This window comes from Cornus florida, unplaced genomic scaffold, assembly GCF_030987335.1.
Source record: "Cornus florida cultivar Cherokee Brave unplaced genomic scaffold, ASM3098733v1 CherokeeBrave_3.0.0_Hap2_Chr06, whole genome shotgun sequence".
In the NCBI taxonomy this organism is placed as follows: Eukaryota; Viridiplantae; Streptophyta; class Magnoliopsida; order Cornales; family Cornaceae; genus Cornus; species Cornus florida.
In genome coordinates, this window is record NW_026775576.1 from 23024021 (window position 1) to 23096109 (window position 72089).

General features: G+C 35.8%; 1 long non-coding RNA gene and 2 pseudogenes across 1 annotated transcript; 1 reads left to right on the forward strand and 2 right to left on the reverse strand.

Moving 5' to 3' along the window:
- Nucleotides 1-3531: 3531 nt before the first annotated feature.
- On the reverse strand, nucleotides 3532-6323 carry LOC132311190 (uncharacterized). Its single transcript, XR_009482876.1, has 2 exons — nucleotides 6099-6323; nucleotides 3532-4879 (listed from the first exon to the last, which is right to left on the reverse strand). It is a non-coding gene; the product is annotated as an uncharacterized LOC132311190 (long non-coding RNA).
- Nucleotides 6324-7336: 1013 nt separating this feature from the next.
- Nucleotides 7337-15504, reverse strand: LOC132313874 (MDIS1-interacting receptor like kinase 2-like; annotated as a pseudogene).
- A 51440-nt stretch (nucleotides 15505-66944) lies between these two features.
- On the forward strand, nucleotides 66945-67043 carry LOC132315209 (small nucleolar RNA R71; annotated as a pseudogene).
- Nucleotides 67044-72089: the final 5046 nt, after the last annotated feature.

A 72089-nucleotide genomic window follows, 5' to 3' on the forward strand; every position in this document is an offset into this window, starting at 1 on the left:
GCTATCCCTAACTCCAAACTCGGCAAGGGCCTCGTAATCAATGCTACACGTCCAATTCTGGCACGCACTCCCTTTAGGTTGTATTAGCCCCGGACTCGCGAAATCCGGTTTATTTCACAAAACCATTTTCTCACAACCCTTCCCAAACACATCCTTTTAAAATCACTTTGACCTCATTTTCCCCAAAACCATTCTCATGCCATGAAGTGAATTCATGCATTATTCAAGAATAACCGAACATGATTCATACCTTCTAAACTCAAATATGCATGCTTTACATCAAAGGGATCACATCATCACATTGTATCAATTAAGCTCAAAGTAGCAACTAGCACATATAACATGCTTTTAACAATTCTAGCATTTTAAATATACATCCAACATGCATAAACATAACATTTTTATCAAGAACATATATATCACTTCAACTTCTAATAATCGTCATTTAAGACAAATATGGCATGGAATCAAGTAAGGAAAAACTCAAATAAAGGCAAAACATAATGCATTAAACACCCCCAGCTCAAATAATGCCACCCAAGTTCCTAGATCACAAGATCGAAATCCACTAAATGCATGCAAGACTGGTATCAAAACGTAGCCCTTGACTAGCTCTCCACATTTGCTAACTATGGCTTGGGCCAAATCCAATCCAAACATAAGGAATCTTAGAGAGAATAAAGAAATTTAGAGAGAGAAAGAAAGAGGAAGAAAGAGAGAGATGTGGCTGAGAAAGAGAGAGAGAGAAAAAATGATGAAATTGTGTGACCCGAAACACTTCTAATGCCTTCCAAGGTCAATGGTCAATAATTCCCTCCACTAACTACACCAAATGTCCAAATTAACCTCTAACTTCATTAAAACCACTTCCATGCCACAAAAATATCTTACTCCACCCACATGCCACACAAACACATACATTTGTATTCATATATATATATAACACATCATCACATAAAATAATAAATACATGCTAATGGAAAACAATACCGGGACCACATGGCGTGCAAAACGATGTACGGATAAATAAATAAAATAAGTAACAAAAATTCTGAAAAAAAACCTAGGACACTATAGTTCATCAATAACATTGTTCAAGCGAACAATGTTAAATTAGAGCATGATTTTCATCCCGTGGTTCAATCTTAAATATTCAAGTTACTTTTCGAACCAAAAATTACGCCTTAAATATAGCATCTCCTCATTTGAAAACTCTAAACTCCACCGTTGACATCATTAGATTACGCCTCTTCTCTGCAAGAAGAACCAAATGCCCTTTTGTTGAATCCATTGCAAACACGAGAACTTGCCAAAATCTCTCTCTGATCCGCTGAAGAAGAATCTCTTCGATCTTTTCCATCAATCAACCCTAGTTTTGTTACTTGTTTAACTTCTTTTCTTGTTGATGAGCCAGCTATTTTCAAGTCTCAGGTAAGTTAGTTGGTGTGTGTTAGGGTTGTGGGCCTTGTTTTTATTTTATATTTTTCTGTGGACTTCATGCCATTTTTAAGGCCCCTAGGATATTTCCCATGATCAATGTTGCGGATTTTTTTTATTTTTATTTATTTATTTATTTATTTTTTCAGATTAACCTGGTGCATTTGGTAGGGATGGGACTAACTCGAGCAACCTAATTTTTGCCCAAAAATTTTATGGGATTAAGGAACTTGAGACCGTAGGACGGGATTGGATTTAAACTTTAGATCCCGAATTTATTTTGGACTTGACCCGAAGACCCCGAAATATAAAAATAGTTTATAACTTTTATATTTAAAATTAAATTATTTATAGTATCATCAATCATGGATTCATATTACACATAGTTCGGTTAATTTTTGTCACACATTTGGATGATCTAGGCAGGTAAACATAACATTTTATTTTCTTTTAATGTTTATTTGATAGTAGGTTATTAAATTTTGGAATGACCCGAAAAACTCATGAAATTGGTGCAGTACGACACGGGCTGAGACACGATGAGTTTCTCAGGATTTGGACATAGCACGGGCTATGATTTTAGAACCTTGGGTTTGGTGTGGTTTACAGTATTAGAACCTTGAGTTTGGCGTGGGCTAACCCTTTACTCCACCCCACCTCGCCCGCCCAAGTCCCACCCCTATTATCCGAAACTTCAACTTAACTAAGCCCCAGTGATACATGAAGGGTGCATCCCCACCTCATGCCGGGTAAGTCGTAGAGTATGGCCATGAGGCATGACCCCGAGATAATATTTTACGCTCAGTGAGAATCGAATCTCAAACCTAATAGTTCGTCAGGCATCAGGGATACTTTAGACCTTACCACTTGAGCCAATCCCTCGAGGGACAAATTTCATCGTCATCATATTACCTTAATTTTATATTTTTATTTACTGAATTTTTTTATGTATTTATCAAAAAAAGATATGCAAGTTATATACTAATTAAGCGACACGTGTAGGACGGTTTAATTACTTGGAATTGCCGGATTTGTTTAGTTTAACTTTTTTAGAATAATTTTCAAGAACTCGTTAAAAAAAAAAGGCAATTTTTGTAAGTTGTTTTATGAAAATGTTCTTTTCTTTTTTGTTTTGTTTTGTTTTGTTTTTTTTTTTTTTTTTTTTTTTTTTTTTAACTTAGATTTCTGAAATGAACTTCATGCATGTGACCAAACCATACATGTGTCCCATTCCCAAGAATGGGCTCAAAGTCTCAAACCTTTGTAAAGTGTATATCATATTGGGTGATTTAAAAGCTTGGTCTTTGTTATGTTGCTGTTGCAGTTGCATATGAAAGCACAAATTGGTGAGAAAAATGATTTGAATAGACTTTGTAAAATTTTATATATATATATATATATATATATATATATATATATATATATATATATATATTATCAAATTAAAAAGATATATGAGAAAGGGAACTGAAAACTGAAGTTGTTGGTGCTTTCTTCTTAGCCAAACCTTTGTGATGGCTTCATATAATCTAATAATCTGTCATTTTTGAGAAATAACCACGAATTCTCAATTTTCTTTTTTAAGTTTCCCAATATTCTCCTCGCTTAATAATAAATTGGCAATTTCCTTTTTTTTTTGAATCATGCTCCTATACCTTTTCTCTCATTCACTCCCTATTAAAAAGGTTTCTGAATCACACAGAGTCATTTAAGTCATAATATGAATATTTGACAGTCCTAGCTTTGTATTTGGATTTAAGTCCTAACTATTGTATAATATATATATATATATTATATTCGGTTTCCTTTCTTTCCTCCTTAATTTACTTCTTGATTATTTCTTACTTGATTTATTCCTTTTGTCTACAACTTTATTTCTTATATATTGTGTATCAATACAATGTAAACATATCAAGAAATACAAGCAATAAGAGAAATGTAGCCTCAGTGGCTCTTGATTCATGGATGTAGGCTTAGTGCCGAACTATGTATATATTGTGTTCTTAATTTTTCTCTATTTCATCTTCCTATTTTACATCTTATATTTCTGCATTATAAAGTTAACATGGTATTAGAGCAATGATCTATCCTAGATTGTTTTTTTTTTTTTTTTTTTTCCTTTCCTTTACTGATTGCAAAGAGTAGTGAATGAGAAGATCAGTAAAATCTGATCCGTTTTTGGTTCAGATCTCTCTTTGTTTTCCTTTTTTTGATCAACCACGTGCTTCCAAGCGATGTCCAGTACCGTCACTCGCCGACGCTCCTGCAAAGTAGATCTAACTTGTGCTTCACGTGCCCACGCGACGCACGCTCCTGCAAGTAGATCTCACTCATGCTACATACGCCCACCCACTCTTCCTTCATCGACAGTAGTCAATGCTCCGAAGCGGTGACCGACTATTTCCCTGCATTGTTCCAGCATTTATCGGCTTTGTTCCGACTATTCCTCGGCGTTGTTCTAGCCATTTCCCCTATGTTGTTCCGGCATTTCTCAGCTTTGTTCCGACTATTCCCTGGCTTAGTTCTGGCCTTTTACTGGCTTTGTTCCGGATATTTTTCATTTCTTAGATGGATCACCCAGATGTTTCCCAGTGTTGCTCTGGCCCATTTCTCAGTTTTGTTCCGACCCATTTCCTCGACGTTGTTTCGGCCATTTTCCTGATGGCGTTCTGGCCTTTCGGATGCTTTTCGCTCCACCACTGTTTTCAAGATTTTATCTCCAAACTCAAGTTGACTTCGAGAAACCCATCTTGAGTTTGCGGGAGAATATTAAAATATATATTATATATATGTATAATATATTATATATATTAGACATATATACTATATTTGTTTTCCTTTCTTTCCTCCTTAATTTATTCCTTTTGTTTCCCTTCTTTCCTTATATATATAGGTTTCCTTTCTTTCCTCCTTGATTTACTTCTTGATTCTTTTGTCACGCCCCAAATTCTAAGAGAATGCTCTGATACCATTTTTGTAACGACCCGAACCCAGGGGTCCGAACCGTATCTGGGTCCTTACTCGAACCCGAGGTCATCTATTGTCACTACAGTCATTCCCAATTCTAAACTACAAGGGAACACATTATACCAAATCTGAAAAACTGAAATACGAATTCTAAATTTCTAAAGTCCTGCAATTTCCAAACTCATTTGTGAGCCATACTAAAGGCTAACCCTGTCCCACAACAGTCACCACATGTATCTATAATGGTAATATCATGATCACACACATAGACGAAAAACCAAAAGTTCATTTATATGAAACATTACATCCGACTACAGTCCCAAGACATAAGCTTACGAAAGAGATACAAAATAAGTTTAAAGTTTTTCAAAACTTGTATATATAAAAGAAAATTAACACCAAAAAAAAAAAAAAAGTCCGTTAAGTCCTGTCTAAACCTACGGGGGAATGTCTTTTGCCACTTCCTTTCTGTGTTCTGAAAAATAATAGTAAGGAGTGAGCACAACAGCTCAGTAGAAGATGCTTATAACGCACTCCTTAATGCTTCCGTGAATCCAAAGAAAGAATAGCGATAAGAAAAAGGGTCATGCTTGTTCAGGAAGTAATAATCATCACATAATAAGATCTCGTAAACACAGTGAAATGCAATATTAATGAGGTGCCAATGTCTCTCCCCATTATCCAAAATTCTATCGAACATTTTCCCCAAATTTTAGATTTTGCTTTCATTTCAAAAACAAAATCTTCTCCTTTAAAAAAAAATCTATTCTGCCCCATGTAATGCACGAATGACACACTTCATAATCTTATAATGTTATATCATTTCCAACATCAAATTTCAGTTCTATAAGTCCTACTTGATAACAAACTAAAATGGCAATTTTGAATCCACAACAACACCATCATTTATGCTTTAAAGTCAAGGTCCCAATTCAGTTTTCGAGCAACAACAACCACCACAATCCTTACAACAAAACAGTCTTATTCATGCTTTAGAAACAAGGTACAAATTTCAATTTCATATAAAACTATAACACCATCGTTGTAATTACTATTTTTTTTTCAGTATAGAAGACACCCAACATCAAAACCATCATGCACGCTTTAAGGACAATGTACCAATCAAATTTTTTTTTTTTTTAAACAATATTAACAACACCCAACTTAGAACAAAATAACCCATAAGTGAGGTAAACTAAATATCAAATTTTCAACATCTAATCAACAACAATACAACCATTATGGTTACTAGAATTTCAATTTTATACACATAAACACAACCGACAATAAGAAGAGCTCTAATTCAATGTTTAAAACAAATAACACGTCATCCCCATGTAAGCTACAAAATTTCAGAGTTGCAACAACAACAACACAATAACAACGAGAAGCTTACAACAAAACAATTTCATGGTTGAGGTGAATTATCATAGGAATTTCAGTTTATAAGCACAACTACCCAACCATTGTAATTACTAGAATTTTTCGTTCTATGCACATAAACACAACCAATATTTAGAGGGCAAAAATTTCAGTTTTTAAAAGAAAGAAAACCACAACACACCATTGATATATAAACTATAAATTTCAGATTTAACTACATAACATGCTTGCAAGGAAATTCCAATTCTAGTCATATAGTGGTTCAACTAAGGAAGAAAAACAAATGAATTGAGATTTAGGACAACTCCTACCTCAACCAAGCAAGATCTTCAAAACAGCCCCCAAATTTGAAATTCCTAGCCCCTTGCAAGTTTGGTCTCAATTAAAAGCTCTCATCAACTCATCAACTTCCTCACCTATTGCTTCATAAAAATCTCACTTTAATCACTCTAAAAACAAGCTTAAAATGTGGAAGACATTTAGTGCATAAAGATGGATATAGAGTGAGAAAGTGAAGGATTAGACAAAGGAGTATTCTGTCGGGTGAAGGAAAGAAGAGAGGAAATAGTTTGGTATACAATTGACCTTGTGATCAATAACTTGCCACTTGTCACTATGTGAATGAATTACACTTTATGGTTAGTTACTCTTTTGCCCATCTATAGCTATTGAAACTTCATCTATGTCCCAATAAATAGGAAAATTTGGTAACTTTACATCTTCCTCCTTGATTTATTCCTTTTATCTTCAACTTTATTTCTTATATATTGTATATTAATACAATGTAAACATATCAAGAAATACAAGCAATAATAGAAATGTAACCTCAGTGGCTCTTGATCTATGGATGTAGGTCTTAGTGCCGAACCATGTATATATTGTGTTCTTAATCTTTCACTATTTCATCTTCATATTTTACATCTTATATTTCCGCATCATAAAATTAACAGTAACCTTTGTGATATTCCAAACACTAGGCTTTAAACTGGGACTTGTATGCACAGTGCACCCTTAGTAGTGTGTGTGTGTATATACACACACACATATATATCATAACTGTCATTAAAACTTAAGTTTTCCTTTTTCATTTTTAGTGCTCATTTTTCTGAAGGCCCAAAAACCACATATGTGAAAAATAAGAAACAATTTTATATAATTTTAATGTAAAAAAAATGTGAAATTGACCTCAAGCTATAATTACATAAAGTAACATGTTATAGTTGAATATATAAATGAAGTACAACTATACAAACAATGCACACGGCTAATCAACAACTAGGAACTGAGCAAAAGGCAAAGCTAAGTCCTAGCAAAAGTCAACATAACTACACCTAGCCAAAGCAACACCGAAAAAATTGCATTACAGTGGCAATACAAACTATATATTAGCGTAGTGCTATACAAAACTGCAAAACTTTAGTTTGTTGTGAATGTGTAAGTTCTGATAACTTGCAATCTAGTCTAGATCCCAGTTTGAGGCAATCTTTCTGTACATAAAGGCAAGTTTTAGCCTCGTTCTATCTCTGACAGTTTTCTTCAGCAGTATACATCAAATATCTCTGTGGCAATTTTTTCTTTTACAGTAGTAAAGAATGGCTTGATTCCAAAAAGTTGAAGTAAATGAAAGGTGTTGGGAGTTATTTTGGATTGAAACTTTTGTCAGGATCTTTCCCTCTTCTGCATCAATCACCTCCTCGTCCTTGTAGAAATCATCATTCTTAAGAAACAAATCCAACTCCTCCAAAGGTTTAGTTGATTCAAATACACTTTGATTTTCAAAGTATTTGACAATTTGCAGATTGTCCTTAAACTCGACGGTCTTCGCCATCTAAAATGAGGAAGGAGGGAGATGAGTTAATTTCTTTTTAAGCAGCTCATAAACAAATTCAGAAGTGTACATAAGAAGAAAAAAATTGAAAAAAATAAGACAAACACAAACCTTCTGTAGAGAAAGTTGGGAAAATTCTATATTTCTCTCCCGCAGCATTTTCCATGCTTCTGCTATCATTTGTGAAGCAGCTTTATCAGCTCTGATTCGGGCTTCAATTATGCCCTTATCTGTAAGCAATAAATTTATTGTGCTCAAATATACGTTAGAATAATTTTGACATCAATGAACATATTATGATAAAACAAAAACTTATTTATCTAAAACAAAATTAGTAACACTTAAGGTTGTCCGCAGAATAGTAAGGAGTTTATAATCACCTTCATTTTGCAACCTTCCAGTATTTCCTTTTCATGTTGCATTTTTAACCCGATCAATTTTACCGGCCTGAAGGATTAGACAAAAAGCTTAATGAGAAACACCTCACCTGATTATTATACAAATTCTTAATCATTAGATGATAGCATCATTTTTTTTCACACCGAATTTTATATGAAAACTTGATGTGCATACATGATCTAGTAATGTCTCTCGTTGTGCACTCAAGATAATGCCTACAAATCGGCTCTTTAACATTGCAACATAGATAGCTCCCTTTGGGGACATTGGAACATCTATAAGAAGAGCCCAACCAAAACAAAATAAACAACGATAAGAACAACATTTCATAAAATATCGAAGGATGTAGTGATACACATTTAAGTCAAACATTACTGATTGGCAATCTATCACTTCATACCTTTATGGACGATCTTCTCCTGTGTATAAAACAGATACAATCCAACTAGTTCTTACAGAGAAACCTAAAAATTCACCTAGCAGTAAGTTTAATAAGAATAATAAAAAAGTCGAAAAACATATAATAAGCTTAACCACAAAGTTATAAAATAGGAACGCTAATGTTAGCAAACAAATCCTCCTTTTCTCAAGTCTAGCACAGAACCTATTATGAATTTCTGCTTACGTATGCAATCCGCAGACGGTCACAAGATATAGTCATGCTCCCAACTTCTAATCATTGTAACAAACTTCAATTTTAACCAAGTCACTAAGGAAGTGAATTTTTTATGGATGTCTATCAATGTTTAGAAGCAAAACTGAACTACGTAGATGTGAAGTTCCTAGAATTTTTAGGGATGTCTATCAAATTTGGACTTTGGTTTTTTTTTTCCCCCCCTTTTTTTTCTTAGACTACGTTTTTTTTTTACTGGAAAGGGGAAAAAAATCCACAAGTAAACATAAAGCAAATAACATATATTTACTGATCCACTACAGCAATCTCAGCCATAAGCGTATTCAACAATGAATGATTAATCAAATCAACAGAATGTCATAACAAGACCAGAACAGAGATAAACAACGAAAAGGAAAAATGAAACTTTAGAATAAAAGAGTAAATCATTATAATTTTTAAAGAACAGATAATTAAATCAAACATTAAACTAAATATAGAGAAGAAATAGATAATAAAGAAAAAATATATATATATATACCTCCCAATGATGTAAGCAAGCATAAAGTAACAGAGAGCTTAAGGAAGCTAACTGTTTTGCAAGTTCTATTTTATATTTCAATTTATGCCCTTTAAACAAGAAGCACAACAAGAAGAATTAAGTCTAGACATTAGATACCATGGGCAAATGAACTTTTCTTAATGTTTTATTGTTTCGGAAAGGAAAAAAGAAAAGCAAGTAAACATAATGCACATAACATATTGTTATACAGTATTGTATGAACTATCACACGTGTACAATTAGATTCTTATATACAAAATATATATATATATATATATATATATATATATATATATATACTACCATTACTGCCATATTAAGATTATCATCTATTTTTCGCTTGGAAAACATATAATTTGTATGTATCATTTCGTACTTTTATTGACATGCATCAAATTTAATGGATCAATTAAACAGATAAAGATCTTGATTTAATAGACAATTGTAATAGAAATGCACGAAGTCAAATAACTAGCCTAGGATTCGAAATCCAGCAAGCAAGAAACAAACCCTATCATTTTGTATTTTGTAGTCACTAATACAAAGATTATAAGATTATTTGATCAAACATATATCTTGATTCATCAACTGCCTTGGTGAAATTTTTTGTAGAGGTTTAGTCAGTGAATATTTGCAAGCAAGAAAATCTTGAGAGACGCGTAGCATTGTTGGACGAGACTTTGGTTCAGAACATAAACAAGAGAATGTCAATGTAGCATCCAGAACAACATCCCGTGCAATCATTCTACGCTCTGGAGCTGGGAGGCATGCATCTAACACGTCATTTAGTTTTATATTTTGAGTAGATGTTGATGCAAGTGATTGGAGAAGTTCTCCCGAATGCCTTCCCATGAGTGTTTCTAGCACAACCCCAAAGCTATAAACATCACACTTTTCATTCACTTTCATTGTGTAGGCAAGTTCTATGCAAACAATAAAGATAGCTAATCAATTGTTAGAATATGATTCCAAATTAGAATGCGCATCTCAAAAGCTACTCAAGAAATATTACTAATTAAAAACCTGTAGTTTTTGGAAAAAAAAAAAAAGAAAAAAAAAGAAAGAAAGTTGAAATTGCATATAGAGAATAATAGTTCAAGAATTGCATATGAAAAATAGCTCACCTGGGGCGATATATCCAAAAGTTCCTGCAAGTACAGTTTGGTTTGATGAATTCGGCTATAAACGTCTAGCAGTGCCAAAATAAGAGACAAATGCCTCCGATTCTGAGTTCAATAGGATGTTGCTGATTGATATGTCGCGGTGAACAATTGGTGGACTGCAATCATGATGTATGTAAGACAAAACATATGCAATACCTTTAATAATGTTCACCCTACTGCTCCAATTCAATTCCACTGCTTCATCATCATATCTTAGGGCACAGAATAAGCTGCCTCTTTCCATGTACTCGTAAATTAGGAACATGCAACGGTTGTGCAAATAGAATCCGTAAAGCTTGACTATGTTCCAATGCCTTATTTCTGTTAACATTTGCACCTCATTCTTAAAACTCTTGTCGAAAACTGGTTCCTCAGCTTCTAGCCTATTAAGTTTCTTGAATGCAACAACTTCACCACTTGGCAGTTGTGCCTTGTAAACACTGCCATAACCACTGGTCCTTATGTAGTGCCTAATGTTGAAGTTGTCAGTTGCTTTAATTATATCTTCATACACAATGTGTCCATCATAATTCCACACTGAGAACATATTTCCATTCTTGATTGCTCTTTCTTTAAATTTTGTATTTTTTCTAACCTTTTTACAACATAAGAAAACAGTGCCAAGGATTAAGAAGGCAAGGGAAATGATGATGACAAACAAAATGGTGCCCAAGTGCATGATTCTGTTTCTCTTTCTACAAGGAGGGAAACCTTCGACTGAACCACATAAACCTTTGTTTCCCTTAATTCATAGAATGAGTTGTAAACTTTAATAATTCGTGTTAAGCCATTAATCATAAATTTGCATGAATTCCATATCTTAGAACTTCATGATTTTCACATATCTATAATGCATAAATAAATGGTTAGATATAAATACCTCGATTCATGATATCAAATCTTGTTGAGATTAAATCCAACGTCTAGATCCTTTAATCACGAACTAATCTGCAACTCTGATCAACAGGCAAAGGTGAAAACTGGTTTTGTGTCTCTTGGCCTTTTACACACATAAAACTTTTACGTACTGTATCATTAATCGTATATAATTGATGGAGTATATGCACTTTTATAAAGGTAGAGATAGGACCAGTTTTCCTTTTAGTAACATAATTCTACTTTCTATCAAAGTAATTAATAAGAAAGGAAAACACTTCTCCAATAAGTAATTACCAAAAAGGTAATTATAAGTTGACCAAAAATAAAAAATATTAATTGATATCTATTTACTTAGTCACCAAGTAATATGTCACATGTCCAAATTATATGGGCCACAATTAAATAAAGTTGCTTCGAACTTGAAAACGTTGTGGGATTTCTCCCTCCAATTCATTGTATGACAAATCAATGGACAACCAATTATAGGTAGAGTTAAACGAACTGGGAATAGTGCTGGATAGATGATTATGAGAGAGATCCAAGTATTTAAAATTATCTAGTGGAATTGTTATCACTGGGCCGCTGATGAAGTTATGACTAAGGTTTAGATATTACAGCGTAGAAAGATTATTAATCTCCACCGGAATTATTCCTCTCAAAAAATTTTGGGAAAGGTCTAGATAGCGAAGCATGGAGAGATTTCCAAATTCACTTGTTAACCGACTTGAGATTTGGTTTGAGGATGTACCAAGCTCAGGAGGTATCCAACCAACAAATCGATTTGCAGACAAGTCCAGAAGAGTTAAGTTGGCCAAAAGACCAAGAGATGAAGGGATGGATCTGCTGATATAATTGTGAGAAATGTCAAGGATGGATAGCTGGGTGATCCTACCAATGGAAGGAGGCAGCCTACCTGTAAGATAATTGTAAGAAAGTTGGAGAGAGGTAAGCTTCCATATCCTTTGGATCTCATGCGAGATGCTTCCATTGAGCTAACAGTAGCTGAGATCGAGACTTAGTAAGTTTAGAAAGGAAGACATGTTCAATTTCTCCAGCTCTCCCCCAACCAACTAGTACGGGTGTATCACAATGACATTTCCAAGCTTATCGCAAGATATTCCTTCCCACTTATAGTGACTTGTGGAATTCTCAACTGGAATACAAGTGTTTCCCCACCAACCAGTGCAGAGAAAAGCCTCCGCCTCCTCCATTGATGATGAAGACAAATCAAGAAGAGTCAATTTGGCCAAAAGACCAAGAGATGAAGGGATTTCACCGGTGAAGTTGTTACCAGCAAGTTTTAGATCAACAAGATGAGTCCTTTTATATATATTGCAAAAGGCTAGGATCTGAGGAGACTTGTAATTAAGGTCCACACGGCGCAAAGGGAGTCAAGCCGAGACACTTCTGCGAAGCTTCATGCTAAACTTGGTAGGGTCCACTCATATGAATGCCCTGTGGAGTGTGGTCTTTGGTAGCAACCGAATTCAAACTGAAAGTAAACTTTGAAGACGATCATGAGCCAAGTCGTTATTTTGATTGGTGTAAGAAATCAATAAAAACCAATACGCCTGTGGTTTAGTGGTACCAAACTCTTACTTTTTAACGGGAGGTTTTTTTGCATTCTTGTGTTTGTTTCACGTGTTGGATTCTTTTAATTAAATTAAAGTTAGTGATAACAAATAGCATCCATGCATGGTCCATATAGAATCTTGATAAAAAAATTAAATAGCTATATGTGAGTTGGGTATGATATTAAGCCCAACTTAATATTTTAAATTTTTTAGTTGGGTCATGAAATACTTCATTGGTTATAATTGATCTCACAACTATATATTTAACAGCCACCACTGGCTATTGGGCCTTGCTCTTCAGCCCAAGCTGAAGCCCACTACACTTACCTTACATTTATACAATTTGTATAAATTTCAAACCAAAAAAAAGTATATATACATATATATACAAATAGATGTGCATGCCAGAATATGAACTGATCAAAGATTATAGTGTTGGGTTTGTGGCTCAAAATTTGTGCGCAGAAAATTAGTTTCTTTTTTTCGTTTTGGAAGTTGCGAGAAATAGTTTCCTGATTGGTTTTGGAATCCAGAAGACTTGAGGAAAAAGACTAAAGATTTGGGAAAGAAGTTATGCCTGCTATTTTAGAGTTGAAGATGGATATGGTAACTCCTTGTAGGTAAGTTGATCCTTGTCTAACAAGGAATTGGATTTGAGTAATACTTGTTTAATAAGGAATTGAGTTTTGAAGACTCTAAGTAGAGATGGGTATGAGAGGTTTAGAGAGAGAGAGAGAGAGAGAGAGAGAGAGAAGAGAAGAGAGAAAAGATGTAAGGGGTTTAAGGGTGAGTGTTGTGAGGAGAGGGGGGAATATGTGTAATTCCCGAGTGTATACATGTAGCTTCAAAATAGATGATAAGTGAGTGAATGGGGGTTTTGATATGTGGTTGTATATTCTCTTCCTTGATTCATAATAGTGAAATCTCTCTCTCACATGTATGTAACCCTAGAGTTGGGTGAACCATGTAAAATATTGTGTTGTGCATGGATGTATGTGATTGTTATCTCCGTATATGCTTGTTTGATGTGATGTGATAATGCTCCCGCTGTGTGTGATGAAGAAGAGATTTAACTCTCAACAACAGCCGATTGTTGAGTGGGTTGGAGGGAGTTAATTATCCCCAACATATAGTACGAAACATTAATTTAATACACATTTTGCCAAAAGTAAAATCACTATATCAAAAAATAAATATGAAAATGACAGATATTTTACATAACCCTATTAGTTTTATAAATTTATTAAAGTTCTTGTGTTAGTGGTTGTTGAACTTAGAATATACAGTACAATAATGATCTCTTTAGAGTGGTTTTGGACCAACATCGCAAAAAAGAAAAAATATATATATTTATGGGTGTGTTATCTATATTATATATGGATTTAATGGTGAATTTATACATACTCAATCTTTGTTATTATATATATAAAGTGACTACTCATTAGGACTAGTGCTAGAAAACTCAAGGCGTTTAAAAAAAATGCTTAAAGAAATTCCAATAAATGTTTTTTTTTTTTTTTTTTAATATTTAATTTAGAGGACTCCTAGATCATTGGATGCATATATTTTTTAAGATGACAAATTAAGTTTTTCACTTCTAGAGTTGTCTAATTTAAAAAAGAAAACAACAAAGGTAGATTTCGCGTGGGCTGATAAGAAATTAGGGGTTGTCAGTCGACTAATATTAGAGTTGGGCATATCAAAGTCATTGGTGTGTCCACTTAATGAGAAATTAGAGGTTGTCAGTCGACATAGAGGCAAGCTTTAGTCTCGTGCTATCTCTGATATTTTTCTACAACAATATACATCAAACATCTCTCTATGGCAATTTTTTCTTTTACAGTAGTAAAGAATGGCTTGATTCCAAAAAGTCGAAGTAAATAAAAGGCGTTGGGAATTTTTTTGGATTGAAACTTATGCCAAGATCTCTCCCTCTTCTGCACCAATCACCTCCTCATCCTCGTGGAAATCATCCTTCTTAAGAAATAAATCCAACTCCTCCAAAGGTTTAGTTGATTCAAATACACTTAGATTTTCAAAGTATTTGATAATTTGCAGATTGTCCTCAAACTCGACAGTCTTCTCCATCTAAAATGAGGGAGGGGGGAGACGAGTTAATTTCTTTTTAAGCAACTCATAAACAAATTTAGAGGTGTACATAAGAAGAAAAAAAAAAAAGATAAACACAAACCTTCTGCAGAGAAAGTCGAGAAACTTCTATATTTCTCTCCCGCAGCATTTTCCGTGCTTCTGCTATCATTTGTGACGCAGCTTCATCAGCTCTGATTCGGGCTTCAATTATGCCCTTATCTATAAATAATAAATTTATTGTGCTCAAATATATGTTAGAATAATTTAATGAACATATTATGATAAAACAAAACTTATTTATCTAAAACAAAATTAGTGACACTTAAATTCGTCCACGGAATAGTATGGAGTTTATAACCACCTCTATTTTGCAACCTTTTCCTTTTCCTGTTGCATTTTTACCATATCAACTTTACCAGCCTGAAGGATTAGACAAAAAGCTTAATGAAAAACACCTCACCTGATTATTATACAAATTCTTAATCACTAGATAATAGCATCATTGTTTTCACTCTGAATTTTATATGAAAACTTGATGTACATACATGAACTAGTAATGTCTCTTGTTGTGCTTTCAAGATAATGCCTACAAATTGGCTCTTTAACATTGCAGCACAGATAGCTGTCTTTGGGGACAGTTGAACATATAAGGAGAGCCCAACCAAAACAAAATAAACAACGATAAGAATGACATTTTATAAATATCAAAGGATGTAGTGATACACATTTGAGTCAAACATTACTGATAGACAATCTATCACTTCTTGCCTTCATGGACAATCTTCTGTAAAGATTGTCAGCCACCAAATTTTGTCATTTTAGTAGGCTTTTCTTGTATAGAAAATAGATACAATCCAACTAGTTAATACCACCAAAAATTCACCTAGCATTAAGTTAAATAAGAATAAGAAAAAAGTCAAAAACGTATAACAAGCTTAACCACAAAGTTATAAAATAGGAACGCTAATGTTAGCAAACAAATCCTCCTATTCCCAAGTCTAGCACAGTGGTTTATTGTGAATTTCTGCTACATATGCAATCCCTAAATGGTCACAAGATATAGTCATGCTCCCAACTTCTAATCATTATGCCAAACTTCAATTTTAGCCAAGTCACTGAGGAAGTGAATTTAGAAGCAAAACTGAACTACGTAGATGTGAAGTTTCAAGAAATTTTAAGGATTTCTATCAAATTTTGACTTTGGTTTTTTTTTTTTTCCCCTTTTTTTTTTTTTTTTCTTAAACTATGTGTATTTTTTTTTTTTTTTTTTTTTTTTATTGGAAAGGGGAAAAAAAAGCCACAAGTAAACATAAAGCAAATAACATATATTCCCTCCATCCCATATTAATAGTCATTATCTCATTTTTTGCCATTCCATTTTAGTTGTCACATTTCAAAAATCAATACACTACTTTTTATTACATCCCTAATTTACACCTAAAAGATTAAACTAATTAAAATTTCAAAAGAAGTAGACCCCATTTTCCATCCTACTACTTTTGAAACCCAAAAATAAATGGACCCATCAAAAATCAATACCCTCCTTTTTAGGGAAGGGCAAATTTGGAAATGCTTTCTGCCAACCCAATAAATTATGATAAAAGTTGTTGCCTTAAAAAGTGTGAAATGTGAAATTGGACTATTATTAAGAGACAGAGGGAGTATATACTGATCCACTGCAGAATCTCAGCCATAAGCATATTCAACAATACATGATTAATCAAATCAACAGAATGTCATAACAAGACCAGAAACAGAGTGATAAACAAAGAAAAGAAAAAATGAAACGTTAGAATGAAAGAGTAAATCATTATAGTTTTTAAAAAACAAACGACTAAATCAAACATGAAACTAAATATAGAGAAAAAATAGATAATAAAACAAAAAGGAAAATATAGCTCCCAATGATGTAAACAAACATAAAGTAACAGAGAGTTTATAAGATAGGGAGCTAACTTTGTTACAAGTTCTGTTTTATATTTCAATTTATGCCCTTTAAACAAGAAGCACAACAACAGAATTAAGTCTGGACATTAGATACCATGGGAAAATGAACTTTTTTTAATGTTTTATTGTTTTGGAAAGGAAAAAAGAAAAACAAGTAAACATAATGCATGTAACATATTGTTGTACAAATATTGTATGAGCTATCACATGTATACAGTTAGTATTTTCTATATTCTATAGTTGCCTTCACCTACCCCGCATTACCATATATAGCCTTACCATGTACAAGGTTTACTTATTATTCTACTCCCCTATATAAACACCACTGTATTATTATATTACTGTGAAGACCTTGTCATTTTTCTCTTTTTCCAGCATTTTTCTTTTTTCCGTTTATTTTGTTTGTTTATTTCTTTTTCGTGTAACCTTAAGCTTTGCTTGCACGCACCTCATCTTATTTTAATAAAATGCGTAGTCTTACTTTTGTAGAAAAGGATGCTACTTGTTTACTTTTCCCATAGGGGTATGGATGCATAGTTTCTTCGGAAACATTTTCACTTTTTGGGGTGCTTTGTGTAATTAAGTTTTTGGGATATTTTGTTTAGGACATTTTACAGATATTTTTGGAAGATATTTAGAGGAGGGACTAAGTTGCAATTTTTGGAAAGTGTGACAAGTGTCACACTCTCATTGGTCTATTTGTTGACTTCTTGTTGGCACTCTTGGAAGTCTAGGATGATGACAAGTGTTGGGTATAGATTTAACCTTGTGAAGGTGCTTTGGATAATGACAAGTGGAGGATGTATATTCATCCACATGTTGCCTTTTTGTTGGTGCACTTGCTGGCTTGGATTGTTGACAAGTGTAGGCTTAAGATTAAAACATTGTGAGGAGGCCTAGATTAGTGACAAGTGGACGGAGTGGATTGGTTTGTGTGTGAGAGAGGTAGTGTTGGTAAGGTTTTTGTGCCCAAAAAGTCCTTAAGTAGATTTTCCACTAACATCTTCATCTTCCTTACATCTTTCTTTCGCAGTGTTTTATGTGTTCTTGGAGTTAGTATGCATGCTCACATGTTAATTTCACATTTTAGGGTTGTATATAGATGTATATAACTTGAAATTAACTTAGGGTTTAGCTTTATATAAGCCTTGTACATGATTATTAACTTGTGTTAAACTTACTTCATATAGTGCTGTTTTGAAATCTTGTGAATTTTAATTGTGCACATGTTAAATTTCTATATTGTTGTGACCAACAATTTGATTGTGTAATTGGTATTATGTAGATGTTTAAATCATGGATTTAGAACTTATTGCACACTCACATGAATGGATTTCATATGTTAACTTCCTTGTTGTAGCTTAGTGGAAATTCAAATTGAAATCTTGTAATTGACATTGCCATTGTAGCTTGAGGAATTAGAGCATGACTTGTGTGAATCCTTATTTGGTTGTGTATGAAAGGTGAAAAAGTGCATTGCATACTTAGTGTATGTTGTGGTATAGTTATTGATTTTGGAAACTTGGAACGTCGTTGTTGAAATAGTTAGAGTTTGGCTCTAATGTGGGAGATACAAATTCTTCCCACACGTGCGCACTATGGTAGTTCCCAACGGGCTAGTAACCCAAAATAGCTATTATTCGTTTGGTTGATAACCGGTGTGATGTCCAAGTATATCCACATTTGTTGATTTCATATTTTCGATTCAAGTTGATAGCATTATGACATTGTAACTTGTTGTGGTATATTAGGTATTCCAATGTTGTGTAATTGCATTACCACAGTGGTTTATGTTGAAAATGTTCTAAAGTAGCTTAGGATGATTCCATAGTTCCACTTTGAACATATACGTTAGGCGGTATGAACCACATGTTTCCATTTATATTAACTCGCAAAACCGTTAAAACTTTATGTTATATGCATGTTCATTATCCTATGAGTAACTTGATTACTCATCCTAGTTGTTTGGGTCTTTTTCAGGCAAGGAGACTTTGTTCTTGGATGCTCAACATCCATAGTTGATTTGGTAGCAATTTGGATCTCTTTTGTGTACATTATATTATACAAGTGTTAGCATGTTTTGGTTTACTTTTGTTGATATAACTTGTTTAAAAGCATGGCATGCTTCCTTTTATGTTGTAATATAAACTCAAGTAGCTTCTTTAGACTTTACTTCAACATATATGTAATGAGGCCAAGGGCCAACTCTTTTGATGAATGAAATGTATGATGAAATTTCAGCACTTTTTCCTCTCATGACCTATTTTATCTTGGGACCCCCCGCCCCCCTAAAAATGGATTTTCTACACAACTATGGTCTAAACCAAAAATAAAATAGTCATTTTCAAAAACTTCATAATCCCAGCCAGCCAAGCCACGATCTTTCGCAGAATCGGCGATCGATCACCGATTGTGGCGATCGATCACCCTGGGCACACTTGGTTTTCAAAATTTAGGGATTTCATCAATAGTGGATTTGGAGATTGATCACTGAATTCCGCGATCGATCGCCCTGTAAATCACAGTTTTGTTAAGTTTTTTGTAAAATTTCGAGGTTTCATATCTTTTTCATCCGGACTACGAATCAAGTGATTCTTGAGTCTAACTTTGTTAATTTTTCATTGTCTATCCAATGGTATGCACGGTAACATACACTTTTTGTTTGAAAAGACCATACCCTTTGTCAAACACCTTAACCATCTTAAAATCTAACTTCCGTTTTTGTTTTCTTTTAAGTCTCGTGATTTCTCGGGAAGTCACTTTTGGGCCTTAGTGATGATATTCATCACTAGAGGCCATTTCACTTCATTTTGCTTCCGTATTTGGGATCCTTTTTTAGGTCACTCGCTGACGTACCGGGTTGTAAAACTTAGGCCGTTACAATTACTCACTCAATAAGATATAAATTTTTATATATTCTCTCTCTCTTTCAACATGGCATCAGAGCGAAAATCGACCCCTCTTTAATTTTTTTCTACAATTTTGTTCAAACTCTAATCTTGATTCCATCTCGTCTTTCTCTTAGCAATGTCTTCTCGGTAATCTCTCCTTGATGATCTATGTTCTCATCTCGACAATCTCTCTCAGATCCCTTATCGACTCTCTCCTTGACAATTTCTCTTGGGTTCATCTTGGCTTGATCTTGGTTCTCTCATCTCGGCTTCCTTTTGCAACTATATCTCATTTGTTTGGTAGCCCTTATTATACATACCAAGGACTTTCATCTTCTTGGGTCAATCACCAACACCAAACTGAAAGGCTCGAACTACCTTCAATGGTCTCAAGCCGCAGAGGTGTTCTTACGTACTTATTCATTCGTAGGAGTGTTCGAGGTGTTCTTACGTGCTCAAGGTGTTCTTACGTGATGAAAAGATTATTGAGGCTTGGAAGAAAGAAGAAAATCTGATTATGACTTGGTTATGGAATAGCTTGGAGCCTGAGATCTTTAACAACATGTCATTCTTAGAATCTGCCAAAGATATCTGGGAAACTATCAAGGATATGTATTCTTCAGAGAAGAACATTTCTCGTATTTATCAGTTGTACCAAGACATTTTAAATCTCCAGCAGGGAGATCTTTTAGTTAAAGAATATTACTAAGGGTATATGGGAATAATTGAATGTCTAGTAATCATTGACGACAAACGTAAAACAACAGAAACGACACAGGGAGGAGTTTTGGGTGGAAATTTTTTTATCTGGACTTAAACCCGAACTCGCTCTGATCAGTTCGCATATTTTTCCTGGCAAGGAGATACCCATAGCTAGTAACACTTTTGTTTAAGTTCGAAGAGCATCTATTCATGCCCCCGTGATTAAGAAGGAAAACCACTCTACTCTTGATGTTCTTATTGAGCGACATGATACTTTCCATAGAGGGTGAGGGGGCGGAGGTATTTCCAACCCAGGTCGTGGTACTCGTGGCGAAAAAGAGGGTCGTAGCAGTAAGAAGTGTACTTATTGTGGCTAAAATAATCACTCTGTTGACTTCTATTGGGCTCTTTATGGCAAGCCAGCTTGGGCTAATTAGGCTTCGGTTCAGAAGGAAACTACATCCACTCCTGCGAATGAACAAGTAGTTCTCTCTAAAGCCGAGTACGATTCTCTGGTAAAGCTTGAGCGTGCAAATCAGCTATCCTCCTCCACCATTACCCTTGTTACTTCAGGTAATACCTATCTCCATTCTTCATCTTCTGCACCTTGGATCAATGATTCAGGGGCATCCAATTACATGATGGGTAACCATTTCTTCTTTTTGATATTTTTTATGTTTTCTTTCTATCCGTTGTTACTACAACGAATGGTGCCAAATAACTTATTCATGGAATTGGTACCTTTCGCACTCCGTGTGTCACTTTTTCATCAGTTTTATATATCCCTCAATTTTTAGTCAATTTATTGTTAGTTCACAAAGTCATATCAGATTTAAATTGCTCAGTTACTTTTTCTCCTTCCCATTATGTCTTTCAGGATCTCAAGATGAAGAAGACGATTGGTAGGCGGTTTGACAAGGATGGTCTTTACTACTTCTAGCCGACTCCTACTCCGATAGCTCTACATTCCACCTCCTCTTTAGGTTATCAGTGGCATTGCCGCCTTGGACATCCCTCTTCAAATAGTCTTTGAGTCTTGGTCCCTTCAGTAGTTGATTTTTCTAAGTTTAATTGTACTATTTACGAACTCAGTAAACATCATCGGGCTACTTTTAAGTCTCACTTTGAAAATAAGAGTATGAAACTTTTTGAATTAGTACATTCCAATGTTTGGGGACTAGCTCGTACTACTGGTTATTTGATGCTCGTTATTTTGTGTCATTTATTGATGATTATTCACGTTTAACATGGGTTTATATTCTTAAATATAGATTCCAAGTGTTTTCTGTTTTTTTGACAACCCGGATTTTTTTAGATTTTAATTTATTTCATGATTTTTAGATTGTCTATTATTGGTGATGAAGGAATTTGATGGGTTGGATTTTGTCACAAAGTTAATATATATATATATCTATATATATATATATATATATATATATATATATTGGTGTGTCGTATGAAGGAAGGAGGAGCTGCTAGCCGTGGGATTAGAGAGAAAAAGAAAGAAAATGGAAATAGGAAGGGACACCTGGCCGAGATGGGAAGAAAGGGAAAGGAAATTGTGATGGTTTCTTGGGCGGGCCCCACTTTAGACTTTTAATGGGTTGGTTTCATGCATATATATATATATTGTATGTTATCTAATGATGGGATGATGGAAGGGACCAGCCGAAGTGGAAAATGAGAAAAGAAAATTGCTAATGTTTTGCGGGGCCCACAAGGAATGGATATGTTAAAGGAGTTTGAATTGGATTTTGTTTTACATATATATAATATACATATATTGTCTGATTAAAGAAGTGAAGAGGAGCAAGTTCAGCTGAAAGTGGGAAAGGATTGAACCACTAATGAGACTTTTGACCATTTTTTTTCCTTGGCTTTGAAATTTCACGTGGCTGGGATTTGTTGTTGTTAATAGACATTGTCTATAGAAAAAGATGGAGATATAAAGTTAGATTGTGATATTAGGTGGGGTCCGCTGTTGAATAATTGTCCTGTGATATTTGTGTAGAGTCGGTGGAGTGCAATTTGCCTAAATATATTAAGTGTTGTGTGGCACTAAGAGATGAATTACAGAAGAGAAATTTGAGACACAGAGAGTTGAGGACAGAGAGAGGTCCTAGAGTTACAGAGGAGGCCGAGATTTCAGAGAGGGCTGGAAGCTTGAAGTTTTGATGATCTAGTGAGGAAAATTATTTTTTAGGGTAGGGGTTCCTAATCCACGAAATTTCTTGTTCCTTTGTGAATTTTCATCTTGAATTATTGTCTAGCATGCCAACTTATGTTGAAATTCCTCTAAAATGATTAGATTATTGTAAATGAAGTATGTGGCTATGTATTTAGTTGAAATTGTATGAAATTATATGCTTGTATGAATTAATTTCATGTTTATAGTCTTATCATGTTAGATTCTTGTTGAATGCAAACATGCCGTAAATTCTTTGAAAATTCTTGCAAGTATGCTAAGTGGTTTAGAATTGAATTAAACGTATGATTATGGGCATTAATTAGCATGTCATAAAAAGGTCATGATGCATTGATGCATATTATTGGGCATGAAGAAAAAGGAAATTATTTTGAAATTAAAGAAAAGGGAGTTTGGGAAAAGTTTTGATAAAAAGGATTTTTATAAAACTCGAACACTGAGGAGGTACCGAAGGTCCATGGAGTTAATGTAACCTAGAGGGAACTAGGGAAATCACCCTAGCGTGGTTGAGCAATCTGGACCCCAAATGATGCCGCGGAGGTACCAAGGGTCAGGGACAGTAGCCAATCCTTCTTTCGTGTCACCGGGGAGTCACTAACAGACGAGTTATATTAACTGTTTGAAAAGTGATGGATGCTTTTGAAAATGGGGAGTAACATAGCACGGTATTGCATTTCATAGCACCATATTGTTCATTTGGATTCAAACTTGATCTCCCAGCATAGCATGATCCCATTCCTTATTGTTCTATTCATTGCTTGGATTCACGGGGTCACAAGAGGTGTGTCTTAGCACCACCTACTAAGCTTTATGCTCACCCTATTATTTAACATTTTTCAGGACATGGGAAAGAAGTGGCGGGTGACGTTCCACCACAAGCCTAATTTGGATTAGAGGATCATTTTGCTATTTTTCTATCCAAGTCCCGTCATTTATTTGTAAAACCTTAGTTTGTTAAATTTAGTATAGAGACTTATGGACTCTTGTTATTATAATTATATTCATGGGCTGTAACTTTAATATAAATTGTCTAAACATTGTAAGACATGGACTTTTGATCTGAGCCATATATATATTTTTTTGGACTGTAACTATGATAGTTGGACTAAATGGTATCAGAGCATTTTATTAGAATTTTCGGGTTGGGACAAAGTTGGTATCAGAGCTTTAGGTTCGAAAACCTAAGGATGACGGGTAGGGTTGACCTAAGTGGGACTTGAGTTGATTTAAAAGTATTGCATGTTAAAGTGTTTATTGTTTTGAGAAGCATGTTTACTTATTACTTGCTTATGTGTTACGGTTTTGAAATATATGCTTTCTTGATATGTGTTCACATGTTTACGTGCTGAAATGCTAAAATTTGTGTTACATGGCCATGCATGTGAAGTAGTTATATGATCCAACTATGTAAATGAAATGTGAATGTATTTGAAAGCATGTTGTACATGATAAGGTGGAAAGTATATGATATATGACGATGGCAAGTAGTAGGCACGGTTAGTGCAATTTTCTTTTATGATAATATGACAAATAATGATCATGGTATAAATAAGTATGTTTCGTACGATATTGTAGGATTCATCCATTTTGTACATGTATATATATCTATATTCGTATGTGTTTATGCGGTCAAGCAAGGGATGGTTATTAGTACGGTAAAGTACTTGTCACAGCATTGAGTCTTGTGTAAGTTTTGACCTGAGTAGGCGAGGAACTCGGTTACTCCAGTGTTGTCGGGTACTGGTTCTTATCGAATGACAGGTGCTGACTTCTAGCTCGTGGATTGAGCTATTTGGTGTGCAGTCATTTTAATCTTCTTGTTGCATTTTGTGCGGTGCTTAGAGCACAACTTTAGAACAGGTTCATATTTTATGGCATAGTGTCTTTGTTGTGTGAGAGTTTCATGCATTGGTGGATGGGTTCCTGAGACCGTGGAGGTCAGGTGTGCGAGTGAGGGTTTTGAGGAAAAAAAAAAGTATGACCTTAGGAGGTTACTGTTTGTGACTTGGGTCACAGCTTGGTGCTGAGGTTCTTTTCGAACTGGTCGTGGTAGGTGTGATAGAGGTTGTTTGAGTCACGAATTTAGTCTTTGGGATGTAAATGTGTATCATAGGTGTTCTGGTATAGTTTAAGAAAGTGTGATGGTTATGGTTAGTTGAGAGGTGATTTCCATTCTGGGAAACTACAAGAGTGTATTACGAGTAATCGACTCTCGGAGAGTTGATTGCATGACTCGGGTGATGTAATGACCCGATCATTTTCCTTCTTTTCTTTTTTCTCATATTTTTATGGATATATATATATATATATATATATATATATATATATATATATTTGTTCCGTTGTCTTTTCCTTTCAGAGTTCGGTTTCTTGTCACCTGTTATTGTTTTGAGTGCTCGGGAATGGTTTCCGAGACACTTTTCTTGGGATTGACAACTGCCTTTAAGGATCAAGTCATTTCCACACTTTCATTTTTTAACACTATTCACCTTTTGTCTTTTTCCGTTTATCGTTTTTCTTTGCATAACCTCACTTTTTGTGTTCGGATTTGATTCCGGCTTTGCATGCATCCATAGTATTTGATTTCCAAGATAACTGTTTTTTTACTTTCGTAGAAAAGCATGCTAGTTGCTTACTTTTTTCGTAAAGGGCATGAATGCATACTTTCTTAGAAACATTCTTGATTTTTTAGGGTTTTAGTGTAATTATGTAAAGTAATTATTTTTCGTCTTAGGGACCATTTTACAATTTAATTTGGAAGATATTTTGGAAAAGGACCTTTTTTTAATTTTTGGAAAGTGTGACAAGTGTCACACTCTCATGGAGCCACTTGTTGGCCTTAGGGTGGAGAGACTTGGAAGCTTAATCTTGTGACATATGAAGGGTAGATATTCATCCACTTGTTGGCCTAGGATAGGTGCACTTGTTGGCTTGGATGGTTGACAAGTGTAGGCTTAGGATTAAGCCTATAATGGATGCTTGGATGGGTGACAAGTGTAGGCACCAACTTTTGTCTTGCAATTATTTTTGGGCCACTTTGAGATTATGTTGTTAAAGAAGGGTTTTTGTGCAATTGATCATAGATGTGTGTATTGACCATGGTGTAGGATCACATAATGAGTAGAGGAATTTTATTTCCTCCACTCACACTTTATCACATATACCATTATCTTCCTCACCACAAGCCCTAGCCACCATTAGAGAAGCTTGATGCTTAGGCCTTGACCATGATTTTTGAAGGCCTTCCACTCACCTTTGACCATAAATCTTGGAATACAAAAGCTTTGTCTCATCTTCCTCTACATAACACTTGAAGGGTTTGCCATTTTATGTTGATTTGCCTTAAATTCTAGAGAGACTTCTCTAGTGAGATAGGGGATGATTATAGGTTTATGTGATATGTGATTTATTATTATTTTTTTGATGTGTATACCATGTTTTTTTTTATGAAATCTAGGATTTAATTTAATTATTCATTAGTTAAAAATTAATTCACATGGTTGTATATGATGACGAATTAATTAAGGACCTGATATTTGATTAGGCATTGTCTTAATCTATGTTATATATTAATTTGAGAAATTTTGGTGTTGTTTTGAAATCTAGAGATTTACTTAAATTTTATGTAATTAAATTCTATTAATTACTCCATTGATGTAATTAAGTTTTGACTTGACATTAGTGATTATTATAATTTAATCTTTGTTATATATTAAATTGGAAGGATTTGAAGATGTCTTGAAATCTAGAGATTTGACTATTTTTATTTAATTAAATTATATTCAACTATTCCAATGATGTAATTAAACTTTTGAGTTAATAATAGTGATTATCTTGACATGTTGTTTAACATATATTAAATTTGGAATATTTGGATGAATGTTGAAATCTAGAGAATTTAATTATTTGTATTTAATTAAATTATGTTTTTCTAGTCATGGCTTAAATTAAAGTATTGATATGATATATGTAATGACCACGATATGATCTTTGACATGTATTAATTCGAAGCCATTTGGAATTGATTTGGAATCTGGAGAATTTAATTATTTTTATTTAATTGCTCCATGGATTTAAACGTGTTTTGGAAGTTGTTTCTATGTTTAAATCATGGACTTGGACTTGTTGTATATTCATTTAGTTACATACTGAGCAGTGGATAACATAGTTGTTATATTTATATTCATGAGAACATGTTTTCTTTATCAAATATATTGTTGTCTTGTGTAATAAGTTGCACACTTTGTATTTGACATCTTCCAAGTCATAGTAGTTGTGGACTTAGAGCATATATTATATATGTTTCCAAATTTGGTTGTGCGTGGTAGATAGTTGATTAATCTTGTATATACATGTTGATATATATGTTGCTGCACAACTTGTTGATTTTGGAAACTTGGGGATGTCATTGTTTGACTACGGCTAGGACATGGTTCTAGTACGAGGGATTGTCTGTCTATAGTCTAGTGCGCACATAGGGAGGTTACCCATGGGCTAGTAACCCTAAAGTAACTATGGTATCAGTCTGATCCGGCGTGATGTCCAAGTATCTACTTTGTTTGATTTCGTATTTCATTTCAAGTTGATAACTAGATGATATTGTAACTTGTTGTTCTTTAATTGATTTCCCATTTTGAGTTTCAAGATGTTAACTTAGAGAAATCATGCTTTATGTGTTGTATTGGAAGTTCTAATGTTGGTTAAATTGCATGAATGATGTGATTTATGCTAGAAATGATCTAAGGTAGCTTAAGATGCTCCCTGAGTCTCATCTTGACATAGACGTTAAGTGGCATGAGCCCCTTTGACTTGTTTTACCTTAAGGTGATAATTTTGTAAAATGCTAGGTCGATGTATACTCATTTCCTACGAGTAGCTTTATATTACTCACCCCGAAGTTACTGGGGATTTGTTTCAGGTACGAAGGCTTGGTTCGTGATGCTCATCATTCCTTGGATGACTTGTACCTGTTAAATTTCCATTTCATGCAAATGTTAGCATGAAATGTCATTTTGTAGCCTTATCTGTCTAAACTTGTATTTATTGTTCAAATTATGTAATGTGCACTTAAGTGCACCTTTTGTTACTCTTAGAATGTGTTTGTAATGAGGCCAACGGCCAAAGACACTTACGTGATATGTATGCTAATTTTAACTTCGTTGTTGCCTATGGAAGATATGTGATTTAATGCATTGAAGGGTCCTATTTTGTAAATGACATGCCATGAAGCCGTAAGCCATTGTAGTATGTCGACTTTATCATATTACGTATGCTTGCATGTTCACTTTGGCACACAATACCATTCTTGATGAAATAATAATAAAAAACTTAAAGTTGCATTTCCTTAAGTTTTTACCCTTCTCTGATCCAAGGGCATTTCGGGTATTTCACAATATATATATATATATATATATATATATATATATATATATTTTCGTCTGCGTTGCTGGGTAGAAAACTTGATTTCAGGGGAGGTTTCTTCTTCGTGTTTTTTCAGAAAATATTGTCTTGGTCCAGAAAATCTACGCCAAGTTTATTTTTCTGGTTTATGTCATTTTCTTTAAAACTTGAGATTTTAATACTTCATACTATTCATCGACTTTTTTTTGAAAAATGTGTCGACCGATCTAAAACTTCCGGGGGTCTTGTGGGTGTATTTTAAGGTTGCATTTTCAATTTAGGCAATTTAAAAACCTCCCGAAGCCCTATTTCCTTTCCTTAGGCAGCAACTCGGAAAGATTTTAATCATCTTGACCTGATTTTCTTGGGGGCATTTCACAGTGCATTTTTTTGGTTTTCGTCCGCGCTGTTGGGTAGAAAACTTGATTTGGGGGCGCCGGGGGGGGGGGGGGGGGTGGTGTTATTCTTCGTGTTTTTCCAGAAAAATTCGTTTAAGAGTCCGTTTTAAGCCTCAATTCTGGAAAATCAGAAAAAGACCCTCGCTGTCAGCTACGCCATGCTCATAGGCGCCGGTGGGCGCGACATCGTTTTTGTTTTTGACCTTTCTCTCTCGTCCGAACTCCAAATTGAGGAATTTTTTTTTAAAACTTGACTAACTTTTCGTTGTCTATCCAGCGGTGTGCTTGGTTACACCCAAATATTCTTGGATAATTACCAGTTTACCCTTTTAGCCTTAAGTGCTCGTTTTTCTTCGTCTTGCCGTTTCTCCTTCTTCCGGACTCTGAATCAATGCGGTTCTTGAGTCCATCTTGATTAGTTTTTCATTTTCTCTCCAGAGGTGTGCTCGGTGGTACCCAAATACATATTTTTAGAAAATTACCATTTTACCCCTGGGGCTTATTTGTCATATTTATGATATTTTCCTTCCGCATCAATTCTCATTGAGTTCCACGACCTCATGGAAGGTGACTTTGACTTCTTAGAGTCTTGTTTTCTGTTTTCGTTTCCGCATTAAGATCCGTTATCGAGTCAACCTTCGGTTCATCACAAGACGCACTGGCTTGGAAAACCAGGGCCGTCACAGGTGCTATCAGAGCTCCTAGGTTTGAATACTTTGGACAACGGGTTGGGTGCATTTCATGATTGTGTTACCATGCTCTATGTGTTTATATGCTTCGTGATAACATGTTTTGGTTTAATAACATGTTTATGTGTTTATATGCTATCTGTGGTATGCTATCTGTTTAGCCTGTTTTGATTCTATTGTAAAGAGTATGACATATGATGTATGCTAGATTTTATTTGTATATGCATGATTGTTTTGCATATTTGATAGGACTTGGGATTTGTTATGTTTGACTTGAGGTTAAGTTGTTTGGTGAGTTTGCACTTAGTGCGATGGTTGGTGTGTCTGGTTTTGTTTAGGCACTCTTCTTTGAGGTTGATGGTGATTGTCCACATGGTTTTGCGGTAGTTTAGGTCATTTGTGGCCTAGCATTGGCTTTGGATAAGTGGAATGGATTTGTTAGTTTTGGACCATGATGAGGTTATGGACCTCTTAGGCTCCTTGTTTGTTTGGGAAAGTTTCTCTAGGATTATAATTTTTGTGGGCGAGTATGTTTGTGGTGCATGGCACTGTTATGCTACCGAACTGGCTAGCTACGAGCGTAGTTCGGATGGAATCAGTATTGGTTTTTGTTCCAATAGGCATAGTTTTTTTGGTTGGCGATGATGTGAGTTTTTGTTTTAAGTATCTAGTGTTGAGACGGTAATTGATGGTCATTTTGAGGACGATTTTGGAAATTGATTTGGTTGTCTAATTGTATGGCTAGAGTAGCAATTTCGTTTGAGTTCTCCTTGCGTGATGATGTTTTTGGGATTGAGTTGATTAATCGATGTTTTAGGTTTGTGAGAGCATTGCATTGTTAGTGTCACTTGTAGTGTCACCTTTAGGTTTGGAGATGGATTTTCATAGTCTTACCATTGTGGTAATGGCTTACGTTTGTTTTGAGACAGGGCGTGGTCGCATTGGTTTTTGGAGTCAGATTATGGCTAGAACTGGTCTTTTCTTTTACCTTGACACTCTAGGACACGATATCCATAGGGTTCATTGTTGCATCATTTTTGTTTTCTGTAGTTTCGTTTACTACCATGTTAGTAATATGATTTATGATATTGTAATGCATGAGTAGGTGGAGGTGTCCACATTTGTCTTCTTGTTATGTGACATTAGCATGCCTTATTTATATGCTTAGAGATGCCATGTTGTTGCTGTACTTTAGTAACATGATTTTATGTTTACGTGGAGACGTGCTGCATGTACCCTTGATTTTATCTGTATGAGTAGATTTATTTACTTGGTAGTTGTATTCCTTGTCATATGCATGACTTCCATGTTTGGTTTTCCCTTTTGTTTCCCTCGGTCGCACGTAGTGTGTATGCCAATTTCTGCAATGGTTTCATTATCAAATTCCTTGTAGAGGAGTTGTCACATTCGTTTTAACTTGAGCTGTCCATTTCCCTAAGGTGGGAAGAATGCTCCATTTTCATGCTTGTCGTGTTGACACTTGTGGGAGAATAGGGTTTTTCCTCCTCTCTTGGTTCGAGTAAGGAACTTCACAAGGAGTGAGTCTCTTCTCTTCGTTGCATTGTGCACAGTTTTGGGGTTGGCTGGTCCGTGAGGATCACCTTTGTTGTCTTGAGTCCTTGGTGAGGATTTGGTTGATTTTGGTCGACTTACTTCCATGTAGGGGGTGAAGTCTTTGACCTTGTTTTCTTTCGTTTTAGAGGCAGAATTGTAGTGTTGTCCTTCTTAGGACTGGTGGTTCCCTTTCTTTCGTGTCTTCCCTTAGGGAGTTTTGCCGTGGTTGTTGACGGAGTTTGCTGTGCTTAGAGTGAGTGGATTGGTGTGAGACCATTTATGGGGACTTGTGTCCATATCATTGAGGATTTATTTGATTCGTGAAGTGAGCTCGAGGCTCTTTTGAGGATGTATTTTGGAGACATGCTTAGGTATTGGAGACCTGGATGTGGTCGACTCTTAGGAGAAGTTTGGAGGATCATTGTTGGAAATGGCTTGTTTGTGGATTTTTCTCGTCCTAGTCATGATTAGGCATGGTTTTGAGGATTCGTAGTTCCAATAGTGGTTTATGGATTGAAATTGAGGAATTTTGATTTAGCTGGGTGATACCAAACACGGTTTCGAGAGATTCATTTTGTGACCTTGGTTGTCGGGATTTTGATGTGTGTGCTACTTGGTGAACTTGTATTTTGAGGATTTAGTTATCTATGATAGGGATGTGGATCTGATGTTTGATCACGGCGATTGGTCTTATAGTTGACCTGTTTCAGGGAGATATAAAGGACTTTCGATGAAATGACTTGTTGTGAGGTTCGTTCTGATTTCTAGAGGTGTTGATTTGCTTGTTAGGCTTTGGATTTTTGATTGATGTTGTTAATAGAAGTGTTTTAAGGCGTTGGAGTTATTAGTTTTGTTGTATTGAGGATTTGGGGCCTTAAGCATAATGGTGCCTATGACATTGTAGTCAGAGTTTCGGGACTAACTACCCCAACTCTCACAGGTGCCTGGTTCCCATATTGCTTTTGGCCATGATCGTTTTACGACATTGATGTCATTGGTATCGAGAGGTTTCATGGATAGACCTAGTGGGGGCAGGTTATGAACTAGTACCTTATACTATCATGCTACCGTACAAGTTGTGTGTTGTGGGCGGGTGCTAATTGCCGTTAATGCTACTTTACTGATAAGCGCCGAATATTACATATTCAAGCGCCCTTTATTGCATTAGTTAAGTCTATTACTAGAGGATAATGTACAATTTTAATTCATTTGTGTATTTCTTTCTGATTTCAGGTATTTTGCCCGAGAATGATCAAAGAAACGGTTTTGACATCATTTGTGTTGAAATACGTGCGTCGTGTCGGGGAGTCATCTTTTGGACCGAACCTCTTATGCTGCAGTTTTTGTGAAGCCATGGCTTAGTGTTCATTGTGCTTCTGAGATGGAAGCATGTCCACGATCACGCTTGATGAGACTTGCAAGAAGCATTGACAAAGCTCCAGCTGGAAACTCCTGCGGGCAACCGCCGCGCCACCGCGGGCACCCACCAAACCCATCTACTCTTTGCCACGTTTTGCAGGCTCTTGCTTACTCGTGGGCGCCCGCCAAACACACCAGTAGCACCCTTGCAAGGCCAAGCCACCGCGGGCGCCCGCGGAACTGCAGAAGGCAGTTCAACTGCCCCTGATTTTTAGCTTTTTGGTCCCCTTATCCTTCTTTTGTGTGGTCTAGCTTCATGCAGAGGGGGGAGCTCAGGATTTTGAGTATGGGGAGTAGGTTTTGGATGGATAAAGGGGGGAAGGTGATCTCATATCAGATATCTAACATTTTTTGAGATCTAGAGAGGAGAGAGAAGTGTTCTTGGAGCAAGGGTGCAGAAATGGGGGGATGTTCTTCTTCCTCTTCATTCCTTATAGCATTAATGGGTAACTAAATCTTCATCTAGGGAGGTGATGAAACCCTTCCTTGTAAGCATGTTTAATTTTTTATTTATTTTGGGGAATGAAATGTATGTATGGCTAAGTTCCATAATCTAGAGCATATTACAATTTGTAATGAATGTTTTTAATTATAAATGATCATGTTGAATCAAATGTTCTTGTCTTAGATTATTTATTCTCATGGTTGTATGGCTAGTATTTTCATAGTGACAATGGAAACAAGATTATGGAATGGTTCTAATGGCATGGGTTTTGAGAAACTTGTTAATCCATAGCTTAAGACTTTCTTTTGATGGGTTAATCTTGCATTTTGATTTCATGTGCTTTCACCATTTAATTAAGGGTTTGATAATCTCTAACTTAGCAAGCATGTCTAAGGTTACACCATAGTCTAGGTAGCTCAAGCATGTGAAGTTTTGATAGGTTATTCTTACCTTGTGATTAAATGAATTTCTTGAAGATATTATAGTAACTATGTGTTTCTATGTATCATGGTCATGTATGTACATTAATTCCCCAAATCAATCATTTACTTAGCATGTGTAAAGGGTAGGAGTGGATTCATTTCCCTAGACCTCTCTATTTAGATTTCTTCTTTCTAAACTCCTTGCAACTTACTGTTTTATGCATTTCTTAATTCATAGCTTAAGTGACAAACCAACAAATCCTCGTTACCCTTTCATCATTCTAAAAATGATTCTAGACACCTAAGTTGCCATAAACTAGCAGTCCCAGTGGTTCGACTTACCCGACCAATAGCCCTATTTTACAATGATTTGTGCTATTACAAAAGGGTTTAATTATAATTGATAGTCCAGTATTCGATCACTTACTAACGAGTAAGTGTAGACGGGTACTAGGTACTGTCATTGCTACCACACGTTTGAGTACATCGTAGGCGAGTTCTGGTCACTATTCATACTACCACGTCGTCTTTGTTCGGTACCCTGATTTGATACATGGATTGTCTTGGAGTTCTTTTGGTGGTTGTTTTTGGATCAGTATGATGGTTCATCCGGAGGGATCCTTATGGTTGTTGTCTTTTGTTTTTTTGTCTGACCTTGAGTTCTGTGTGTGAGTTCTAAGTTGTCGTGTGGCCGTGTGGTCACTTTTCTTTTGAGATGTTTTCCTGTTGTGAGCACGCGAGTGCGAATGATATTGGTTTGTACGTTATCTTTCAGTTTTGGAATTGCTTTCGTAGCATGTTGTGTACTCGGAGATGTACTCTGTAGTTATCCTGGTTTCGCCTTTTGTTTTGTTGGGGTAGGATTTCGGGGATAAAATCCCTTTAAGGTGGGAAGGTTTTAATGACCCGGTCATTTTCCTTCCTTTCCTTTTTCTCATATTTTTACGGATATATAAATATTTTTTTTGTTTGTTCCGTTGTTTTTTCCTTTCTGAGTTCGGTTTCTCGTCACCTGTTGTTGTTTTGAGTGCTCAAGAATGGTTTCCGAGACACTTTTCTTGGGATTAACAACTTCCTTTAAGGACCAACTCATTTCCACACTTTCATTTTCTGACACTATTCACCTTTCGTCTTTTTCCTATTTCGTCTTTTTCCCGTTTATCGTTTTTCTTTGCATAACCTCATTTTTCGTGCTTGGATTTGATTCTGGCTTTGCATGCATCCATAGTATTTGATATCCAAGATAACTATTTTTTTTTTTACGTTTGTAGAAAAGCATGCTAGTTGCTTACTTTTTTCGTAAAGGGCATGGATGCATATTTTCTTGGAAACATTCTTGATTTTTTGGGGTTTTATTGTAATTATGTAAAGTAATTATTTTTCGTCTTAGGGATCTTTTTGCAATTTAATTTGGAAGATATTTTGGAAAAGGACCTTTTTCTAATTTTTGGAAAGTGTGACAAGTGTCACTCTCATAGAGCCACTTGTTGGCTTTGGGGTGGAGAGACTTGGAAACTTAATCTTGTGACATGTGGAGGGTGGATATTCATCCACTTGTTGGCCTTGGGGTGGAGAGACTTGGAAGCTTAATCTTGTGACATGTGGAGGGTGGATATTCATCCACTTGTTGGCCTAGGATAGGTGCACTTGTTGGGTTGGATGGTTGACAAGTGTAGGCTTAGGATTAAGCCTACAATAGATGCTTGAATGGGTGACAAGTGTAGGCACCAAATTTTGTCTTGCAATTATTTTTGGGCCACTTTGAGATTATGTTGTTAAAGAAGGGTTTTTGTGCAATTGACCATAGATGTGTGTGTTAACCATGGTGTAGGATCACATAGTGAGTGAAGGAATTCTATTTCCTCCACTCACACTTTATCACATATACCATTATCTTCCTCACCACAAACCCTAGCCACCATTAGAGAAGCTTGATGCTTAGGTCTTAACCTTGATTTTTGAGGGCCTTCCACTCACCTTTGACCATACAGCTTGGAATACAAAAGATTTGTCTCACCTTCCTCTACATAACCCTTGAAGGGTTTGCCATTTTGTGTTGATTTGCCTTGGATTCTAGAGAGACACTTCTCTAGTGAGGTAAGGGACGATTACAGGTTTATGTGCTATGTGATTTATTATTATTTTTTTGATGTGTATACCATGTTTTGTATGAAATCTAGGATTTAATTTAAATATTCATTAGTTAAAAATTAATTCACTTGGTTGTATGTGATGAAGAATTAATTAAGGACTTGATATTTGATTAGGCCTTGTCTTAATCTATGTTATAGATTAATTTGAGAAATTTTGGAGTTGTTTTGAAATCTAGAGATTTATTTAAATTTTATATAATTAAATTCTATTTAATTACTCCATTGATGTCATTAAGTTTTGACTTGATATTAGTAATTATCATGATTTAATCTTTGTTATATATTAAATTGGAAGGATTTGAAAATGTCTTGAAATCTAGAAATTTGATTATTTTTATTTAATTAAATTATATTCAACTATTCCAATGATGTAATTAAACTTTTGAGTTGATATTAATGATTATCCTTACATGTTGTTTAACATATATTAAATTTGGAATATTTGGATGAATGTTGAAATCTAGAGAATTTAATTATTTGTATTTAATTAAATTATGTTTTTCTACTTATGGCTTAAATTAAAGTATTGATATGATATATGTAATGACCACGATATGATCTTTGACATGTATTAATTTGAAGCCATTTGGAATTGATTTGGAATCTAAAGAATTTAATTATTTTTATTTAATTAAATTCTATTTAATTGCTCCATGGATTTAATTGTGTTTTGGAAGTTGTTTCTATGTTTAAATCATGGACTTGGACTTGTTGTATATTCATTTAGTTACGTATTGAGCATTGGATAACATAGTTGTTATATTTATATTCATGAGAACATTTTTTCTTTATCAAATATATTGTTGTCCTGTGTAATGAGTTGCACACTTTGTATTTGACATCATCTATGTCATAGTAGTTGTGGTCTTAGAGCATGTATTATATTTGTTTCCAAATTTGGTTGTGCGTGGTAGATAGTTGATTAATCTCGTATATACATGTTGATATATACGTTGTTGCACAACTTGTTGATTTTTGAAACTTGGAGATGTCGTTGTTTGACTACGGCTAGGACATGGTTCTAGTACAGGGATTATCCTTCTATAGTCTAGTGCGCGCATAAGGAGGTTACCCATGGGCTAGTAACCCTAAAGTAACTATGGTGTCGGTCTGATCCGGTGTGATATCCAAGTATCTACTTTCTTTGATTTCGTATTTCATTTCAAGTTGATAACTAGATGATATTGTAACTTGTTGTTCTTTAATTGATTTCCCATTTTGAGTTTCAAGATGTTAACTTAGAGAAATCATGCTTTATGCGTTGTATTGGAAGTCCCAATGTTGGTTAAATTGCATAAATTATGTGATTTATGCTAGAAATGATCTAAGGTAGCTTAGGATGCTCCCTGAGTCTCATCTTGACATAGACGTTCGGTGGCATGAGTCCCTTGACTTGTTTCACCTTAAAGTGATAATTTTGTAAAATGCTAGGTCGTTGCATGCTCATTTCTACGAGTAGCTTTATGTTACTCACCCCGAAGTTACTAGGGATTTGTTTCAGGTCTGAAGGCTTGGTTCGTGATGCTCATCATTCCTTAGATGACTTGTAGCTTTTAAATTTCCATTTCATGCAAATGTTAGCATGAAATATCATTTTGTAGTCTTATCTATCTAAACTTGTATTTATTGTTCAAACTATGTAATGTGCACTTAAGTGCACTTTTTGTTACTCTTAGAATGTGTTTGTAATGAGGCCAAAGGCCAAAGACACTTACGTGATATGTATGTTAATTTTAACTTCATTGTTGCCTATGGAAGATATGTGATTTAATGCATTGAAGGGTCATATTTTGTAAATGACATGCCATGAGGCCGTAGGCCATTGTAGTATGTCTACTTTATCATATTATGTATGCTTGCATGTTCACTTTGGCACACAATATCATTCTTGATGAAATAAAAATAAAAAATAAAAAAACCTTAAAGTTGCATTTCCTTGAGTTTTTACCCTTCTCTGATCCAAGGGCATTTCAGGTATTTCACAATGTGTTTTTTTTTTTTTTCCGTCCACATGGCTGGGTAGAAAACTCGATATCGAATGGGGTTTCTTCTTCAAGTTTTTCTAGAAAATGTCATCTTGGTCCCGAAAATCCCGCGCCAAGTTTATTTTTCTGGTTTATGCCATTTTCTTTAAAACTTGAGATTTTAGTACTTGGTACTATTCATCGACCTTTTTTTGAAAAATGTGTCGACCGATCCGAAACTTTCGGGGGTCTTGTGGGTGTATTTTAAGGTTGCATTTTCAATTTAGACAATTTAAAAACCTCCCGAAGCCCCATTTCCTTTCCTTGGGCAGCAGCTCGGAAAGATTTTAACTCTCTTGACCTGATTTTCTTGGGGGCATTCTGGGCATTTCACATTGCATTTTTTTGGTTTCCGTCCATGTTGTTGGGTAGAAAACTTGATTTTGGGGGGGGGGGGGGGGCTTTCTTCTTTGTGTTTTTCCAGAAAAATTCTTTTAAGGGTCTGTTTTAAGCCTCAATTCTGGAAAATCAGAAAAAGACTCTCGCTGTCAGCTGCGCCATGCTTATGGGCGCCGGTGGGCGCGCGACATTGTTTTTGTTTTTGACCTTTCTCCCTCGTCCGAACTCCAAATCGAGTGAACTTTTTTTTGAACTTCACTAATTTTTTGTCTTCTATCCAACGGTGTGCTTGGTTGTACTTGGATATTCCTAAATAATTACCAATTTACCCTTTTAGCCTTAAGTGCTCGTTTTTCTTCGTCTTGCCGTTTCTCCTTCGTCCGGACTCTGAATCATGAGATTCTTAAATTCATCTTGATTAGTTTTTCGTTGTATTTCTAGCAGTGTGCTCGGTGGCACTTGAATCCATATTTTTAGAAAATTACCATTTTGCCTCTAGGGGCTTATTTGCTGTATTTATGATCTTTTGCTTCCGCATCAGTTTTCATTGAGTTCCACGACTTCATGGAAGGTCACTTTGACTTCTTAGAGTTTTGTTTTCTATTTTCGCTTCCGCATTAGGATCCGTTATCGGGTCAACCTTTGGTTCATCACAGGACGCACTGGCTTGGAAAACCAGGGCTGTCACCGGTGATGAGTAGGGTCATGAGTTGGCATGGTTATTAAGAGTCTCGAGGTGGTGTATAATGGTCAGTTTTAGCTATGTAGTGCAGGGTTGCACAATTAGGCAGGTATTATGGGGTCATTGGAGTACAGGGTCATTTGTGGACAAAGTGAAAGAGGGTAGGTACTGTGTATCAGATGGATTGTGTTTTTGAAATTTAAAGTTGTGGACTAGAGTTGAATTTCATGTTGCGCCTGGGATATGAGGAGATTGTGGTGGTTGTTTGAGGATCCAAAGAGATGGAATGTTAATTGGAATGATTGGGACGAGGGTGATCGCATAGGTTTAGTTAGTAGCCCTATTTGACTTTTGTCGGGGCCAAAGGTGTTCTAAGGAACGGTGAGGAGGAAAGGTAAAGATGTTGAACCTAGACCATGAAGTTATTTTGATTAGGTGCGTAGATTGCCTTGGGGAGAGTGGTCTGAGTAATCAATTATGTGTTGGTGATTAATTGTGTTATAGATGGTTTTGAGGAGTCTGTTGGGTGTTGTGCATTTTTATTTTTGTGCCCATTTTTCCTTTTGGGATTTGCCGGCATGGCATTGCCGTATGGAAGTTCTTTTCTAGTGGTAAATAGCGGCCGTTATGGGGGAGTATCGAGAGTGATGCTTATTCTCTTATTGTGATGATGTGATCTTAAGGATGTTGGAGGAAGAATCGCTTGGTAGTGGCTTGATGATTCGGTCGGATGATAGGTTTGAACTGTTGTTTGAAATGAGTGACAATAAAGGTGTTATGTATGATGATTAGTGCTGATGAACGGGATAGTTTAAGGTATGGTTCGAGAAGGGATTGGGAATTATGAGTTGTTTATTATGTGTTGTTAGATATGTGATGCGATTGTGCGTCAATTGAGGCGATTGTGAACTGTTTAGTCTTTAGAGCAAGTAAGAGCGGTGTTTCTACATAGGCATCTTTTTCAATTGAAGAATCGGTGGGTTGTTGTGAATGAAGTCACAGGTCTTGTGTCTACGGTGTTTGAGGGAGTGTCACCCAAAAAGGTGGAGATGTAATGGGTGGTCTAATGTCATCGTATAGCATAAAGGTTATCATTTAGGAGTAATGGGTTCCAGATAGAGCAGGATGCAGTGTCCGGTAGGCTGTGATCGTTCCTAGTGTCTGTACGCTGTAAGCAATGGGTGCTCTTATCTGATTGGTTTTGGTTATCATGGGTGTTGCAGAGTAGCGTGTGCAAGGTTTCGGTGTTGATAGTGTATGATGGTCCGTTAGTGGTGAGGTCGCCTAGAATTGTGTTCATAGTTCCGTACGGGTATCCGGTTAGTTCACCTCCTTGTGCATAAGGAGTTCATTTCATCTCAGGTGAGATTAGGTGTTCATGGTTGGATGATTAGTGAGTAGAGTGTGATAAGGTCTCGGGTGCATTCAGGTACGAGTCATCAGTCTCTTATAAGAGCGGAGTTCGTTACCCTTTCTGTTTGTTCTAGTCCTAGCAAGGGTGTCGTTTGTCATGAGTTTTGCTCTCCGTTTAGGAGTTATGCGCGTCCATGGGTAGACGGACCTGTGTGTGGTTTGTTATGTTATTAGAGTTCATCGGTAAAGGTTTGGTTGTTTGGGTCGACTCACTCGCATGGAGGGAGGTAGGGTCTTTGGTTTCGGTGGTACTTGTTTTGAGAGTGGTCTTGATTGGTGGTGTGAGGCAAGAGTTGCCAAATAAGGATTGTGTGTTTCCGGTGCTTGGTACTAGCAGTGAAGGCAAGGGAATGTGTCGTGAACGGAAGTTTAAGGGTGATTAAGTAATGGGATATATTTGAGGTTTGGACCTGCGGACAGGAATGACGCCTGTGCTGGACCGGATCGATAATGAGAATGGCCTGGCCAACCATTTTTGCTAAATCAGTCCCTCTCTAGCATGATGTCGGGTCTAAGGTCAATGATTATTTAATTTTTTCAGGAACAACGAAAGCATGGTACTGTGCGTCATGTCGGTGTGACAGTGTAGGTTCAGATGGTTTATCTCGGGTGTCGAGGTATGTTAGGTAGGACCATGTGTCCGATAAAGGGTTTGCAGTATGATCATTGATTATTAAAATTCCTGTTATGATTTTTCTTACTGGGACTTTCCGTCTCACCACCCTCCAGTTTCAGGTACCGAAGATGAACGTGGATTGTTGGATTCAAGCTTGGGAGGAAGAATCGGCGTTGCAGGATTTATTTTATTTATTTAGAGAATTTTTGTGTATATTTGAGGAAATTGATTTTGTGTAAAGAGGATATTTTTTTATGATAATGAGAGTATAGCGAAATATTTGTGTTTGAATGAATTGAGAATTTTATTAGCCTGTACCCAGCCGAAAATATGAGTGTAGTGATGATGTAGACGGGTGTAAGTGGGCGAGTGTGTAGTACTGGTTAGCTACCACTCATAGCCAGGTGTGTATGGGTGGATGGCGTTCACTGGTAGTTACTGAGATGGTTAGTTAGTGTGATTGGGCAGGTAGCCCGAGTTTTTTATTGTTTTTTTAGTGGGCGGGTGATGCATCGACTAGCTACCATAACGGTTACGGAGTGTGTGTGGGGGGGGGGGGGGGGGTGACTAGCACTGGCAGCTACCACAACGTCCTACATATCACGGTATCTCACATCATCTGGGGTAAGGATTTATGGATTTTGTTTTGTGGTTATTGGTGTTTTCGAGTATACGAAGACTATTGAATTTGAATTTCGGGGACGAAATTCTTTTTAAGTGGTGGAGAATGTGACAATCCGGATTTTTTTGGATTTTAATTTATATTTATTTCATGATTTTTAGATTGTCTCAATTAATTATTGGTGATAAAGGAAGTTGATGGGTTGGATTTTGTCACAAAGTTAGTATATATATATATATATATTGGTGTGTCATATGAAGGAAGGAGGATATAATACCCTTAATTTTAAAAGGATAGTCTCGGTATTTCTTTTATCGTTTTATTGAAATTTTAAATTAATTAATTATTTATTTGGCTCTTTGTTTAATTATTTAATTGTGTAATTGATTTCTTTGTTTTACTTGAATTATATGTTTATGTGGAATTTCATTAATTGTTTAAATTTATTTATTTATTTAATTGTCATGATAGGTTTAAATTGATTTATTTGTTTAACTAAAGTCATGTACTTATGTGGACTTAAATTAAATGTTTATTTCTAATTTAAGGATGGGCTTGGATAGTATGGACTACTTGGATATGAGATTAAACGGGTACGGTTAATACCCATGGATGGTTATACATATATATATGGGTATATATGTATATAAGGTTAATTTAATAATTAATTATTAATAATGGTTAAATTAGGATCAGTTTTCAATAAATATGTATTATATAATTTTAGGGTTTATTATATTTTTATAAGATTATCACGTTGTGGGATTGCAGACTTAGATATATATTTATTTTAATTATATTCTTTCTTTTCCTTCTCTTAGTATATTTCGAATTAGGTTTTATAAGCCTATAAATATATCGCATTAAGTCTGCCTAGGGTTTAAAACACAAACTATATTCACGTACAGAGAGGTTTGAGAGAACAGAGAGAACCAGTTAGGGTTTCGGCCATAGATTAAAGGTCAGACCAAGGAGGAAGGAAAGGATTGCTTGTGGGTTTGAACCAGAGAAGTAGGAGGTTTGACGATTGTCAGAAGTCGTCGGAAAACTCAAAGACGACGGTGCAAGGTTTTAAACTGAATCCTAAAGGCAAGTTTTATATCTAACTCTCTCCCTTTGATTTGTGTTCTTTACATGCCTAAAATAATTCCAGGAGTAAATAAACGTAAAATTAATCTTTTATGCATGTTAGATTCGATTAAAACAGTATGTGTATTAACAAATTTGTAATTGCTTAATTTTAAGTTTTCTTACATGAACACTTGTTTTGATTGGGTTGTTTAACAAATAAAGGATTTGGATAATTAATTAGGACTATGTGGAACTTAGAACAGAGGGTTAGGGACCTTAACAAGGGTAATCGGAAAGTCAAAAAGTCGTCGGAGGTGAAGTAGATGGTGATTACAGGGGGAGAGCCGGCTTTCTTTTGAAGAGAGGCGGCTCCCCTTTGAAAAGAGGCGGCTCCCCATTGTGGGAAGCTGGCTCTACATGCTAGGAAGGCGGCTCTATGTTTGGGGGAGGCGGCTTCTTCCATGGGGGAGGTGGCTCCTCTCTTGATTTGTGGTTTTGACGAGTTTTTGGGCCACAGTGCTTGGATTTTGGAGTTCCAGAGTGCATTAAGAACTTCTAAGAAGGATTAAAATGATTTATAGGGTGTAGATTAATCTCCCAGAATGTGTATTAATGCATAATGAGCCACATAGCGCTAATAGCATGAATAGTATGTAATTCTTAAAAAAAATTGCATACTGTTATTAGATATGGATGATTTAAATTGCTTATCTTTATTTTAGCAATTTTCTGTGAATGGTTATACAGTTTAATCATGTATCAGTGGTATCAAATAAGCATGTTAATTTATATATTTTTATTATGCTTATTATGGATTAATTGATGTTTACATTTATTATCTGTATTATCAATTGTTAGATTTGTGGATTATGTGCATCGGTATGGGACGGTGGCATATTAGGGACAGATTAGCTCAAAACGCTAAGTCCTACCTATTCTAATATAAGGGAATGGATTTACTAAAAAGATAAGTCCTACTTATATTCATGTTAGGTCAATAAACAATTGAATGACATACTTTGGTTTTAGATGGATTTTAAATATATAGTTATGGTACCTCGATATGAGCTTGAGTCTCAGGATCGACGGTTAGGGAGCGTATATGCAGTGGGATGCATAGCTGACTATGAGGGTTTGAGGTGTGCCCTGTTAGGTCTAGGTACTCATGCCCACTTCAGGTGCGTTTTGCATATTGCCTACTAGTCAGGTTGAGACCTGCCTATAGGCCAGTGAGAGTCCCTTAGTGTGGATAGATATATTTATGGACTACATAGTTATTGTTAGGTTATTTAGGATGTACATGCGTATCGGGTTTCTGTTTGGATTGTAGTAGAGTAAAACTTGCTCGTGGGCCTGACCCACTATTATTTTTCAGGTATTCGACAGTTCCAGTCTTAGAGATTGTTCGTGCCGAGCAGAGACAGTCATTCACTCTTCCGACTACGTAGAACTCTTCTTCATGTTTTAGTTTTAGATTCTCTTCAGTTTAGTTTATTATTTCCAGTTGGGATATTTTTAGGGGTCCATTAGATGGATTCCCGAGTTGTAAGAATATTGGAGGTTTTGGAATTATTGGATTATTTTATTATTACTTTGAGGATTTGTTATTTAGAATTCTTTCAGCTTAATTATTTATTCTTTAATTCTATTATACTCAGGCTTGTTTAAATACTTAATTGTTTAGTATCCCTCAGATCTGTGCTCGGACTTATTCACCCGTGGCTCTAGAATCGAGGGGTATCATAAAAGAGCTACCAGCCGTGGGATTAGAGAGAAAAAGAAAGAAAATGGAAATAGGAAGGGACACTTGGCCGAGATGGGAAGAGAGGGAAATGAAATTGTGATGGTTTCTTGGGCGGGCCCCACTTTAAACTTTTAATGGGTTGGTTTCATGCATATATATATATATATTGTATGTTATCTAATGATGGGATGATGGAAGGGACCAGCCAAAGTGGAAAATGAGAAAAGATAATTGGTGATGTTTTGCGGGGCCCACAAGGAATGGATATGTTAAAGGAGTTTGAATTGGCTTTTGTTTTACATATATATAATATACATATATTGTCTGATTGAAGAAGTGAAGGGGAGCAGGTTCAGCTAAAAGTGGGAAAGGATTGAACCACTAATGAGACTTTTGACCATTTTTTTTTCCTTGGCTTTGAAATTTCACGTGGCTGGGATTTATTGTTGTTGATAGACATTGTCTATGGAAAGAGATGGAGATATAAAGTTAGATTGTGATAATAGGCGGGGTCCGCTGTTGAATAATTGTCCTATGATATTTGTGTTGAGTCGGTGGAGTGCAATTTTGTTATATATATTAAGTGTTGTGTGGCACTAAGAGATGAATTACAGAAGAGAAATTTGAGACACAGAGAGTTGAGGACAGAGAGAGTTTGAGGACAAAGAGGGGTTTGAGAGTTATAGAGGAGGCCGACATTTCAGAGAGGGCCAGAAGCTTGAAGCTTTGATGATCTAGTGAGGAAAATTCTTTTTTAGGGTAGGGGTTCCTAATCCACGAAATTTCTTGTTCATTTGTGAATTTTCATCTTGAATTATTGTCTAGCATGCCAATTTATATTGAAATTCCTCTAAAATGATTAGATTATTGTAAATGAAGTATGTGGCTATGTGTTTAGTTAAAATTGTATGAAATTGTATGCTTGTATGAATTAATTTCATGTTTATAGTCTTATCATGTTAGATTCTTATTAAATGCAAGCATGCCGTAAATTCTTTGAAAATTCTTGCAAGTATGCTAAGTGGTTTAGAATTGAATTAAATGTATGATTATGGGCATTAATTAGCATGGCATAAAAAGGGAATGATGCATTTATGGATATTATTGGGTATGAAGAAAAAGGAAATTATTTTGAAATGAAAGAAAAGGGAGTTTGGGAAAAGTTTTGATAAAAATGATTTTTAGAAAACCCGGACGTCGAGGAGGTACCGAAGGTCTGTGGAGTTAATGTAACCTAGAGGGAACTAGGGAAATCATCCTAGCGTGGTTAAGCTAGCTGGGCCCAAATGATGCTGCAGAAGTACCAAGGGTCAGGGACAGTAGCCTATCCTTCTCTCGTGTCGCCGCAGAGTCACCAACGGACGGGTTATATTAACAATTTGAAAAGTGATGGATAATTTTGAAAATGGGGAGTGACATAGCACCACATTGTATTTTATAGCACCATATTGTTCATTTGGATTCGAACTTGATGTTGCATTTCTCCCAGCATAGCATGATCCCGTTCCCTATTGTTCTATTCATTGCTTGGATTCATGGGGTCACAAAAGGTGTGTCTTAAGCACCACCTACTGAGCTTTATGCTCACCCTATTATTTAACATTTTTCAAGACATGGGAAAGAAGTGGCGGGTGACGTTCCACCACAAGCCTAATTTGGATTAGAGGATCATTTTGCTATTTTTATATCTAAGTCCAATCATTTATTTGTAAAACCTTAGTTTGTTATATTTAGTATAGAGACTTATGGATTCTTGTTATTGTAATTATATTCATGGGCTGTAACTTTAATATAAGTTGTCTAAACATTGTAAGACATAGACTTTTGATCATAACCATATTTTTTTTTTTTTTTTGGGACTGTAACTATGATATTTGGACTAAATAGTATCAGAGCATTTTATTAGAATTTTCGGGTCGTGACAGTTTTTCAATCCTTTTATGCTGAAATTCAAAATCAGTTTGTTGCAAAATTACTTATTCTTAGAACTGACAATGTCATTTAATATAAAGTTAATATTTTTCAAAAGTTTATTGAGTCCGGTGCCATTATCCATCAAACATCTTGTGTTGATACCCCTCAACAAAATGGAATTGTTGAATGGAAGAATGGACCACTCTTAGCTATCTCTCGTGCGTTAATAATTCAAATGCATGTTCTAAAACATTTTTGGGTAAATGTAGTTCTAGTTTCTGCTTATCTTTTAAAATGCATGCCTTCTAGGGTCTTTCAAGGAAAATCACCCTTCCAAATGATGTTTTCTGATAAAAACCTTTTTCCATTCCTCCAAAGGTGTTTGGGTGTATCTGTTTTGTTCATAATCTAACCCCAGGATGAGTCAAACTTGATCCTTGTACCCCCAAATGTATTTTCTTAGGCTATTCTCGCACTCAAAAGGGATATAAATGTTATAGTCCAACTCTTCATAAACAATTTATGTGTGCTGATGTAACTTTCTTTGAGGATGTTCTTTATTATTCCCACGAAGGCAGCCGTTTTTAGGACTCTATTCTTTTAACTCCAGTTTTTTATTATGATATCCCACCAGCTTTTTGTGTTTATGCTCGTCGCTAGAAAAGAATATTTAATCATTTTCCAACGACTGAAGTGCCATTTCTGCCAATCACTTCAATGCCTGGAGATTCTTCCATCTCTCCAGCCTCTGATCTTGATCAAGCTATTGTTGTTCGGGAAGGTAAAAGGTTTTGTACCAATCACCCTATCTATTTTTTTGTATCATTTGATAAATTTTCCTCCTCCATTCAAGTTGTTTTTTTTTTGTCGTTATCCTCTATTACTCTTCCTAAGTCCTATAAGGAGACACTTTCTCATCCAGGGTACAGGAAAGCTATGGAAGAAGAAATAAATGCTTTAAAATTGAATCATACTTGGGACCTTATTCCTAAGCCTACTGATACTCAGGTTGTTGGTTGTCTTTGGGTTTTCACTATTAAACAAAAGCCTGATGGTACTATTGACTATTTCAAAGCTCGACTTGTTGCTAAAGGCTATACTCAAACTTATGGCCTTATATTGAGACATTCTCTCATGTGGCCAAACTGAATTATGTTCGTGTGATAATCTCTCTTGTAGCTAATCTAGACTAGCCATTTCATCAACCTGATGTAAAAAATTCCTTTCTGTAGGTGACTTCTGAGATAATCTATATAGCTAAATTACCTGGGTTAGAGTCTAAGGGGGAGTGTGTGTGTCATCTCAAGAGGTCTATCTATGTGCTCAAACAGTCCCCTCATGTATGGTTTGATAAGTTCAGTAAAACAATGGTAACTCATAATATGACTAGAAGCCAGGCTGATCACTCTTTTTTTTTTTAAGAAAACAAAATGTGGTATTATAATTCTTGTGGTTTATGTAGATGATATCGTTATCACCGGCAGTGACAGAAATGGAATACAAGTTTGAATCCATCACTTGAGTTCTAACTTTCTTACTGAGGATTTGGGCAAACTTCAATATTTTCTAGGAATTGAGGTGGCTCGGTCGAAGCAAGGCATTAGTCTCTTTCAGCAAAAGACACTCTTGATCTCTTATAGGATACTAGATATCTTGGTTTGAAACCTTTAACTACATCTATAGAGACTAATGTAAAACTTAAGGTGGGTGGTGGTGACCCACTTGATGATCTAGAGTGTATCAGAGACTTGTAGGTAAACTTATTTACCTCATAATCAGTTGTCTAAACATCTCATATGCAATAGCCAGTTCATTACCAGTCCTCAAGTACCCCACATGGAGGTAGTTTTACGCATCTTGAAGTATCTCAAGGGTATTCCAGGACGTGGTCTTTATCAATTTTTTTGGATATCTTCGGATTGAGGGATATAAAGATGTAGATTAGGCCGATTCTCCTTCTGATAAACCTTTTGTAGAGCAAGTTAGGCAACTTCTCTTTCTCTCTCCCACTACACTTGTAGTTCTGCTTTCATTTGCGAGGCAACTTGATTAGTACTTCTAATTCGGGCATCAGTTCTGGCCTTTTCTATAAACAATATATTAATAGGTCAATTATATTTTAAAAACATTTTGAAAATTTATGTAACGAGCCGAACCCGAGGGTCTGAATCGTTAACCGGGTCCTTACCCTAAATCGAGGTCATCTAAGTCAATACCATTATATTCAATGTTAATGCATCATTTATACGTCATTCAAAGACCTATGGTGATCTAAGGCAACCATTAAAGAGATAGAAGTGGTCATACTATGAGAAGGAATAAATTAAACAGAAGAAAAGCATACTAGTCGATCGAAGTAAGGCTTCGATCATCCAAAATGACCCCATACTGGTCGATCGAAATAGCTCTACCGGTTTGCCGGTTGTGGGCTCTAAAGTGACATGGCTACTGGAATTTATCCGAAATGATACTGGTCGATCGGTACTCCATTTTGATTGACCGAAATGACCTCTGCAGAATTTCCTACTACTGAATGTATGTAAAATAAAGGGATGCATAGGCCTCATTTGGGGCCTTAAGCTGATCTAAAACCTATCCCAACATACGATGCAAATAATATACAACACCTCATAGTCAACATTATCAACGACTTCTCAAAATGATCCATCAATATCCTATTCAATCCAAAGGTATCAACATAGTTATTATATGAATTAATGGCCATTAACAGGACATTTGAAATTTACATCAAATACTAACAAGATTCATGATTACATTTACAAGCCACAAATACTCAAACTATACATGTCTTAATAAGGTTATACAAAATGAGACTTAGGTACAAAGAGGTAACAAAATAATCTTCTAAAATCCTGCCTACGCCTGTGATGGAACATCGTCCGCCACTTCCTCCCGTGTCCTGAAAATATTAAAGTAAGGGGTGAGCACAACGGCTCAGTAGGAGGTGTCTAAAACACCTCTTAATGACCCCGTGAATCCAAATAAAGCATAGAGTAAAAGTAAATGGGATCATGTCATAGGAGAAAAGCACAACAACGACAACAATATCAACAACTACTACAAAATAGGCCTTCCAACCATATGTATGCAATGCATGCCAATGTAATACAATGACATGCCAATGTCGCTCCCCATTTTTGAAACATTTCTGTTTCACCGTTGTAAACTGTTAATGCAATCTGACCCATGGCAACTTTATGACGTCACAAAAGGAGGATTGGCTAACTATCCCCGATCACATGGCAACTCCAAAGTGTCGTTTCGAGCCTAGGTAGCTTAACCACACTAGGGTCTCTCCCTAGTCCCTTCTAGACCACACTAACGCCACGGACCACTAGGCAACTCTTAGGCGCCCAGATTTTCGCAAACACTTTTAAAAACTTTTTTCCCCAAAGCTAATTTCATTTGCTTTTAAAACAACTTTTCCCTTTCTTTCCCAATGAAATGCATGAAAGCTTTATGCTATACAAAACCATGACGATACATTTACATTTCCATAATTTGCATCTAACCACAACAATATAGCATGTTTTTTTTAAAAAAACTCACAAGGAATTATATCATATCTTGACATGATGAAATTTCAGCATTTACAAATATACAAGGCAAATAATAATTTCAGTTTAGCATGCTTCTTCACATCATTCCAATTAACATATATTTTCAACAAAATAGTCATATAAATCACATTGGCACATAAAACCCTCAATACCATAAGCAAAATAATCAAATCAAGCATACTTAGAATCAATTTAAGGAGGGATATTCAGTAAAATCAAAGAAATTGTTTATTAGACACCCCTATCTCAAATAGAAGAGCAAATCTACTAAAACCCCCAAATTTTGAAAATCAAAAGATGCTCCAAATGGTGCTTTGCTCTGATCCGAAGCCCTCATTATGCTCGTCGACTTTGCCTTCAGTGGCAATGTCAGATTCTCAATGGTGTAACCTATATCTAAGATTGTTTGTGTGACAAAAGAAAAAAAGAAAATAAAAATTGAAGAAAGAAAGGAGCTGCGTGAGGGAGAAAGAGATACTGCCCAAATCTGTAATGTGATGGTATATATATAAGCTTTAATCATATGGGGTCCACTTAATTAAAAAATGTTTCTTTTATCTTTATATATATTTATATACACCTAACACACCACAACCACATGTTTAAACACATAAATGTTACCACTCGCAATAGTATGAATCTTTGTAGGATATTGCTATATAGAGGGTGTCGATCCCACAAGGAGATGAGTATTCTTTGTTTCGTTTCTAACTAATCTTATTCTTTTTGGTCTACAGGTAACTGATTGAATTTGATTGATTGGTTGTCACGAACATAAAATGATATTAAACTAAAATTAAATTAAAGAGATCAGAGAGAGAAGGTCTTAGGGCTTTTGTTGACCTTAAAGGTCATTTAAAGACCATCTAATGATTTTGATGATTACAAACCATTAAAAGTGTTCTCGGACTAATATTTACATTGAGCATGCAGAGCAAAAGGATCACATATGCAAAGCAATTATATTCAATCAAACAAGATGAAAACATCATTTCAAGATGAATCAAGTTTACCTCAAACTCAAAGCAATCATGATCAAGACTTGAAGAAAAAGGGGTAGATAGATTTGTGAGTGGTTAGGATTCTTGTCAAAGTAATTTATGAATTTATTTGAAGCTCATGTCTATAGGCTCATGCACTAAATTCAAAGAACATTCTCGTAAGTCATCAAGATCTTGCATTTTAAAAAGGAAATCAAAAACTCCATCTTTTAGATCTTGTAACCGGTTAAGAAGAGTTCTCTAACCGATTAGATTAATGGACAGAATACTAATCCAGAAAAATGCACCTTATAACCAGTTAGGAAAATTCCTCTAACCGATTAGATGAATGCACATAATACTAATCCGAAAAAATGCACCTTATAACTGGTTAGGAAAATCCCTCTAACCGAGTAGATGAATAGAACAGAGAGCATGTCCTGATCAATCACGTCCTGTAACTGGTTAGGATATCTGTTCTAACCGAGTAGTTCAATGGACAGAATGAACCATCTAAGTATGACTACTCATAACCGGTTGGGAAAATTTATGTAACCGTTTACCTTCACTAAAGCAGAAGACCATTTTTCACTGCAATTGTTATAACCGGTCAGGAAGCCTCTTATAATTGAGTAGTTGCTCTAAAACTGTAAATGTACTCATTGTTGATGTAACCGATTAGAATGAACCCTATAACAGGTTAGATAAGATCCAATCTCATCCTCTTGAGTATTTAAAATGACTTAAGCAAGATCTGAATCTCAGTATAAATTGCTCCAACGGTCATTCATTCATTTAATGTTATGCAACCAACTCCAACAGTCATATTTTGAGTAATTAATGCCTCTCATCTACCTCTACACTCTATATAAGACCAAGCATTAAAGAAGGTAAGGTGTGGTTGAGAGAATATTTGTAATATCATTCAAGAGCATTTACTCTAGCACTTATTCATCCAATCATATTAGCCTTGAGCTTCATTTGATTCATTTATTGCTCTAGTCTTGTGAGCTTACATTTATACATCTATCTTGAGAGAGATTCTATCTTATACTTCAAATATATATTGATACAAACTTGTAAGGGTTGGTTTGACCCACCAGGTTGGTGTGACCCAAATGAAGACTAAGGGAAGGTTGTCCTCTTGGCAAAAGGAAGCAAGGAGTTGCTTCATGTGAAGGTTTGCTCTCCACCATTAAGGAGAAGCTCTAGTGGATTGGGAAGTCTCAAGAGAGATCTTCAGCCTAGGAGTAGGAGTTTCCGAACCTCGCTAAAATCTCTGAGTCATTGTTTGTAATCTCTATTCCTAACTCTCTTACTTTTATAATTTGAATTGCTTATTTATCCTTATTGATTATTGTTTAATAGTTAGTTAGAAATCACTTTTTAAATCGCAAAAATTGGCCATTGACTCTATTCACCCCCCTCTTAGAGTCAATTAGTGTTTAACAATTAGTATCAGAGCTTAATCTCTAGTCAAAAGATCTAATCATCTTAGAGAACGATCATGGCCAACTTTCTTCAAGAAGGTCAATCTAACAATAGACCTCCTTGGTTTGATGGAAGTGATTGTAACTATTGGAAAATCAAAATGAGAGCATTTCTAAGAGACTTAGATATTGATGCTTGGAAAGCCACCGAATAAGGTGACCATGTTCTAACCAAAGATGTTGATGGTAAAAAGGTTCCAAAAACCAATGATGAGTGGACCCAAAATGAACGTAGGCTTGTTCAATGCAATGTCACGGCTATCACAAATCTCTATTGTGCTCTAAGCAAAGATGAATTCAATAGAGTTTCGGATTGTGAAACGGCCAAAGAGATTTGGGATAAACTTGAAATTACCTATGTAGGCACTAGTCATGTTAAAGAATCCAAAATGAACATACTTGTCCATAAATATGAACTATTTACTATGAACAACAAAGAAACAATTAGTGAAATGTATTCTCATTTTACCAGCATTGTCAATCCTTTGAAGGCTCTTGGAAAGTCATATACTTCATCTGAAAATATGAGAAAAATTCTTAGATCTTTGCCTAAGAATTGGGAAGCCAAGAAGACCGCTATCCAAGAGGCTAAAAATCTCAGCACACTTCCTAATTATGAACTCATTGGATCCTTGATGGCGTACAACCTAGAGATGAATGATGGAGATGATAACAAAGAAACTTATAAGAAAGATCTAGCTCTTCAAGCCACTACCAAAGAGGTTGAAGTTGAGAAAGCTCTTGATAATGAAGAAGAAATTGCACTCATCACCAAAATCCTGAGAAGAGTTCTTCAAATGAAGAAGCATCAAAAGAGCAACAACCTCAAAAGAAATGGTTCAACAAATGAGCAAGGAAAAAGAGAAACACCTACTAGTTTTCATTGTGCAAAGCCGGGGCACTTCAAATCGGATTGCTATGCTTACAAAAATGAAAAGGAACGAAAAAGAAAGCCCAAGCCATGTGTGCTACATGGGAGGATAATGATTCAAATGGATCCGGAAGTGATGATGAACTCAATGAATTGGTCAATCTTTGTCTCATGGCTGATGAAGATTAGGTAAACTCTAATCATGAATCATTTGATTTAGAAACTACTTATGATGAATTGGTTGATGCCCACAATTACTTACTTGATGTTTTTAAAGAATTGCATGACGAATTAGGCAAGATGGTTCAAAAGTGTGCTAATCTTAAAAGAAAAAAAATATATTATTTCTCAAAAGCTTAAAAAATCTCTTCTTGAAAATGAAGCCTTGAAAAAGGAAAAATAATGTAAATTAGCTAAAGAATTGGCATTTACTGATTTAGTTTCAGAAAATGAGTCCTTGAAGGTCATAATTGAGGATCAAATTGAGATTTTAGCCCAAGTTCACAAAAGGTAAAAGAGAATTTAAGTCTTATGCTTGGTAAGCAAAGAAATGTTTATGCAAAGGATGGGCTTGGATATGATTCTCACAACAAAGATTCTTATTTATTGAAAAAGAGAAAACCTTTGAATGACTACTTTGTTAAAAATTCCTCTCTAATTCCAAAATGCAATTATTGTAAAAGGCTAGGACATAAGATTAATCATTGTCCCATTAGGCCATGCATGACAAAAGAAATTTGGGCTATTAAAAGAACATATATGCCTCTTCCTAACTCTCATAGACCCAAGAAAATATGGGTACCAAAAGAAGATTACTTAAATTCCTTTCGTAGGTTTACTTGAAGACTTCATCTTCATTCAAGGACAAATGGTTCCTTAATAGTGGATGCTCAAGACATATGATGGGAGATCGATCAAAATTTCTCTCTATCAAGCCTCACAAAGGAGGAAGCATCTCGTTTGGAGACAACTCAAAAGGCAAGGTCATTGGCATTGGATCTATTGGTATATCTTCTTCCCTATCTATTAATGATATATTACTTGCCAAAGGCTTAAAACGTAACTTACTTAGCATTAGTCAACTATGTGATAAAGGATATGATGTGTTATTTAAATTAGATAAATGCATTGTTAAAAAGAATAATAATGAAGTGTTTCATGCTCTTAGAAATGGTAATATGTATACTTTGCTTTTATGTGAATTGCATGATCAAGATGTTAAGTGCCTTATGTCTTCAATTGAAAATAGTTGGTTATGGCATAAAAGATTAGGTCATGCTAGTATGGAATTGATTTCAAAATTATCTAAGCATGAGTTAGTCAAAGGCCTCTCAAAGACTAATTTTTCCAAAGATAAAACTTGTAGTGCATACCAAATAGGCAAGTAAATCAAGTCATCATTTAAAAGAAAAAAGGACATAATGACTGATGAGCGCTGAATATATGCATATTCGAGCCCCTAAGTACATATATGTTAAAGCCTAAAGTGATACTTCTATCCATAATTAGACTAATTTATGTTTAGTGTGTGTTTGTAGGTACTTTCCTAGATAAATGGTTAAAACTGGGACTTTATGATGATATCGAAGCTTACAGAATCATTGCCGGTCATTCAGAGCAAGCCAAGAGCAGAAATGGTGAAGTTTGAAGCAATTCAGGCTCTAGAGCTCGAGCCCAAGTGTTGAGGCTCGAGCATCACAACAAAGAAGAGAAGAAAAGTCAAGAAGGCCCAAATGCTCGAGCCTCGTACCTTGATGTTTGAGCATTAACCAAGGGTACTCGATCCTTGACCCTGAAGCTCGAGCATGAGGCATCAGAAATAAAAGAGTTGATTTAATGAAAAGGCTATGCTCCCAGGTCTCGTACCTCACCTCCAGGATTGAGCACCATCCATAAAGGATTGAGCATCATCCACTGATACTCAAGCATTAAGCCCCAGATGCTCAAGCCTGGTACCTAGTGCTCGAGCGTATGAAGCTTGGATTGAGCAATGTTAAAGGAGTTCAACCCCAAAAATATTCTAAGTGTTAAAGAAAAAGATGCTTCGGAGAATAGTTGAAAAAAATTGGTTAAGTGTCAATGTGATGATTGAGCACTATTTACTGAAGTTCGAGCATCTATCCAAAGAAGCTCGAGCATTTTTCCTTATACTTGAGCATGAGCCCTAAAGCTCGAGCATCCGTTCCTGAAGCTCGAGCCTTCCATGACATGTCAAATTAAAAGCTGCGAAATTACTCACTTTACCAGCCGTATCTCATCCCAGTTGGGCCAGAAGACTTAAAAGCCCACCAAATACATATTTTCTTCTATAAAAGAAGGTGTAAGCCTTGATAGAAGGGGTCCGAAATTTCAATCTCTTTTACGGTGTTATTCAGAAGGCTGAAGGTGTGGTGGCTTTTAGGGTTCCTATAACCTTGAAAGTGAAGATCCTGAGAAGAGAAGTGTCATCCATGATGATGGAGATGAACTCAACATAGATGTTATCCAGTCTCGTCATGAGTAGCTAAACCCTTTCTTAGGGCACTGATGTAACCCAACCTATTATTATGGTTTGATTGTTTTGACTCTGGGATTGTTTTAATATATGATTATTTTTCTTGATTATATGATTATGAGCACTTGAGACAACTTAAGTGGTTTTCATGCTTTAATAGATTATAAACTGTTATTCTCTTGTCTTAGATATAATAGTTTGTTCTCTATTCCCAACCTATCTTGTTGTGTAGTATCTGGTGGAGCCTTGCCGGACATAAGAATAAAGGTCATATAATGGTACTTTAATGTTTTTTTTACAAATGAACGTTTTTATAATCTATGCTTAGGAAAGGTGGTTCATTTGCAAAATAGTTAAAGTAGGTAGAGTAGGTAGGCGGATAGTCCACGTTAACCGCAGATAGGTTATAGTTAGCTAATCTTGTAAAACATCTTTTTTTAAAACCCGAATTGAACGAATGTTATTGAGTTCAATTCTTTTTGAAAATATCATTATTAAATTCCTAGAGTTAGTATAATTAACCCTAATATGATGGTTATGGTGAAGTCAAAGGCCTAAAGACTTTCTTTCTCTGATCATTTAAATTAGTTTAATTCATGCTACTTAAATATTGTGTTATAATTTTAGTTTGCTAAATTGTGACAACCAACAAATTTTCCAACCAGTTACCTGTAAACCAATAAAACTAAATTGAAAACTGAGTACAAATCTCATCTCCCTGTGGGTTTAACATCCTCTCTACATAGAACTATCCTACACGATATCGTTCGATTGCGAGAGACACATCAATTTTTGGCACCGTTGCCAGGGAGATTATTTTTGTTTAGTTTTTAATTAGTTATTTTGGTTTACCAGTCTTCGGACTGTCTGATATCTCATCTTACTTCTTTTTCTTTTCAGGTACAAATTAGCAGTGAGGACAAAGACGCTTAAGGGAGAAAAGCTTCGGTTTATTAAACTTTTTGTTAGTTCTTATTGTTTTTCTATTGCTTGGAATACTTTATTTTTGTTACTATTAGAATTAGTGGAACCAGTGCATGTTAACTCGCCAAAATATGTCAAAACCTTTAGTGCATGATCCTGAAATAGAGAGAACTTTAAGTCAATTAAGGAAACTTAAAATACACTTAAATAATATTGATAGTTCCTTTGATAACATGGCTAAGCAATGTAATGCATCAGGTAATAATGGTAATGGTAATGGAGAATGGGAGCCACCTGTTCCTCCACTACAACCACAATTAAGGAATCATTTCATTCCTACCACATTTACTTCCCCTTCATGCTTTGTTTTTCTGGGTGCTGATGCAACCCATTTTGAGATCAAGCCTGTTATGATCCAAATGTTTCCTACCTTTCATGGGTATGCAATAGAGGATCCCTATAAGCACTTAGATGTGTTCTTGGAATTGTGTTCAACTACCAAGTTGACCACTCTAACCAATGATTCATTCAGAATGCATCTTTTCCAGTTCTCTCTTAAAGATAAAGTAAGAACTTGGTTACAGTCCCTTCCAACAAATTCTATATCTTCATAGGATATATTGCAACAAGAGTTCTTAAAGAAATACTACACTGTGGGTAAAACCACACAAATGAGGAGAGAAATCATGGCATTTTCCCAAATCCCTAGAGAACAGCTTCATAATGCATGGAAGAGATATAATGATCTTCTAAGAAAGTGTCCACACCATGATATTGCTCAGTGGCACTTAATACAGATTTTCTATAATAGTCTTACAGACTCGTATAAGAGTCTGGCTGATGCTTGGGAACTATTTGAGGCCCTAAGTGAAAACTCAGTACAACATGCTTCTTCCTCTAGGTCTAGGTCTTCACCTGGAATGCATAAGGTTGAAAAACTTTATGAGGTAGATAAATCTAGTGAGTTAGCTGCTTAAATAGAAGCCTTGAACCGTAAGTTCGATCAAATTTTATCATCTGGCTTTGCTCCTATTGCTAATCGACAAACTGCCTTACCAAATGAAGTTTGTTCCATCTGTGTTAAACCTAACCATTTTGCTGACCCTTGCCTAATGCTGGGACAATCATCTGAGATCCCACAGAAGTAAGTGAATGCTGCATTCTCTAGGCTAGCTTATAATCCATATTCTGTTACATATAATCCTGGCTGGAGAGATCATCCCAATCTGTCATGGCGTAATCCAAATCAAGGAACTATGGTTCCCCAATCTCAGGGGCAGTATCAAAATTCATCCAATCCTATGCCACAAAATAATTCTTTCAACCAATCTTGTATTTACCATCCACCTCAGTTTAGGAATCAATCCACTCAAGCTCCTAATCTTCCACCTCCTCCTAGAAATTTGGCTTTTGAGGAACAAGTACTCAATGCTTTGGGTGAAATTAAAGCCAATACCCAACTTCTTAATTCTCATTCTCAAGCTATAGCAAAGCTAGAGGCACAAGTTGGGCAAATAGCGAGTACTCTATCTTGAAGAGAGGATGGAAAGTTGCCTAGTCAGCCAATAGCCAACCCGAAAGGGCAGACTTGCATGATTAATGGAACCAATTCCTCAGGTATTCATCATGAGCAAGTTCAGGCTATCATTACATTAAGGAGTGGTTGAGTCGTTGATAACCAAGTTGAAACAGGACAGGAGGAAAAAGAAAGGCTTAGGATTCCCATTGGTCCTATCATTAATCCACATCCCAATGATGTTTCCTTAAGTGTTATTCCACAATCCATAAGAGTTGAAGGTGGAGTCACTTCTTCATCTACTCCTAACCCTGAGACAGCTTATAAGCCAAAAACGACTTATCCTGAACGTCTCAAGGAACCCTCCCACTTTGGTAAACAAGGGGAAAAAATTCAAGATATGATGAAGGTCTTTAAACAGGTCAAAATCATTCTTCCTCTGCTCGATGCTATAAAACAAATTCCAGCCTACTCCAAATTTCTAAAGGACTTGTGTGCACTCTTAAGAGAAAATCCAGAAGCCAAGTTTCCAAGAAAGTTTGTCTCACCAAGCATGTCAGTGCTATTATTAAGTATAACACTCCTCCAAAGGTTAAAGATCTTGGTGCCCCAATAATTTCTTGCATCATTGGAAATAATGTGATAAAACGAGCACTTCTTGACCTTGGAGCAAGTGTGAATCTTATTCCTTACTCGGTGTATAAGAAGTTAGGTTTGGGAGAGTTAAAACCTACGTCGGTTGTATTACAGCTTGGTGATCATTATGTCAGACAACCACAAGTTATTGTTGAAGATGTACTCATAAAAGTGGATAAGTTCTATTTTTCGGTCGATTTTCTAGTTCTTGATACAGAACTAGTCCACGATTCCAAAAAGTATATTCCAGTCATTCTTGGGTGACCTTTTCTAGCCACAACGAATGCTTGCATTAACTATAAGACTGGGGCCATGGATTTATCTTTTGGAAATATGAAAGTCAAGTTAAACATCTTCAATGCTATTCATCATCCCCACGATAATAGTGAACGATTCTTCCTTGATGGTATTGACGAGTTGGTTGAGGAATCACTCACAACTATTTTATCCAAGGATCCTTTAGAAGCTTGTCTGAATCACTTCAATTATGAAGAGTTTGATATTGATTCTTCAATAGCTGAAGTGAATGTTTTGCTAGATTCCACTCCTATCATAGATTTTCCTCCATGGAAATCTAGGTTAGAGCCGCTTCCATCATTTTCTAGTACTCAGCCTATTCCTTCGTTAGTGTCTCCACCTAAGCTTGAGCTTAAGCTACTATCGGAAAAGCTCAAGTATGCTTTCTTGGGTTTAAATGAAACCCTCCCAGTGATCATTGCTTCCAATTTTACAAGTTCCCAAGAAAGTAGTCTCCTAAAAGTTCTTGAGAAAAATAAAGAGGCTATTGGGTGGAGTGTGGCTGATTTAAAAGGAATTAGCCCCATAATTTGCATGCATCAGATTCATTTGGAGGAGGATTCTCGAACATCTCGGGAACTCCAACGAAGATTGATCCTACTATGAAGTAGGTAGTTTTAACGGAAGTTGTTAAGTTGTTAGATGCGGGAATAATTTACCCCATCTCAGATAGTAAGTGCGTGAGTCCTACTCAAGTAGTACCCAAAAAGATAGGTATTATAGTAGTTGAGAATTCTGAGCGTGAATTAGTTCCACAGCGCACCACCACTGGATGGCATGTGTGTATTGATTACCGAAAACTCAACTCCGCTACTAGAAAAGATCATTTTTCACTTCCATTCATTGGTTAGATTCTAGAGTGATTAGCTAGCTAGAGCTATTATTGCTTTTTAGATGGATATTTCAGCTATAATCAGGTGGCCATTGATCCTAAGGATCAAAAGAAAACTACTTTCACTTGTCCATTCGGTACGTTTGCATATAGACGGATGCCTTTCAGATTATGTAATACGCCAGCAACATTCCAGAGGTGTATAATGTCTATCTTTTCGAACATAGTTAAAAAGTTTCTCGAAGTCTTTATGGATGACTTCTTTGTTGTTGGGTCTACATTCGAAAACTGTTTTCAAAATCTTTCCCTAGTGCTTCAGCATTGTAGGGAAACAAATCTTATTCTTAGTTGAGAGAAGAACCATTTTATGGTTTAAGAGGGTATTGTTTTAAGACATATCATTTCAAAGAGAGGTATTGAAGTTGATAGAGCTAAAGTAGATTTGATCTCTAAATTGCCTTATCTTACCTCCGTAAGGGGAGTGCGATCATTTCTTGGGCACGCCGGGTTCTATCGACTCTTCATTAAAGATTTTAGCAAAATTTCCTATCCTTTGTGTAATCTACTTGCAAAGGATGCTCCTTTTGTCTTTGATGAATCATGCCTTGAAGCTTTCCAAAAACTTCGCTCTCTTCTTTCTTCAGCTCCTATCATGAATCATCCGGATTGGGCTCTTCCATTTGAGATTATGTGTGACACATCTGATTATGCTATGGGTGTTGTCTTAGGACAATGAGTAGATAAACTTCCTCATGTTATCTACTATGCTAGTAAAACTCTTTCAGATGCACAGTTGAATTATACCACTACTGAAAAAGAGTTGCTTGTAGTTGTCTTTGCTTTGGACCAATTCAGATCATATCTATTAGGTTCTAAATTCGAAGTCTATTTTGATCATTCTACTTTGAAACATCTTATTTCTAAAAAGGAAACCAAACCCCGTTTGATTTGATGGATCCTCTTGTTTCAAGAGTTTGATTACGAAATCCGGGATAAGAAAGGGTCAGAGAATGTAATAGCTGACCATCTTTCTAGAATTCTGATTGAGGATACCTCAACTTCACTTCCAGTTTATGATTCCTTCCTGGATAAACAACTGTTTGAGGTTTCTCATAAGGATTTGCCTTAGTTTGCTGATATTGTGAATTACCTCGCAATAGGCAAAATTCCTTTGTCTTGGTCAAAGCAAGAAAATGATCGATTCTTCTCCAAAATTAGGACGTACTATTGGGAAGATCCTTAGCTATTCAAATACTGTGCTGATCAAATCATTCGTAGATGCGTTCCTGAGAGTTAGTTTCATAGTATTCTGACCTTGTGTCACAGCTTGGCATGTGGAGGTCATTTCAGTGCAAAAAGAACTGTAGCTAAAATTCTTCAGTGTGGTTTCTTTTGGCCTTCACTCTTTCGGGATGCATATTTATTCTATAGGTCATGCCTTAGATGTCAGCAGTTAGGATCGATTTCGCGATTTCTAGAAGAAATATGATGCCCTTAACTCCAATCTTAGTTATTGAGGTTTTTGATGTTTGGGGTATTGATTTCATAGGTCTTTTTGTTCTATCTAATCATAATAAATACATTCTTGTGGCTGTTGACTATGTGTCTAAATGGGTTGAAACAGTAGCTACTAAAACCGTCGATTACGCAGTTGTGGTTGAGTTTAATTGTAATCACCCGGTCTTTTTCCTCCTTTTTCATTTTCGGCGATTTTCTTTTTTCGTCTTTTTCCTATTTTGTCTTTTCCCTATTTCGTCTTTTTCCCATTTTTCGTTTTTCCTTGCATAACCTCACTTATTGTGCTCGGATTTGATTTTGGTTTTGCATGCATTTCTACTATTTGATTTCAATGACATTGGTATTTTTACTTTTCTTGAAAAGCATGCTAGATTACTACTTTTCTTGTAAAGGGCATGAATGCATACTTTAGTATAATTATTCATAACTTTTGGGGTTTTAGTGTAATTATGTAAAATAATTATTTTTCATTTTAGGGACCTTTTTGTAATTTATTTTAAAAGATATTTTGAAAAAGGACCATTTTGCAAATTTTGGAAAGTATGACAAGTGTCACACTCTCATGGAGCCATTTGTTGGCATTTGGGTGAAGAGATTTGGCACCATGACTTCTTGACATTTGGAGGGTGGAGATTCACCCACATGTTGGCCTAGGATTGGTACACTTGTTGTCTTAGATTGTTGACAAGTGTAGGCTTAAGATTAACCTAGGAAGGAGCATTAGATTAGTGACAAGTGTAGGTTCACCATTTAGTCTTGCATTGTGTGTGTCTGAGAAGTAGTGCAAGAACACATACTGAGTGGAGGATTTCTAGCCCTTCCACTCACCATTTTACACTTTACCTTCTTCATTTCATTATCTCTCTCATGAACCCTAACAAATCCACCATTGGAGGAAAGCTTAGTTCATAACTTCTCCCTTCAATTTGGCTCACTTCCTTTCACCTTAGAGTAAAAACCTTGGGAGAGAAAAGATTCCTCTCACTCTCCTCTTCAATAATCCTAAACTTATTTTACATTTAGAGCTTGGTTGCTTGGATTATAGAGATTCAATTCTCTATTGAGGTAGGGGTGGTAGTATGTTTATATTCTAAGTGTTTTATAGTCCTTGTGGTTTAATATATATTGTGTACATGCTTTTGATATGATAGTACTGCATATTATAGGAAAACCCTTACTTCTTAACTTAGGGTTTTTTGATTTAAGCATGTATGATATGTGTAAACCATGTGTAGAAGGATTATATAATCTAGCAGATACTAAATACTAGTAAATTCACATTTGGTAGTAATATAGAACTCTAGCAGAATTATTAGTGTTATATGCAATTCTTATTGACTTAAATTGCTATATTTTTGTGATAATAATTCTATATTCTTGTGAATTACAAATTATGATTAATTTATAAGCCTATTGCTAAATGTTGATAATTAGTATGTAAAGCTTGTTATTGAGGCATGACTTGAATTGATAAATTTGTGATATTGTATTGTGCATAATATCATGATGTGAAATTATCATTTGGTATGCCATTCTAGATTTGGAACCCTAAGACATGGTTTGTATGGTTTCAAAATACTTGTGCATGGAAGGTGGTTTGTATGCCTTATTATGTATATATAAGTTTTGAACTTGATATATATTTTGGAATCTCTTGGGACATTGTTACATGTGACATAGCTAAAGTTCGGCTTTAGTGCGGGAGGTATGAGTTCTCCCCAATTGAGATAGTGCGCACTAGGGTAGTTTTCCCAGCGGGTTAATGCCCGGAATAACCGTATTGATCTTGGTTAAGTCCGAGACATGATGTCCAAGTCTTCCATTACTTGTTTTCGCATTAAAATTCAAGTTGACAACCAATGCTTAATTGTAGATTGAAATTCTTGTTATTGGCGAATTGATGTTATTAATTACATTGATATTGATTTGTATTGCTAAAGAATCATTCAAGTTAGCTTAAGATGATCCCTTAGAACACCTTGAACATAGACGTTATGTGGAATGTTCCCTTGTATTCGTCTATATTAATCTTGCAATGATATTGAAACTTTAGGGTATACACATATGCTTCTCCTACGAGTAACATGATTACTCACCCTAGTGGTTTGGGTTATATTTTAGGTAAAGAGACTATGTTCATGGATGCTCATCATCCTTAGAAGCTTTTGAGCTTGTTGAAGCATTTTTGTATATTAACATGCAAGTGTTTAGCATGCTTAACTTTTGAAGTTATAATTTTGTATACCATGTATGTATGGTACTTTTGAGGATTTTGTAACCTCTTTGATGTGTAAGATGCTTAAGTAATTACTTTTGACATTAGAAGCTTGTATGTAAAGAGGCCAAGGGCCAAGTATGTCTACCTTGGTACTTAGACACTTTTGGTAACAAAGTTTTGCTTCAAATGTCTTCTAATCAAATTTTGAGGTTTGAGAAGTCAAAATCTTGTAAATGATGTGTATGGGGCCATGGGCCATTGTTTTATATTCATTTACTCATATCAAAGTTGTTGATATGTTCACATTCACTAAACTCATTGAAAATTAGTTTTGCACATCCATTTTGAACCATTTCATGAAGGGATTCAAGGTAGAAGTTAGACCTTAGCACCTTAGGCTATTAGCAGGTTCATCAGCAGCTTTTTGTGGTGTTTCGGTCGACCGATGGCAAATGGAATTGCCAATGAACAGTAAACATCACATTCCAGTAGCAACACACACATATATATATCTGAAAATATGCAAAGTATATACACGAAGCAACACACACATATATATATGGAAATACAGTGCTTCGAAGCTTCAAAAATGGTGGATTTGATCATCTAAGCATCCTAAATCAAATATATAGAACATGTATGCATTAAATCAAATCAAGCTTCAAAGTAAATCTCGGTTCTTACCTCAACCGAAGAGAAAATTGGAGATGAAGAGGGAGAGATGAAACCGAGATGAGAGAGAGAGATTCGGGAAGCTTGATGACACCGGAGGGCTTGCCGGAGAAGGGGAAGATGATGGTGCGCAGTAACGGCGACGAGAGGGGCTATGGTTTGAGAGAGGGTAAGATCAATCTAAATGATCGATCTTGAGAACCCTCGATTCTATTTTTAAAAACATTCCCGACAGAGTTTGATTGATCGAACTCAACTGCGATCGATCAAACTTTGATGAACTCTCTTCAAAGTATTTTGGGATTTTTGAAATTTTTGAAAATTGCAAAATGAAAATTAAAAATTGGGATTAAAGTTAAAAATTGGAAAATAAAATATTTTTGGTTGGTTTTTTTTTTTTTTTTAGGTAAATTAAATTGAATAAACACTAATAATTAAAAATTAAAATAGAATATTTTTGAATTTTTGAAAACTTTTTGAAAAATAAAATAAAATAAAATGAAATGCAAATGCAAATATTTTTGGATTTTTGGAAATTTGAAAAGTCAAAACAAAGTCAAAATAATGAAATGAAGACTGAGATCGATCGAAACAAGAGTTCGATCGATCAGATAGAGATTCAATTCTCTATAGGTTTTTGGCTCAGAAAATTGGCTAAGTGTTGGAACATGAGATCGATCGAACTTAGAAGTTGGATCGATCGAAGAACTTCCTGATCGATCTTGGAATGTTTCGATCGATCAGACAGAGAGCTGAAATATGTAGGTTGATACAGGCTTAAAATTTTTCCAAGTGTTGAGTCATGAGATCGATTGAACTTGGAAGTTGGATCGATTAAAGGTCTCTTGATCGATCTAAGAGTTAGTTCGAAAGATGAGATAGAGAGGTGATTTGGATGCAGGTTTCTGCAGGTCAAAAATTTTTCTAAGTGTTGGATGCAGAGAGGAGTTTGATGGATCGAACTCAAGTTTAAGATCGATCGAACTATGCAGAATGCTCAATAATGTCATGAAAGCTTATGCAATCCTCACCAAAGTTCCTTGAAATGCATATGAACCAAAAACAAGTATCTAGACTTCGCAAGAAATGAAATGAAAGATAGAAATGAGGGAGGAATAGGGTTTTCACACCCAACAAATGTTTTTGCTAGTCTTTAACATCTCTAGCAAAACATTGGGCTCTTTTAGCCCGGATCAAAGATCTTATAATGCATCCCCTCCTTGTTGGGGTGATAGATGCTTTGAACTCCACCCAACAAATGGTTCTTTGAAGAACTTGTTGGATTAAGATTAAAAGAAATCTTTGGTCCCTTATCTATGCAATTACAACCTTTGGGCTTCCATGCCCTTTCAAAGCAAGAGTTTGAAATAAGATTTTTAGAATGCAAGGTTGAAGATGATCCTTTGGAAGTTTTGGTTTTACACAAAAGCTCATTTCCTTGACATTGAAGATCATGACATTCATCTACAACATTAACCTCTCCTTCATATTTGTCAAATGAATTAGGTATGGGATTAAAGATATTCAACTTCACCTTCATGCGGCCAAATGAGATCTTTATTATCCCAGTCCTACAATTGATGTTGGCATTAGCGGTTGCCAAGAAAGGATGACCAAGGATAACGGGAATTTGGCTTTTACGATTGGAAATCGGTTCATTGTCTATGACAACGAAATCAACCGGGAAGAATAATTTATCAATCTTTATCAAAACATCCTCAATTATACCCCTAGGCTTCTTAATGGATCAGTCGACAGGTTACAAAACTATCGACGTCGGTTTCAATTCACCTAGGCCCAATTTGACATAAACCGAGTATGGAAAAAGGTTAACACTTGCTCCTAAGTCAAGAAGCGCCCAATTAATGATATGATCACAAATAATGCATGATGTAGTGGGTGAACCGGGGTCCTTAAACTTTGGAAGAGTGTTATGTTGCAAAATTGAGCTTACTTGCTCGGTCAAAACCACTTTTCTTAGTGTTTGGCTCTTGTTCTTCCGCTTTTAGGTGCACAAGTCTTTCAATTATTTGGCATAAGTCGGAATTTGCTTGATTGCATCCAATAATGGAAGATTAACTTTCACTTGCCTAAACATTTCCATGATTTCATTGGTTTTTCCCTTTTGCTTGTCTTTTGAATTGGATCCTTTTAAGGCATCCGAAAATGGAACCTTTTGTTTAAACACTTTTTCAAAATTTTCTTTTAAACTCTCTTCTACACAAGAAGTTTTTAAAACATTTTTTAACAAAACCTTTTCAACATCATTTTTCAAAATTTCTTTTTCAAACACATCTTTCAAAACTTTCTCATTTACAAGATCATATATATGCAATGAAGGAGGAATGGGATGTGAAACGGGATGGGTGACAACTTGAGGTTGCACCGGTTCACTCTCTTCATTGGACATTCCAACTTGATTGTCCACAATCCTACCACTCCGCAAGGTAGTCACCGCATTAACATGTTCAATGGTGTGGCCTTCCGATGAGGAATGGGTTTCCACAACACATTGTTGCTTAGGTGTGGCATTTATAGGCATCTTTCCTTTCTCTCTTGCATTGAGAATGCTTGCTATTTGCCCTACTTGGGTTTCTAGCTTCGCAATAGATTGAGAGTGAGAATGAAGCAATTAAGTGTTAGCCTCTAAAGTGCCCAAAGTATTCAAAACTTTTTCTTCAAAGGAGGGACTTCTAGTATTACCTTGGGAATAAGATTGGTTGGGAAAATGAGAATTAGCAAATTGATTCCCTTGTGATTGATAAGGTCTGTAACCTTGGGATCCTTGGTTTTGAACTGGAGGTGGAATGTACTTCCCTTGAAAACCGCCTTGGAAAGGGTTTGAGCCCTCTCCTTGGTTTTTCCAAGAGAAGTTCGGATGATTCCTCCAACTTGGATTATAATGAGTACCATAAGGATTGTTCCGTTGGTTCACAAAAGCCACATTGACTTGTTCATTAGGTTCACTTTGCACTTGTCCGTGAGGACAATGAGAAGTAGAATGAAGAACACTAGAACAAGTCATACATGTTTCATTTGATGCACGATGAGAATGGTTAGGAAAGGAAGATACTTGGTTCGCCGAGTTTTGGTTAATCAAAAATTGATCAAACCTTTAAGATAAAGACTTCATTTCGGCGGCTATTTTATTTGAATGGTCGACTTGATATAAGCCAACACTCTTCCTACCTTGTGAATTTCTACCATTCTTGGATGATAGTGTTCTATGCAAAGAATTTTCACTCATGCTCTAATAAAGACGCCACATGTCATCCTCAATGTATGAGCCACCCATGGAAGCATCAACCATACCCTTATAGTTGTTCGATAAGCTCTCAAAGAAGTATTGAGCTAATTGCCATTTGGGCATGTCATGATGTGGACACTTACTAAGCAATTCATTGAAGCGTTCCCATGCCTCATGAAACATTTCTCCATCTCCATGTGAAAATTCTCGAATTGAGGTTCTCATGGCATTGGTCTTAGAAACCGGAGAGTACTTCTTCAAGAACTCTTGTTGCATTTCTGCCCATGAAGTGATTGAAAAAGGCCTAAGATTGTTAAACCAATACTTTGCCTTGTCTTTTAAGGTGAATGGAAAAATTTTGAGTCTTAAAACCTCTTCCGGCATGTCCGTATATTTTACGGTGGAACATACTTCAAGAAACTCATCCAAATGCTTGTAAGGTTCTTCACTTGGAAGTCCATGATAGTTAGGAAGCATTTGAATGGTTTGTGGCTTAATTTCATAATGATGTGCTTTAAATGGAGGCAGTTGGATGCATGTAGGTGCATTATACTCATTAGGCACATAATGGTCTCTTAAAGTAAGAGGTGGATCAGCTACTTGAGGTGCAACATGAACACCTTGATTTTGAATTCCTTGATTATTGATGGGAGGTTGTGGAGTATACATTGGCCTTGGCATTCCATATAGAACTTGACCTTGTTGTTGTGGTGGTTGGTGAATGAATGGCCTAGGCATACCTAATGGTACTTGTATGTTCTCATTGTGCACATTGGGATGAAGGATACCTTGTTGGTCTATGTGACCAAGGTCTTCAACATGATTATCATTATAGTCATCCATTGATAGATTGGCTCTATTTGAACTTCCTCTTCCCCTAGGATTTCTAACGATAGATTCAAGATACAAATCAAGAGGGATAAGAGTTGGCCTTAATGAACGATGCCCATGCATGTACAATGCAAAACACAACAAACACAAAGAATGACAAACACTATGCCTTCACAATAATGCAATTAGACTTTTTCCACAAACACTTAATTCATACTCCAATGCTTTAACAACAATGATGCAAGACAATTAAAAACAAGCCTCCACGCGGGCCAACCATTTAACTAAGGGATTGAGTAAAGAAAGTCTCATAAAGGTCCTTTAGCACTTCAACTCCAAATTTAAAGCTTAGCTTAGCAAATTTTTTTAGCTTTTGCTTTCTTTGCTTGCTTGAATTCTTGATGGCTCCTTTACTTGCTTCCTCTCCAACAATGCACCTAGTCAAGTAATCAATACAATAAATAACCAACAAGAAAAATAAAAAAAATAAAGTACAGACACGATCAAAAGAGTACTAATCCTAATCAATTCCACAAATCCGACATTGCCAAATCTAATTAATCAATCCCGGCAACGGTGCCAAAATTTGAACCGTTCCTTCACGCAAAATTGATGTAGTGAATGTGCGGTTCAATAAAAGCCTTTTGGGTCAAGTTTAAATTTATAAAAACCACTACCAACACTACTACTAAAGTAGCAAGAGTGAGTAGGGATCGTCCCAAGCGATTGTGAGGATTGAGCAATGTCGTGGAATTGCTATTAGGGCTAGTAGGTCGAGTGATCAAACAATTGGATGGTTGGTTGATTAAAGAGCAACTAAATTAAACTAAGTAATAGCAAAGAATGCAATTAAGAGTAAATAAGAGAGAGAGATCTTTGGGTTTAGAGATCACCACCAAGCAATGCATTTCTATATCATTGACAAGTGATTAATGAGGGCAAATGGTGTGTTGCAATATTGGTGTGTGTGTGTTTGGTTGATTCAACAAGCAAGGATGACTAATTAAGCATGTATTATCTAAACATCATGTAAAAGGCACAATATATCTAAGCAATGAAGCATATATTGTCTAAACAAAGGCACAATAGATCAAAACAAGTCATTAATCCTTTCATTAAGCTCATAATCCAAATACAACACAAGGATAGAGACATATGCTACTTGCATTCAAAATCTTGGATCATCAAACAACAAGCGTAGATTGTCCTCCCATTTACCACTACACTACAACTACACTACATCTACACTACATCTATACTACTAGCATGAAAATAAACTAGGGGAGAGGCACAATCCATCAAGAGATAAGTATGAACCATCAAAAGAATCACAAAAGCATTCCTTTAAGCACTATGTTTTGACAATCTCCAAATCTATAGCATCAATACACATAGACATGCATCAATAACACAAAATCTAGAGACAAGCACATGAACATCTATTCTAGCATACATAGACATATGGATAGAATGAAATGATCAATTAGAAGCATTAAACCACATAAATCATTGAATAAACAAGATCTATATATATCAAAGTGTCAAAACATCAATTACAACACTAATCCCTCAATAATACACAAGATTAAGATATAGAAAGCATGCTTGGGGCTAACTCTAGCCCCAAGAGGATGTCTAGCCACTCATGGTGATGTTGCTCCAACCTTCAAGGGTTAACTCCATGGTTGAAATCTGCTCCTTGTTGATGAAGAACTCCAATGGTGTCTCTAGCCTCCTCCTCCTCTAAGCTTGCTCTCCAAGAGATGATATGAAAATAATGTTGGCCCCCTTTGTAAAAAGTAATCCTTATCCTTATATAGGTAGGTCAAAATGACACCCAAAATGAGCTGGGGTCGTGCACACAATATTCCCTAATAATTGGATAAAGGACAATTTTCAATGAGATGGAATTTTAACTTTTTCGCACTGGAGGAAGTTCGATCGATCGAACCTTAGACTTGGATTGATCGAACTAGCTGAGATCTATCGAACTTAGGCTGGATCGATCCAACTAGTTGAGCTTTTTAGGAAAAGACAAATCTGAGATATTTTGGAGAGATATTTATGGGAAAAGGACAAAAGTTGTTAGTGGGTGGTATAGCTGTGGATAGGATCAATCATTTGAATAAGGACAAAAGTGTTCGATCGATCGAAGGATGGTGTTGGATTGATCGAACTTTTAGGACTTTATGCTTTTGGGTCTAAGCTTGGATCTATCTTGAAGTGCTGAGATCAATCATTGTTGAACTTGGATCGATCGAACTTTGCTGCTTCCCACCTTTGGCTTCATTTGCTTCCGTCTTTCTCCACTTTGCTCCTTTCTTTGTTTAATCCCAGAATTTCTTCAATTAAGCTCTTATTTGGCTGAGTTAGCTTATTTTTGGGATAAGTGCCTGAAAATGGAAATAATGCAAAATCAATCTAAAATGGTAAAGTAAGATAGATAAAGGTACTAGAATGCTTAAGCTTAAGGGGTTTAAATACGCACTTTTCAGCGCTCATCATACCCCCAAACTTAATTATTGCTAGTCCCTAGTAATGAACTAGAAAGTAAAGAAATGAAAAGAACAACTATACAACTATGAACTAGAAAATAATAAATGGATAACGCCACTTTCGTAGGGAACACGATTGCACTTAGCATGTGCAACAAGCCTTTTAAACCCCTAGGTTAGCCCTAGTGGATGAGTGAAGTCTCGTGAAGGTTTCTAGAAATGGTACCCACAAACATTAAGCTCATTCTTTCAAAAGAGGCACCAATATTGCAAACAAGCATTGGGAGAAAACTACCTCAAGTATGCAATTTTTCAACCATTTCCAAGCAATCTCCCAAAATCTCAACATTAAGTAAACAAATATGGTCCTCCACACATCAAGAAAATGATCATGTAAATCAAAACAACTCTAGAATCCTTTTGAGTGGACCGGTATAAAATGTATTGCTATCTTAGCCAACTAAAGAATTAATCACATTCTTATCCTCAAACTAGCACACAAATCTAGTACCGATCATCAAGATAAAAAGTGGACCTTTTATTTTAGCTTTATTGTTCTAGGTGCGCTTATTCTTTTCACTCGGATTTTTTTTTTTTTTTTTTTTTTTTTTTTTTTTTTTGTAGGATCAAAGATGGAAGTATGGTGTAATGTGTTGATCTATTAAGCTTTCTAGTGATTCATGAGATCGAGCGTTAGGTCAATGACTCCCAAACTAGACGGCTTTAGGGCATTAGGCATTCAAATACCCTTACGAACTTACAAGCTCAAATCAACTAGGCTACAAATCAAGACAACAACCATCTAATCATTTCCCACTTCTCACCTTTTGGGAGTAGTCCTCACTTTTTTTTATTACTTTTGCAACTTCTTTTTTTTTTTTTTTTTTTTTTTTTTGAATAAACAAGTTCAATTGTTAACCTAAAGTTTGGGCCCTCCACCTTTCGGTGCAAGAAGTTTAGTGCTTGATGAGGCTAAAATCCCGGCTACTTAGTGAAAAGGGGTTGTTATCCACCTTTATCAAGAATGAAAGCTTTCAATGCACTAATAGCTCAATTGGGATATAACCAATTCAATAATTAACAAAGCATGTACGCCACAAATGAATGCTAGTGTGCGCCTGTGCTAGTATAGAATTCTAGAGTGAATCTCAAAACAATTACAAAATCGGGATGATGTGGACCACAAATGCAAGCAAGATATCAATCTTTCAAAAAATTTACTCCTAAATGGCATCCACAAGGCATACAAGGAGTATTGGACTCTCAAGTCAAGAAATTTTTTAATTTAAAGCAATATAGTCCTCAAAAGATCAAAATCATAGCTAGATATGGACCAATCATAGAAATATCCCTCAAATACACAAGTCATGCTCAAAATTTTTAATTTAAAACTAACACTGTAAAGCACCATTCCCCCCAAACTTAAATGGCACAATATCCTCAATGTGCAAGAGAACAAAGGAAAGAGTATACCAGTGCAACTAAGCAAGAATGATCGGGACTAAAGTATCCGAAGTGGGTGGCATGGCCCCCCCAAACTTAGGATGAACTGCGGTCCTGAAAATTGGCACTTGGATAAACTTATCAGATAACAAAATGGGATAATCAGTGCACAGTGGACATGCAAGTGTAAATGGCATAAACAGATAAATAAATGAGAGAGGTATGAGGGTGGTCCTGAAAATTGGGTAGCACTCTCTCACTGAAGTCACTGTGATGCACCTGATGGAGTCAAACATACAGATCTGAGAATATAATTTATGACATCCATAACAAAAATAGATATATATAAAATAGATAAAGTGCAGGTACAACAAAAATATCAAAGCCGACAGACCGGCTGTAAAAATAATAATGTACAATGACAATAGTAAAGTGTCAAAAGGAGAGAGGGATCATGAGATAGAAAGGACTGGGAGCTCAGGAGGATGAGGTAGGAT